General features: G+C 45.0%; 2 long non-coding RNA genes across 3 annotated transcripts; one reads left to right on the forward strand and one right to left on the reverse strand.

The window, feature by feature from the left end:
* Positions 1 to 15,103: 15,103 nt before the first annotated feature.
* Positions 15,104 to 17,504, reverse strand: LOC112679062 (uncharacterized). The gene is made up of 3 exons (XR_003148088.3): positions 17,330 to 17,504; positions 16,700 to 16,858; positions 15,104 to 16,014 (listed from the first exon to the last, which is right to left on the reverse strand). It is a non-coding gene; the product is annotated as an uncharacterized LOC112679062 (long non-coding RNA).
* A 65-nt stretch (positions 17,505 to 17,569) lies between these two features.
* LOC112640004 (uncharacterized) lies at positions 17,570 to 32,433 on the forward strand. 2 transcript variants are annotated; one of them, XR_003123802.3, is made up of 5 exons: positions 17,570 to 18,377; positions 23,535 to 23,686; positions 28,907 to 29,509; positions 30,151 to 32,087; positions 32,187 to 32,433. It is a non-coding gene; the product is annotated as an uncharacterized LOC112640004 (long non-coding RNA). The 2 variants fall into 2 exon arrangements; XR_003123801.3 differs by lacking the exon at positions 17,570 to 18,377 and adding an exon at positions 21,035 to 23,334.
* Positions 32,434 to 72,089: the final 39,656 nt, after the last annotated feature.

Here is a 72,089-nt window from a genome sequence, read left to right on the forward strand (position 1 = left end):
CCGACCCTAAGCCACTTTATCTTTAAATGCTTAGAGTTTATGTATGTATTGCTTTTGGCAATTAAGGGTGTTAGTCTGATAACACCATCACCCTACCCAATAAAATTAATAATTATTATCTATTATCCAATATTTAATTCCTGGTTAAAATTTTCCCAATCATTCCCAATTGTTTTTTGATGAATTTTAAAATGTTAGCATAGTTTAAAATTTACAGAAAAACTGAGAAGATAGAATAGAGTTCTTGTCTACCCCACACCTAGTTCCCCCTACTATTAATATTGCATTAGTATGATCTTTTGGTCACAATTAATGAACAAGTCATGTTACATTACTATTGACTTTATTCAGATAGTTTCTTAGATTCTACCTTATATCCTTTCTCTGTCCCCTAAGTTATCCAAGAGACTACAAAACATCTAATCCTCATGTCTCGTTAGGGTCCTTGTGTCTACAACAGGTCCCATTTGTTTTGTTTTGTTTTCTCATTTGGAAGAGAATCTCGCATATGACCTTGCAGAATGCCCCACGTTCTGGCTTGACTTCCTGTATCCTTTCTAGTTCCAGACACTAGAAATATAGAATTAGAGGCTCAATTTAATTCAGATTAAATACTTGTGCCTAGATTGTTTCATAGGTGAAGCTGCATCCTTTGTAGACTGCTTCACGACAATGAAGGATAAGGATGGAAAAGAGGAGAGCAGAAAGGCTGCTGCAGAAGTAGGGGTTCACCTCTCTGAGTTCAGGAGAGGCTCTTCCAAATGCCACCCCCATGTTGTTCTCCTTTCCTTGAACCTTACTCAACAAAATTAACCCATTTCTAAATAATTTGTATGTTTGGGAAGTTATGCTATTTTATTTTCTTGTCTTAGACTGTAGCTAGATGAGTTTACTGGAGCATTAATCTGGACAGAATTTGCCCATCAAAAAAGGCTGCATGTAGAGGCATCTGAGTGGCTCAGCAGGTTGAGCATCTGCCTTCAGCTCAGGTCATGACATCACAATCCTGGGATTGAACCCTGTGTCAGGCTCTCTGCTCAGCGGGGAGTCTGCTTCTCCCTCTCCCCCTGTCCCTGCCCCTACCCAACCCTCACCCCTGCATGTGCTCTCTCTCTCTCTCTCTTTTATCAAACAGATAAATAAAATCTTTTTTTTTTTAAAGCTGCATATATTTGACTCAAGACTATTTCTCAGGCTGATTGAACACCTCCATAAAATGTTTTGATATATCTTTGGGAAAAGTTTCCGATTTAATTTATATTTTCTTTTATTTACTTAAAAAAGTAAATGAATGATAGTGTTTTTATAAATAGTGAAATCTGAATAATTCTGTGCATTGTGCCAAAGAAGCCAGTTCCTCGAGTTTGCTGTTGTCTTACAGGTAGGAAAGGTGACAGACAGATTATAGTGTGCATGGCACATTTCCTTGTAATTTCCTATGAATCTATAATTTTTCCAAATAAAACATTTAGAAAATTAATTGGAACAATTCATGTTTTAATTTTGTGGCCAGCGCTAAAGGACAAGATGAAAAAATGAGTTAGAGTTTCAGGAGGGAAGAGATGCAATTATTATTATCTGCAGGTAATATGCTGTCTACTTAGAAAATTGGGTAAAACATGTTTTGAACTAATACAAGGGTTCAGTAGGGTACAATATAAAAGATAAATAGATCCCATTCACAATAATACCTGCAAAAACCAATGAAAATATCTGAGAATTTTTTAAAAAGGAAAATATCTAGGAATATACTTAACTAGCATTGCACATGCCCTACAAGAAGAAAACCACTACATTTACCAAAGGATGTACAGGGTGACATGAATAAAGCAAATGAAACAGGAAATGGGGATCTGTATTTATTGTTTGAAGTTTAAAAGGCAGTCAATTTTCCTTGGTTGTGCTATAAAGGACTGGGCAATTGGTGAAATTTTTTTAAATTAATTAATTTATTTATTTATGATAGAGAGAGAGAGAGAGAGAGAGAGAGGCAGAGACATAGGCAGAGGGAGAAGCAGGCTCCATGCACCGGGAGCCCGACGTGGGATTCGATCCCGGGTCCCCAGGATCACGCCCTGGGCCAAAGGCAGGCGCCAAACCGCTGCACCACCCAGGGATCCCCCAATTGGTGAAATTTGAATAAGATCTGTCCATGAGAGAATAGTGATGAATCAGTATAATGTCTTGATTTTGATCATTGCACTGTGGTTACATAAGAGAATGTCCTGATTTTCAGGACATATACACCGAAGTATTTAGAAGTTATCTTTGTTCAGGAGGCTATAACAAAATATCATAGATTGGGTGGGTTATGAAAATAGCAGAAATTTCTTGCTCACAGTTCTGGAGGCTGGAAGTTGGGTTCTGGTGACCTGCCCTCTACTGACCTGCACACTCTCTGTATCCTCACCTGGTGGAATGGTGAGGGAGATCTCTAGGGCCTCTTTCATAAGGCCACTAATCCCATTCATGACCCATCACCTCCCAAATGCCCCACCTCCTAATATAATCACCTGGGGGGGGGGCAGTTAAGGATTTCAACATATGAATTTGGAGAGAACACAAAATTCAATCCAAAGTAGAAGTGATAACACATTTGCAACTTTCAACAGTTCAGAAGCTACTATGAAATAATAGTAATACATATGCTTATCAATATATGTTTATGCTGATGTCTATATATTTAGAGCCAATGAGAATGTTATTTGCTGAATCTGGGTTTAGGGTATATGGAAATTCTGTTTTTTAAACTTTATTTATTTATTAAAAAGAGAGAGTGTGAACGAGAGAGAGAGCACAAACCAGGGGGAGGGGAGGAGGAAGAGGGAGAAGCAGACTCCCCGCTGAGCAGGGAGCCTGACTTGGGGCTTGATCCCAGGCCCCTAGAATCACGATGTGAGCTGAAGGCAGATGCTTAACCAACTGAGCCACCTATCCGCCCCTAGAAATTCTTTCAAAAAAATTTTTACAACTTTTCCATTATTTGAAGTTATTTCACAGCAAAAGTAACCAACAGAAGAACAATAAGGAGTAATGAAGTAATAATAAGGAATCATAAGTAACAGTGAATCAGAGGGACCTGAGGAAGAGAAGGAGATGGTGCAGGGGAAGTGAGCTTAAATTTTGCCATTTAATCTCAAGGAAATAAGTATTTTCTAAATATGGGATATTAATAAATAAATGTGAGTGTCTGTATCACATGATGATATGGAGGAAATCATCAAGAGTAATAAAAGCCCGACAACTTAAGAGGGAATTCATGGGTCGCTTAACTCGAGATGCAGAGGCGTGTAGGAGCTTTTGCTATGTTGTCATTAATTCTTCTGATCTGTTTTCTCATTCATGCATCATGTTGATAAAAATTACTGTATTGGTGAGCAAGCAGAAGATGAATTATTCAATCACTGGTTCTGGTAGAAGTAATTAAAATATAAAAAGGTAACACATTTTGGAAAAGTTGGGGGAAAGAGAAATTGATGCAGTCTTGGTGAATGGAGGGTCCGGCGTTTGCAGAGAATGCTGTGGAACACATGAAGACCATCCAGAATGTTTGCCCTCCCCGTTCCCCCGGTTATAAGCCTCTCAGAGTTTATCCTCAGGTGAGAAATACAGTTGGTGAAGAAAAGATAAGGGCAGAGATTTCCTTGGCAGCTGTGTGGAAGCGCAATGACAAACCTAAACACTTAATACCAGAACATTACTTAGATACACTTAGAGCACCTCTGTGAAGTAGCATTAAAATTTGAGGTCAGGAGAGTATTCAGTGATGAGAGAAATCATTAAGTTAATCTCGATTAACTTTGTTACAAAATAGCATTTTTTGTACAATGTACATAATTTTAAAAAGATGCACGCACTGTACACGATACAAAAGTGGCATGCAACACAACAGAGTATCTACAGGGTCTATCCGTTACGTGGTGAATTATGAGCGATGTGCGTGTGGATGCGCGTGTGCGCGCGCGTGTCTATCAGTGCCCACATGACCCATTCAACCATCAGGAAAAATAATTCTTCAGGTAAGAAAGGTCCCAGTGCTAAAATGAGAGGTCTCAGAATTACACTGAAAAATGCCTTGGGGATCAAGACATTACTCCAAACACCTCAGACATGTGATGTGTGTGTGTAACCAGGTAAGAGAAGGGGAATGAGAGAATTGGCTGTGTCCACTGCAGCTCTGCTTCTGAGGTGGGTGGGAAGGGACTTTGCTTGCCATCTAGCTAAACTTTATAACTCAAAACCAGGAGGTGTCTTGATTTCTACCTCCCCTTTGGGTTTTAAGGTGCCCCTGCCTCCAGAAGATCACCAGTATTCCTACTGGGAAACCTGAAGCGAAGAGTCTCTCGTCTGGTGCCAACTAGATGCTCTCTGCTCTCATTTCTTCATTAAATAATTCATACCTTTCATCGCATGTCTGAGTGTCCACCTACCACTTGCCCACTGGGGATATCCTGTTGAATACAACAGACATGATCTTCCCTTTGTGGAACTCACAGTCTGGTGAAAGAGACAGGTAGTACACACAATTACATAAATATACAATTTCAGATGATCAAAAGTGCAACAAGGAAAAGGAACCTCGTGGGTGATGGCGAGTGGGGGCCAGTGAATGGCTATGCATCTTGTTTTGTATGAGATATGCTGACCTCGCTGTTACAGAATGCCACAAATGGAGACCAACCTCAGGGCCTTTGCACTTGCTACTCCCTCTGTCCAGAATGCTCTCATCCAAATATGTGCATGATTCACTCCTCTATTACATTTGTGTCTTTGTTCAAAAGTCACCTTCTCAGAGATGCTTTCATTGAATACATCATCCAATATGTCCCCCTTACAGACACAGATCACTCTTTATGCTCATGCTCTTTGTTTTTCTTCATAGCACTTAGTGTTTTACATTATATGTATACATGCATATATGCAAATACATATATATATGTGCACATATGTATATGTACTTACACATATTCTTCTAAATCAAGGACATGTTTCTTGCGACTGTTATACACCAGGCACTATAACAGGTGTTGAGGTTATGGAGATGGAACAAGCCATTCCTGCCCTCAGAAAACTTTCATTCTAGCTCTGGAAAACAGACATGAAATTAATTAGACATTATTTCAGGTTGTGATAAGCCGCACAAGGGAAGCTTAAAATAGAGTACAGGTATTGTGAGTGATAGAAAGGGGGGAATCAGAGGATGCTCTGAGGAGGTGACACATGAGCAGACAGCTGGGTAGCAGGCAGCAGCCATTACATCATCTAGGGAAGGAGCTGTCCAAGTGGAAGGCACCGAACATGCAAGAGCATGGAGGCAGGTGTTTGAGAATCATCAGGGAGGCCAGTGAGTCTGGGCCCTGAGGAGGCCTTGCAGCACAGGACAGGAATTCATGCTGAGCCTGGGAGCTGTGGTAAGGACTTTGGAACTCATTCTGAATGAGATGGAAAGCCTCATGAGGGGAATTGATCTTATTTTTTTTTTAAGATTTTATTTATTTATTCATGAGACACACACACACACACACACACGGGGGAGGGGTGCAGAGACACAGGCAGAGGGAGAAACAGGCTCCATGCAGGGATCCCGACGTGGGCCTCGACCCCAGGACTCTAGGATCACACTGTGAGCCAAAGGCAGAGACTCAACCACTGAGCCACCCAGGTGTCCCTCATCTTATTATTTTAAAGTCAACTTTGTCCAGGTGTAATTTACATACAGTCAAGTGATCTCAACTTAAGTACATAGTCCAGTGGATTTTGTCAGCACCTACACCTCTGTAACTATCTCTCAAGTCAAGATAGAGAATGTTTCCAAATCCACCACCCCCAACCCAGGAAAATTTCCCTCGTGATGAGAGTCACGATCAATCCTCCCTCCACCCCAGGCAACCACAGATCTTCTGTCTCCATAGATTGGCTTGCACTTTCTAGATCTTTAGATAAATGGAATTATGCAGTATGTAATCTTTTGGACCTGGCTTCTTTCACTCCGCATGTTTTTGAGATACACATACATTGTGCATGTCACTGCTTTGTGTGTGTGTGTGTGTGTGTGTGTGTAATTGTTAAGGAGCATTTCATTATATGGATATACCATAATTAGTTTTTCTCTTCATCTCTTGGTAGATATTTTGGTGGCTTCTAGCTTTGCACTATTATGAATAATGCTGTGATAAACTTTCACATACAGGTCTTTTAATGAACATATGTTTTCATTTCTTTTGGGTGAACACACCTAGGATTGGGACGGCTGAGCCAGATGGCAAGTGTAGGTTTAATTTATAAGAAATTGCCAACTGTTTTCCAAAGGGCTTGTACCATCGTACACCAGCAGAGTATAAACACAAAAGAGGAAGGTGCTAGCTCAGGAGACATACATGGTCAGATCTAGAGTTAAAAATATCACTGTAGCTGCCTTGTGGAGGATGGACTATAGAGGACCAAGAATGAGAATAGTGACACCCATTTGCAGAATTCAATCATAGGAGGCAACGAAGCTATTGTACAGGTGATTAGCACACAGAGAAAGCAAGAAATTTGCCCAATGTAACATAGGTAATAAGCAGAGAAACCAAGAGGTGAACCCATCCTTGTGGATCTTAAGAGTCCAGTTGCATGCAATATGCAAAATCGTCCCCTTAGGACTCCTAGACATCCTAAAATTTGTATCAGAAGATATATATTCTGAATTATATATATATATATATATATATATATATATATACACACACAATGTATTACATATAAACTTTATATAAATATACACCACTATCAATATCTATCTACCTAATCTATAGCATTGCCTTATTTTGAGTATATAAACACGGCCCTACTTTTTAGGAACAGTCTAATTTCTTATGTACCCTACATTCAAGCATTAGAAAGTTGTGTCCCCTTAAGAAATGTCCATCACTGAGGCATTCTGGACTCAAAGAAAGAGCAGTGAAACAAGAGTTATCCTGGAGGAAGAAATTCCTCAGGATACACCTGTCTCAATCTTCTTTCCTTCATGGGGTCCAGGTCCTGACTCCTGTTCGGCTGGGTTGCTGGTTTTTTTTTTTTTTTAAGATTTTATTTATTTATTCATGATAGACAGAGAGAGAGAGAGAGAGAGAGAGAGAGAGAGAGAGAGGCAGAAACACAGGCAGAGGGAAAAGCAGGCTCCATGCCAGGAGCCCGATGTGGGACTCGATCCCAGGACTCCAGGATCAGGCCCTGGGCCAAAGGCAGGGGCTGAACCGCTGAGCCACCCAGGGATCCCCCATCAGCTGGAAGTTTATGTATCCCCACAGCTGCAGCCTTACCAATAGATCACATCCTGACTTTCCATCTTCTATTTGCACTCACAGGATTTGGCCCTGAGCAGGATTCATAAAGTAGTAGGATGGTTCTATGTTCCTCCTGCTTCCTTTTCCTCCTGGGCACAGCACATACGTAGGTCCCAGTTCCCAGCCTTCTTTATAGTTAGCGCCATGAAGCTAAAATCCATCTCAGGGAATGTGGGCAGAAGCGATATATGCCATCCTCCCACATGCCCATCAAACCGTTCCATGTGATCATCCACTCCCCCAATGAAAATTGCCTGCAACAGAAGAGAGAGGGTTCCGAGGGTCCAGAGGAAGAAAAAGCTACAAGATGGAAGGAGCTCGAGTCCCTGAATGACTGTGTGGAACAGATCCTCCTGCCTCCCCCCTACATTACACAAGAAATAAACTGTGTCCAGCTGCAAAGTTTCTGGAGTTGTTTGTTCCAGCAGGTGTCCAGCCCGACCAATGGCCCCCAGTTTCTTTTCCTTGTAGCTTGGATTGGAGGCTTTCCCATGTCTTGTTGGCCTGACCATGTGGTTCAGCTGCTGTCTTTCAATTTGGCCTTTCTCTGCTCAGCAGCCACAGAGCATGATGAAGAGAGGACACTCAGTGTGGCTTTTCAATCTTGTTTACATGTTCCATCTGTTCTGACAGTGTTTCCTGTTTGCAAAAGGGTGAAGAGAGTAGTTGTTTTCTGCTATATAATGAGAAAGTGAATAGCTAGGGACTCTAGAACAAGGATGAAAGGGACACTTACTTTACATTGGATAGCCTTCCATATATATTTTTTTAATTTGGGACCATGCAACTCATTCTAAAAAATTCCTTTTTTTTTTTTTTTTTGAAGCATGAATATTGATGTCAGCCCAGTATGGTTAGAGCCTCTTCTGGGACAAGGCCTCCTACTAGTCACGACTGCATCTCAGACTCCCAGGCTAAGGTCTGGCATGAAGCAGGTAACATTGAGCAATGGTTAAACATGCAGCTCCAGAATCAGACAGGCTCAGATTAAAATCTTACTGCTGGGATGCCTGAGTGACTCAGTGGCTGAGCATCTGCCTTTGACTCAAGTCCCACATCAGGCCCCCTGCAGGGAACCTGCTTCTCCCTCTGCCTATGTCTCTGCCTCTCTCTCTCTCTTTCTCTCTGTGTGTGTGTGTGTGTGTGTGTCTCATGAATAAATAAATTAAATCTTAAAAAAGTAAAAATAAAAAAAATAAAATCCTACTGCTATCAATAACTATCTGTGTGGTTGTGAACTGGTTTCTCCATTTCTCAATATCTTCATTATAATGTGGCATCATGTTAGGATCTGGTCCTTAGGATGGTTGGAAGGAACTACCTGAGACACTGGGTAACATAGCTTAGTACCAGTCCCTGGCATGGGGTAGCTGCTTAAAAGATGTTAGCTATTGGTGCACCTGGGTGGTTCAGTCAGTTAAGCATCCAGGTCTTGGTTTCAGCTCAGGTCTGATCTCAGGGTCATGGGATCCAGTCCCTCCTTGGGCTTGCTGCTCAGAGGGGAGTCTGCTTCTCCTTCTACCTCTCCCCCTCCCCACTACTTGTGCTCTCTCTCTCAAATAAATAAATAAATAAAATCTATTTAAAAATTAATGTTAGCTATTGCAATTAGGCATTGAGTAAATGTTTTTGGATTCCTGCTGAACTGAACAGACAGATCCTGTTAAAAATAAAGGGGAAAAATATAACCCACAGACATCCACACATCCTGAATTAGTGCTGTCTAGGTTAGTTTGTCTGAATTTATTTTGACTGTAATACAATCAAACAGCCACAAAATAGGGTACAGCAGAGGTCTCTCCCTTACCCCATCCCTCTCATCCTATTTGGCATTTATTGATAGCCATTTAGAAAGAATGTTTATTTCCTATGCAATTGCATTTTCAGAAGGAATGAAGGAGGGTGAGTGGTATCATGAGGAGGAAATTTTATTAAGAGATTATTTAATATTATTGATACACTGCAACTGCACCAGGAGTCAAGGAAATGCACCAATCGATGGATGCTCTCACATCAATGTTTAATCTACTTTTAGCCCTTTGCTGGAGTATTTAATTAGCTTGTGATTTGGAAAATTGCATGGAGTACACAAGGCAATGAATGTTCTGGAACTAAAAGACAGAAGTGATTATTTTGCTTCCAGCATCTTATGAAACGGATGGCAGGGAAATGTGGTGATGGTGTGCAAAGAGCTTCACACAGGAAAGACGCTGGTGAGGAGACTCAAGAGGAAAAGCTCACCTGTGCATTCACACTTAGGTATACACAGATTTGTCTCAGGTAAATCTCACACTCATTCTTTGGGGTTGGTGGCCGTCCCCACTTTGTACAGGAGGAAATAAATACTGGTTCACGAATTCTGAGACATTTGCGCTGAGTCCAATCTTGGGTCACTGTTTATCAATCTCTTTACTCAGGCACATCAAAGTCATTAACCTTGGTGTGGGAAAAGGTTTCCCCTTTTTGTCCTTCATCACCCTGGGGAGAGGCACCTGGGTGGCTCAGTGGTTGAGCGTCTGCCTTTGGTTTAGGTTGTGATCCCAGGGTCCTGGGATTGAGTCCCACATCAGGGTCCCCACAGGGAGCCTGCTTCTCCCTCTGCCTGTGACTCTGCCTCTCTCTGTGTCTCTCATGGATAAATAAATAAAATCTTAAAAAAAAAAAATCACCCCAGGAGAAGGGGTGGGGTCAGAAGTACCAAAATGGCCATTTTGTGGGTGGGGCAAAGTAATAGAATAATGGCCTGTGACTATGTCAGGTAACATGGCGAAGGGGTATTAAGTTGAAAGTAAAATCAAGATGGTTTATCAGCTGGGCACCTGGATGGTTGAGTTGGTTAAGCAATTGCCTTCAGCTCTGTTCCTGATCTCAGGATCCTGGGATCGAGCTCCTGCTCAGTGAGGAGTCTGTTTCTTCCTCTGCTGCTCCCCCTGCTTGCTCTCTCTCTCTCTCAAACAAATAAAAAAAATCAAAAAAAAAAAAAAAAAAAAAGATTGCTGACTAGCTGACGTTGAGATGCAGAGATCATCTTCATTCTGGAGGTGAGCCCAGCGTAATCACACAGGTTCTACAAGAGGAAGGGGAAGGTAGAAGACAGAGAACCAAAAAGATGACTGTATGAGAAGGGCTTGGCCTGAGGGGCTGATTCTGAGGATGGAGGATGAAGCCACGAGCCAAGGGGTGTGGAAGCCTCTAGAAGCAGGAAAAGACAAGGAAATAGTTTCCTTCCCAGAGCCTCCAGAGGGAACACAGCCCTGCTGACACCCTGACTTTACACCAGTGAGACCATGTTGGACTTCTGACTTTCAGAACTATAATGAATACATTTGTGGGGTTTGTTTGTTTGTTTGTTTGTTTGTTTTAGCCACAAGTTTTGGGTAATTTGTTACAGCAATAGAAAACAAATTCAGGCAACCTCTTTCACACAATGTGCTATAGTCTCTGCATTTGAGTTTGCTCCTCACGTGGTCCTGTCTCTCGAAAGGCAATGCTGCCTCTACTCTGATCAGATCATCTAGGACCATGGCTGGGCCACGTTTATGAGCAGCTGGGCCATGATGCAATAGAAGGTAAGCAATACAAATCTCTGATGCTCGTTTCTGCTTTCTCCCTCCCACAGAATGCAAAGTCTAAAATGTAGTCCTACGTGGGAGAAGGTCTGTCCAGCTTTTCTCTGTATACATATGTATACTCTCATCCCTTAGGTTTCTTGTCTCATACGGATGGCCAGCTGGTGGCATCATTTGTGCTTAGGCTGAGAGGGAGACAGAGGACCCTAAAGATGACAGGCTTAAGCTGGTTTATCCACACGGTCCATGCTCCAGCTGGTTTATCCACATGGTCCATGCTCCAGCTGGTTTATCCACATGGTCCACTCTGGCTTTTGGGGCTCATGTCCAAATTATACTGAAGTAGTGCTTGCCTTTCATGATTTCTTTTAACCTTTGTGTTTACAATTCCCCTGGGAATCTCATGGGTGAGGTGATTATAGTTTAGGACAGTCTTTAGGCATCTGTCTCAATATTATCTTAATTCCACTGAGATCCCACCTCACCCCTAAGACAAACTCTTTCCTGGTCCACCAGCTAATGGAGGAGGTGCCTTAGTGTCAAAGAGCCAACAATGTCGATTTCCCTGTCCATCCAAGTCATACATGCCTTCCCATGAACAAAGAAATCAGACACAAAAGGGGCCCGTGGATTTGAGTTTGGACAGAAACTGAGACTGTGGAATATGGAGAGAAAGCTTGGAATGAAGAGACAGCAAGGCTACTGTACTGAGTTTTAAGGATGACAAGAAAGGATAAATATCCTTTGCAACCAGTGTATAGCAGTTACCTACTGCTGTATAACAAATTACTCCAAAACTTGGTGGCTTTTGTGCTCACTTTGGCAGCACATATACAAAACTCGGTGGCTTTAAAACAACAATGTAAATAATCTCTCAGTTTCTATGGGGCTGGCTTAGCCAGGTCTTCTGGCTCTGGGAGCCTTATAGGATTATCATCCAGGTTTGGCCAGGGCTGCAGTCATCCGAAGGCTCAGTGGAGGAAGGGTTCTGTTCCAATCTCACTAGCACGGTTGTTGATTGTTGTTGGCAGGATTCGGTTCCTTGGTAACTTCTGTAGTGAAGGCCTCAGCTCCTCACAGCTTATTACCTATAGGCTGCCCTCATTTCCTCGCTATGTGGGAGTCTCTGCAGAACGAGTCACAACATGGTTATCTGGCTCATCAAAGGAAGCCAAGAAGGACCCAAACAAGGAATACAACCAAGATGGAAGTGATAGATTTTGTCACTTTCTGATTGGGAAGTGGCGTGTCATCATTTCCGCCATATTCTATTCATTAGAAGTAGGTTGCTAGGTGCCCCTGCACTCAGTGAGGGGGGGGGGAATTACACACAAGGGGCCTTGGGGGCCGTGTTGGAAGCCTCCTGCCACCCTACCATACCCTGTGTATCAGTGAGGGTTCTCCAGAGAAACAAAACCAATAGGATATATACAGGAAGAGATTTTTTTTTAAAGATTTTATTTATTTACTCATGAGAGACACATAGAGAGAGAGAGGCAGAGAGAGAAACAAGCTCCACACAGGGACCCCGATGTGGGACTCGAACCCAGGACTCCAGGATCACGCCCTGGGCCAAATGCAGTGCTCAACTGCTGAGCCACCCAAGCCCCCCTATAAGAAGAGATTTATGCAAAATTGGCTCACATGATTCTACAGGCTAAGATCTGCCATCTGTAAGCTAGAGACCCAAGAAAGCTGGTGGCATAAATCCAGTCCAAGTCTGAAGGCCTGAAAACCAAGAAAGCCAATAGTATAAATCCTTGTCCAAGGGCAGGAGAAGACTGATGTCTCAACTCAAGCTGACAGACAGGAAGCAAAAGGAGTGAATTATTTCTTTCTCTGCCTTTTGTTGAATTCGGAACCTCAATGATTGGTGCCTGCCTGCATAGTAGAAACTAATCTACTTTACTGAACCCAGAGTTTAAATGTTAATCTCATCCAGAAACACCTCACAGACACACACTCTGAAATAACATTTAATCTGAGCACCCCTTGTCTTAGTCAAATTGACATAGGAAATAGACCATCATACCTGGGTTCTTGGATGATGGTCTGAGTGACATGACATTTCCTGTGATATTCACGTACTTGACAGGATGGTGTTCTCCACTATCAACTGTTGGAAACCAACCTGTCCTGCTAGAACAAAGCGAGCTGCCACCTCCAAAAGGAAGCTTTCCTGATTGCGCTGAGAGTGTGATCTGTCTTCCCCCCTCAAACCCGTCTGCACCCCCACACTTTATGCAACCGTTGTAATATGCAGTCCCACAATGCCCGGGACTGACTTCCAGCCCTGTCACCTACTAACTGTGTGCTCTTGGAAAAGTCAACCTACATCTTTAAGTGTTGCTTTCCACCTCTGTAAAAGGAGCATAAGGATAGTATGAGAATAAAATGATATAATGCATACAGCTGAGCACCCAGCCTAAAGGGATGCCTGATTATTGTCAGTCATTACTACAAGCATTATTAATGAAGCAACTTGGAAACAGTCTCAATCTCACTGTTTTCCTCCTGAACCAAAGTACCTAGCACATATTTGGCACCAAACCAAATATATTTTTAAAAGATTTTATTTATTCATTCATGAAAGACAGAGAGAGAGAAAGAGAGGCAGAGACACAGGCAAAGGGAGAAGACGGCTCCATGCAGGAAGCCCAATGCGGGACTTGATCCTGGAGCTCCGGGATCACACTCTGAGCCAAAGGCAGAGGCTCAACTGCTGAGCCACCCAGGCGTCCCAAACCAACTATTTTTAAATGAATGAATGGATGGATGTGCCCACTATGATTTCCCTGGGCCAGGTCTCCCTGGGGTGCTTCCGCTCACCTGTGGGGCTTGCGCTCTGGGCCCTCTGGTCTCCCCAGGCTTCTGGCCTGAGCCCTTCATCACTGAGCAGCTTTTCTGATATTCTCCAAGTGCCCCTCCTGCAGTCTGTGGGGCTGTAGGATCTCTGATGCAGTCACAGCTCCATCACCACAGAGAATTACCTTGTTCCCGTGTTGTGTGTCAGGGAGAAGGATTTATGAGGGGGACAGAACCCTTTTCAGGGACTTTCATCTTCCCTTTGCGTGCATGTTTCATACCACCCCTCCTCCCAGCTCTCATCCTTCAGCTGCCCTGAGAATATAGAGAATATATATATATATATATATATATATATATATATATATATATATATACTTTTTTTTGTCTGCTCTGTTACCTTTGCTTCCTGCTTGCTTCCTTTGAGTCAAACACAGGTAGGGGGTGGCAGAGAAGATGCATGGCCTGGTTTGCTTTGGTGGCGGAAATTTCTGAGACTCTTTAGGAACGAGCCTTCTCATTCATGGTTCTCCGCGGCTGAAATATGGTTGCGGGGAGCTCAGAAAATAGGCCCCGTCCTCTTTTCCCGAAAGAATTGAGCCATCTTTTTCCTAGTTGCTGCCTGCCACCCGTGCTGAAAGGTTAATCTGTTCCTCTTCTCAACTAGTGCATTTATCATAGGGAAGTGGTCTGTTGTGGAAAATATTGATCAAAGGCCTGCCAGGTCCTCTGCTGGGTTGAAATTGAGTGTTGCAGTCAATGGCTTGGCATTTGGTGGTGTGGAGAGAAGGCAGTGTCCTCCACGTGTGGCCAAGCTGATGGATGGCAGCCGTGGGGGAGGGGTTGGGGGGGCATCTTTCTTCCAACAGCCTCTCCTGGTTTGCTCAAAGGGCAGGGTGGGATCTGGGACATCCAGGAGGCTGGACCAGGACTGGGGATCTCTAGCAAGTGATCTTGGTGGGGGAGGGGCACCTCTCTGCCCCACAGACAGGGCCAGGGTCTGTGTGCTGATGTGAGAGGACACCTGTCAACGACCACACTAGTCAGAGTCCATGGGACTGACTTCTTGTTGTAGAATTGGTACTCAACAAGAAGAAAATTCAACTAGGGCAGTAGCAATGGGTTACACTTCCCCCAAGAATGTTTTTGTGTCCAGAAACCCTGAAATCCTCTTTGGATAAATGATACCATAACTGATTATTAACTCTGGGTTCCTATTGGTTACTTCAATTTCTCCCTCCCTCCCTTCCTTCTTTCCTACCTTCTTCCTGATTGCCTGCCCATCTCAAATGCTTGCCACCAAGTGGCTGCTTGCTACCTGCCAGGCACTTTTCTAAAGCTTTAAGGACCAAGGAATCCGCTCCCTCAAGATACTTGCAAGATACTTGCATTCTAGTGTAGAGATCCCAGAAAGAGGTTGCTTTACAATTCACTCAGCTCTCTGGTTGGAGGATGACCAAGGCGATTCAACCAAGAAGGAAGACATACTCTTCTTGAGGGAATGACGTAGCAAGGAGGACTTCAAGGAGGAGGTAGCTCTTGAGCAGTGTCTTAAGACAGGACTAGGAATGCATCAAGAAAGGCCATGTGTGGTAGCAATGGGAGTGTGCACGTAGAAGGAATCACCTACATGAAGAGGCCAAAAGTAATTCAGCATTGGCAGGTGTAAGAGCCATTGGCCAGAGGGGTAAACTGAACCATTTTTGGAAAACCTGCATGACGAGCCAAGGCAGTTATTGTGAGAAGCGAATGAGGTAAAATAAGTGAAGGACTTCACACCATGCTTGGCATAAAGGAACACTCGAAGTATCTTATTTCCTGGAATAATTGAGGTTATTGGTTGTAAGTGACAGAAAACTATCTGTATCAGTCAGGGTCTCAGCTGGAAGCAATGGGACATTCCATCTGGTTTAATGAAGGAACTATGTACAAAAGTGCAAACTGGCTATAAAGGAAATCACCGGGGACAGTACAGCTCCCCCTAGGCAAGAGTAGCAGTGGGGCACCATTACTACAGCTGGGCCTGAAGTGGCAAGAGAAAGGAGCTGTCGCCAGATCTGAGGGGGGGAGGGGAATGGAGAGGAGGGGTCACCTGTTAACTTTGGCTGAGGTTATCCATCCCTCCCTGTGAAGCCACAGTCAAGGAGCCAGGGAGTGAATGAATCTCCAGCCTCACCCTCTCCCTCCCTCAGATTCCCAGGTGGTGTGCTCTGTTGGCCAAATTCTACTGGAAGCTGGAAGCCTTGGGAGCTGGCGATGGAGTCCATGCAGGTCAGCCTCTCGGGGCAGGGACCAAGTTGGAGAGAGGACACCTATGGCAGACAGAACAGAGGCAGCCGCCAGCTCAAATTGAATTCAGCCAATGAGTGATTTCATAAGTGTATGGGAGTAGAACTGGCTTCTGGCATTGCTGCCTCCACAGCACCTCAGAGCCTGCTTTCCTAAGGGATGGTTCAACGTTCATGGACTTTGGGCCCACACTGCTTGGACTTAAATCCCAGATCATCTACCTGCAGACTGGTGACCTTCGCTGTGTCTTAATCCCCCTGGGTCTCACTTTCCAGATCCACAGGGTAAAAGATGATAATAGCACCCACCTTGTAAGGTAGCTAAGCAGCAGACTAGATAAAACAACGCACAAGAATTCTTAGCAGAACATCTGCAAACCTAGTGAGTGTTCGATAAATGTTAATAGATGCTTTTATTTAATCTCAAATACTTGAGCTTTTTATATAATAATAATTATTAATTATTATTATTATATTATTATTCATGCTTAGATTCTATTCAGGTGGGAAAAAAGCTTTTCTTTTTGAGTGTTCAGAGGGCAGATCCTTCCAGCTCCCCTGTAAGAAGCTCCTCTCTGCTACGCTGAGAGTGGTACCCAGTGTACCTTTCTAACCTCTGGTCATGGGTGGGAACGGTGATGATGATGTGCTTTGCTTCTTCCAGCCCATTACTGCCTTTCTCCCCAAACTTATTTTCTGTTGATCTTACCTCTCCCATGTGGTTGAGAAATATCCTTCCAGCTCTACTGGTTGGTTTTTCTTGCCCTCTGGAAGCCGAGTGGCAGTGACCTGCTGGTCTCCCCCCTCGGAGTGCAGATTTTCAGTGTTGGCCATCTGGGATGTGTCCCTGAGAGCACTGGTGAGAGCCCTAGCATATGTGACCGGCATGTTAATACCTCCAGTGATGGGGAGACGGGCCCCGCAGGTCGGCCTCCTACGTTCTAATGGACTTCCTTTCCCAAAGAAATGTGCATGCTGGGAAGAAGGGGAAAACACTCTTTCCTTAATTTTCTTTTGCTTTGTGAAAGAACCAATTGTCCATGAAATCAAATAAAGGTGAAATACATATTAAAACACTGTGGGCTTGCTAAAATCAGTTAGATGAAAAAACAAAGCTTCAAAGAAACGCCAGTCCATGCCTCTGAGATTTATAATCATATTACATTGCTTGTAGTTCAGTAACAACAACAACAACAACAACAAAAATAAGTGTGTGTGTTTAAAATATGACTCTGGGCAGCGTAGCAAAGTGTAAAACACTCTCCTCCAGACACGAGGTGGCCAGATTCCAGCCTGCACCCACCCAGCTCCACAACAAGGGTCATATCCCCTCAAAGACCTGGTCTTCCCGTCCATAGGATGAAGATGTGGAACTAGACACACTCTGGAGATCAGCTCAGGCTGACATGTTTTTTTTTGTTTTGTTCCCATTATCGTTTGAGAATGTTCCACTGGGTTTTCTCTCTTGAATACCGAGATGATGCATGAAGCCACCTGAAAGTATTACAAGCCCCCCTGACTCCTTCCTCCTTTGGGTCACAATGCCTCTCAGTTGCATCAGGGAATACATTGACTCACGCCTGCTGACATGCATGCAGCTAGGGAAGAGGGACACCCATCAGGTGTCCAGGGCTAGCTCTCATCTCGTCCTCAGAGATGAAGACTATGAGCCCCCTCGGCTGGGGGAAGATGGCTGTCCAGATAGAGCCAAATTGCATGTGGATTGAATAATGGATGGATGCTAACTTTGCTGATGTCAGGAGGTCCATTCAGTACTGCCCTGGGTGAGGCACACCCTAACGGATACTGGCTCTGTGGGCACAGGCTCAGAACTACCTCCCCTTGGCCTTGGCAGCCTTCCCTTGAGAGGGAGATTGGGCAGCACAGGATGCCAATTCTGTCCTCTCCACGGGACCCTACAAGTCTTGTTTGGTTTTCTCCTGAGCTCTACTTACATCAACCCCTGGGTTAGCATGCCATCGCTGCTCCCACAAATTAGCACAAACTTACCAGCTTGCAAGAACACAAATTATAATTTATTACCTTATGATTCTGGAAGTCAGAGGCCCAAAAATGGTCCTCACTAGGCTAAAATCAAACTGTCACAGGTTGTATGCCTCCTGAAGACTTCAGGTAAGATTCAGTTTCCTAGCATTTCCTAGCTTCTAGAAGCCACCTTCTTCCTTGGCTCCTGGCCTTTCCCCACACATTCAGGCCAGCAGTCACATCACTCTGACCTCTGCTTTGTTACATCGTCACATCTCCTTCTTGGATTCTGACCCTCCTGTCTCCCTCATGTAAGGACCCCTGTGATGGCACTGGGCCCACCTGGATTATCCAGGATACTTCTCCATTTCGCATCTGCAGAGTCCCTTGTGCCATGCAAGGTAATATTTGCACACGTTCCAAGGATTAGAACATGATATCTCTGTGGGGGCTACAATTCTGCTAACTACACCCCCGATCCCATCTTCCCTCTTTATCCTTGCTCCTCAGTCCTGAATCTTTTACTGTTCTTAGTCGTTTATGGTTAAAAAAAAAAATTATTGGGGTCTTGTAGTCTTCCAAAAGCTCCAGCGCTCTGGTTTTTGAAACTCCAAAAGCACGTTTCTCTCCTTTTCCGCTCTAAAGCCCTTCCCTGAGGCTACAGATGTCTCGTGGCCTAAGTTTAACAGAACGACAGGCCATGGGATAAAAAATCAGTAGCAAAGGCGGAAAAGATGTTGATAGATGTGTCACCACATGACCCCGGTGAGGGGACATCCGTCAATCTGACTCCACAGTCAGTCTCCAAAAGTTCATGCTGACAGTTCCTGCAGGAGTCCAGGGTGGCTAAGTCAGAGCCAGGCAAGCATCCTTTTGTTTGCAGACTTTTTGAATATCTACAAAGCATGCGGCATGGTCTCAGGTGAAACAGAATTGGTACCGTCAGAAACACCCTAGGCTGTCCCACCCACCCGCATGGCTGAAACAAAGAAAATAGAAGCTACAGTTGTGGGTGAGGACCCAGGACAGCCAGGGCCCTCCCACTACTGTGGGAAATGTGTGTGCATTTGCACAACCACCACCAAAGGAAAAGATCAGGGTCAGGATCTTCTAGGGTGAACATGCACACACACTAGCACCTGGCATCTTCATGGAAATGTGTACCTGTGAGCACCAAACGATGCATACTACAATGTTCATGGTGGCACTGTTCCTGATGGCCCCACCAGAAGGCCCAAATGTCTACTGCACTGCAAAGGCAAGAATACAGGGGTGTGTGGTCACACAGTGGGATACTATACAGCAAAACTGTCTCAGGCCGTTCAGGCTGACAAAACACCATAGACTGGGGGGCTTCAGCAACAAACATTTACTTCTCACAGCTCTGGAGGCTGGGAAACCAAGGGTTAGGCACAGCAGCTTCATTGTCCGATAAGAGCTCATTTTCTGGTTCACAGACAGCTATCTTCCTCTGTGTCCTCACAGGGCAGAGGGATGGCAGGAGCGATCTATGGGGATTTATTTATTTATTTATTTATTTATTTATTTATTTATTTAATTTTATTTTTTTAGAAAACATTTTATTTATTTATTCATGAGAGACACAGAGAGCAGAGAGAGACAGAGAGAGAGGTAGAGACATAGGCAGAGGGAGAAGCAGGCTCCCTGCAAGGAGCCCATTGTGGGACTCGATTCCAGGACCCCGGGATCACGCCCTGAGCCAAAGGCAGATGCTCTACCGCTGAGCCACCCAGGTGTCCCTCTGGGGTCCCTTTTATGAGGGTGCTAATCCCATTCACCAGGGCTCCACCCTCATGACCTAATCGCCTCCTAAAGACTCTACTTCCACATGCCATCCTATTGGGGGTTAGAATTTCAACATATGAATTTGATGGGGGCACGTTCGGTCCATAGCAAAGAAGACATAAAATAAAATACCGTAAGATTATCATCAGTAAATCTCATAAATAAACTCGTGCAAAAGACAGTAGTCACAAAAGAGGACACAGTCCCTATTCTGTTTATATACATGTCAATATCAAGCAGGAAACATCTTCTGGTGCCTTAGAGCTGACATCGCCACTGAGGTCCTGCTTTCTTCCTTGGACGTGGGCGGGCTTGGGTAAGAGGAGCTTCGAGACCTCTGAGCCTGGCACTTGTTCACAGGACACCCGTCTTTGGAGTCCTGAACAGCTATGTAAGGAATTGGCTAGTCTGAATCTGCCGGGCTGGGGAAACCACACAAACAGAGATGTCAGGGGAGCCCAGCTGTTCGAGTCTTCCCAGGCTGGACGCCAGGCGCGTAAGTGAGTCTCTAATTGACTCCGGCCCCCTGGCCTCTGAGGGGCCCCCGCTGAGACTCAGTAGAGCAGAGACAAGCTGTCCCATTTCTGCCCAGATTGCAGAATTGTGAACAAAATAAAATAAAGCAAACGAACAATAGGCAAAACTACCACTGCGATGTTAGAAGCAGGGAAAGGGGTTACATTTGGAAGGGTGGTGACTGGAAGCAGGGGTAGGAAGGATCTGGGGGCTGGTTACACAAGTGTGTCATTTGTGGAGGTTGGCTGAGCTGTACACCGTTATTTTGTGCATTCTCTTTCCCTATATCCATGTAGATATATAGATATGTATGTACCGTAAATGTTACACTTCAATAAAGTGAGAAAAATACACTAGACAGAGGAAGAGGAGTTCTAGTCCAGGTATAGCCCAGTCTTTGATTTAGACCAAGGACTTTTGATCTGTGTTCCTTGTGTTACCAAGAAATAGAAATTCACTTGCAACTGCCTTAAGCAGAAAAAAAAAAAAAAAAAAAAGGTTCCTTGGGCTCTCTTGTAAATGAAAAGGTCAAGCCTCAGGCATGGCTGGATCCAGAGGTTCAAACAACATGCCCAAGGCTAGATTTCTTATATTCTCTTTCTCTGTTGCTTGGTACTGCTTACACTGAGTTGTTGTGACTCTAAACTGACTTTCCCTGTGGGTTTTCCATCCTCATAGCTCACAGTCAGCATGTCCAGGAGTCATATCTGTTTTCACTGACCCCAAGTGAATCATGTGTACATTCTTGAACCAATTGTTCAAAATTGGGAGATGGAATATTCCGATTGGCCAGGCCAGTGTCATATGTCTACTCCTGGAATCAGGGATGGGGTCACTTATACCCTAATCACATCACTGTGACAGGGGGAGCATGTTTCCCCAAGGGGAGTTAAGGTACTATTCCTGAAAGGGGAACTATAAGCTGGAAAAGCAAACAAATAGAGATCCGTGACATACATTCTGAGCCTTGGTGTCTCTACTGTAAACTGGGTTGAATGCTGATCTCTAAGACCCCCTCTGACACTAAGATTGCATGATTTTGAAACTGAGGCTGAAGGCTTTCTCTTTTTTTAAAAAAGATTTTATTTATTTTTTCATAAGAGACACACAGAGAGAGGCAGAGACATAGGCAGAGGGAGAAGCAGGCTCCATCCCGGGAGCCTGACATGGGACTCGATCCTGGGTCTCCAGGATCATGCCCTGGGCTGAAGGCAACACTAAACCGCTGAGCCACCCGGGCTTTCTTGATGCAAGGCATTGGTGTGGTTTATGGAACTGACCCATGCAGTTCAGACTTACCCTGGTCTTTGACTTCCAGTAATGTATCTCATTGGTTCAAGAGAGAAAGACAAAAGAAATATGTTATCTATCTATCCATCTATCCATCCATCCATCATCTATCTACCTACCTACCTACCCACTTACCTACCTACCTACCTAGAGAGAGAATAACTTTCACATGCTATCTTCCATACTCTTCACTCCTTCTATTTTAAAGATGATGTTAAATGAGGCTCAGAGAAGTTAAGTGACTTGCCCCAAACCACACAGTTGCTGTCAGACCAGCAGCAGATTTAAATCCTGCTCTTTCAAACAATATCAGGCTTTCTGGATCTTGACTTGGCACAATTGACCTTGGGGGCCAAATAATTCCATGTGTGGACAGCTGTCCTCTGCCCTGCAGGGTGCTCAGCAGAAGCTCTGGCCCCTCCTCACGAGATGCCAAGAACATTCCCCACCCCAGGCTGTGACAATGAAAAACAATGAAAAACAGACATTGTCAAACTTTCCCTGAGGGACAAAGTCACCCTGGCTGAGAACCACTGCTACAAATGAATGATGGAAACCAAGGCTTTGTCTCTAACCAGCCAAATGGCTGTTGGGTCAATAGTTCATCTCCCTGAACTCCAGTTTCCTTATCTGTAAAATGGGATCAAAACCCTAATGCCCCCCTTTGTGACACAGGCAGGACATTTAGCCTCCGCCTGGTAGCCCATAAATGGTGACCAAGGCAGTCTCTCTCACCAACTTGGATATAATCTTACAGAGAGAAGTTTTTTTTTTTTTTTTTTTGGCACATTATAGACACTGAATTGCAAATGAGGACAGGCATTTGAGGCTGCTCTGCTTGCCTAATTAGTACAACTCCATTGACAGCCCTGGCTCCTTCAAAGGACGCTCCTTGGGACGTGGGCCCTCTGCAGAGCTGGCTGGGAACTTGGAACAGAGTCAGATGTCCAACATCAAACGTTCTGAAGCTCAGAAATGAGGCCATGTTCTCCAATAGGGAGCTGTCTCTGTAAACGTTCCCATGCTTATTAAATTCCTGCGGTGGCCACTGTAATTGGGCCCGCCTCCCTCACTTGGCTAACCCTGGCTGCACAGCCCAGCACTGGGTTTGTCTCCAAAGCAGAAATCCCAACCAGGAGTGCCCGCATCCGTCTTTCTCAGGTCCCGGAGGAGGACGTCTCCTGTGTGCTCGCCTGCCTTTCCCATCCCTAAGCCAGCTTCATCGACAGCCACAGCTCCTGCCCGAAGGTGCTGGAATGAAGCCGCCCTCCCTGACTGCACATCTTCTGTCCCTCCCTGTCCACCTCCGTGTCCCCTGTGCCCAGCACCTGACCTGACACAGAGTAGCAGATCAGCAAGTGCTGAATGAACCAGTGACTGAATGGTGCTGAGTCTCACCCCCTGACCTCACAATACCCATCAGATGCTGGATCTAGGACCCCAGATACAAAGCCTGGGGACCCAGGTGGCCTCTGCTTCTCCTGAGCTCCCCACCTCATCAGAGGTCACAATTTGATGGTCTGCATGCGACTGCAATTTATCTAGCCAGACTGATGTTTTGAGGAACAGGTCATTGGACTATTTGGGGGTAGGGCTCACATTCCCCAGTTTGTTCTAGTCTCGGTCACTGCAGAGCCACACCTCCAATCATTTTTGCTTCCTGCCAGCAAGGAAGGAAGCAAAAATGATGCCTTAGGCTCCAGGCATCTGAGTTGGGATCTGTGACAGGACAAGATCTCCTCACAGGTAAGGAGGTCCTATTGGACTGTTCTACCTACAATCCAGGTCCCTGAGCCTGGTCCTAGTGTCCACATGGATCTCAGTCCAGCCAGAGTCCAAGGCCACTGTACTGTGGCTATATACAGTGGGCAAGTGTACAACATATACATCGTTTCCTGTCCAGGGTTTCCCACTGCCCTCCTATCCCACCTCCACCTTTCTTCCAGCTGATGATCAACAAGAACTGAAGAGAGACAAGTGAACCTGATCATAAGGGTCCCATAGCAGCTTTCCCTTCACTCTTGACCTTGACTCTGATTCTTCCAAATAGCATGGTCTGAGAGCAGATCTCCCAGAACTATGGAAACTGGCTTCTAGGGTGAGTACCTGACTTCCTCCAGAGGCACAAATACGGCAGTCCTTGAATGATCGGAGGACCCGGTAAGGAGAAGGTGCAAAATGAACTCAGGAATGATTTTTTTCCTTGGGACTCAGTACCTTCCCCCTCTCCCTAGCGGTCCCACTGAAATTCACTTCCAAGCTGGTCACAGAAGGTCATACTCCAGGGAGACCTGAATAATGCCAGGATCACGGTGGGTCAGGAGCAGGGTTGGGACGCCAATGCCACCAGCCATGTGGGGAGGGCATGTGTACGTGCCAAAGACGTTCGGGGCAAACGCTTGGAACCCTTTTCATTTTAAACACTAGAAAGCTCTTTGCACCACATTTTGGGGGGGGGGCTCATTACATCCAACCAACAATAAGATGTGGAAATTCCTTGAGAACAAATTTCCCAGAGTGAAAATGGTTATTGCTCAGGCACAAGGTAAATGCTGCAAAAATCCCATTTTAATGAACTTGAAGGAATGCCAGAATTTCTGTGTCAATGGGAGGGTTATGTCTGTGGAAACAGTGCCCAATATGCATGCAAGGCTTGCTTGATACTCAGGAGGCTGGTTTCTTAGGATAATAAAGAAATGGTATTTGGAAGGCACTCCACTCCAATATTCTTATTTTAGAGGTTGGGAGACAAGACACAAGGGACAGAATCTCGGCACAGATGCTGGAAGGAGTTAGGAAACCTGACTCTGATATGTTGCTCTGTAACCTTGGGAAAATAATATCCTCTGACCATAACTCAGTTTCTCCATCTGCAAAATGAAAAGATTGGAATTTCCCCAAATTGGAATTGGAAGGCTGGAGTAATTTCTAAAGCCAAGTGATCATGTCTATTTAGAAATCCTTGGCTGCTAATGATCTGACCCAGTGTGGTGTCACATTTAAAGGTACAAAGCCTTGAAAAAGAACTGCAGCCTTTGCTCACGCATCATTTGATATTTAATGAATCTTTGTATCCACCCTGCTTTGTCATTAACATCTCCCTTCCCCAATATACACTCCAGGGCACTGAGATTCCAGTTTATCTTTAAATAACTTACCCTGCTTTTGTGACTAACAGAAAGCCATTTACAGCGCTAGAAACAGTTTAGAAGTGTATTCTTTTACATAGAAAAAAAATCCAGATATCAGTAGTTCGTGGTTGATTTGCTGGTTTCTGGAATCATTCGGGATTGTCAGTTTTCTATTCGCGGTCACCGTCACAGTGTTCTAGTCACATTCTACTCAAAGTCCCATCATGGCTGCTGGAGCTCCAGCCCTCGTGGCACATTCCAAGCAAGATGAAAAAGAGCAAGAGGCAAACATCTCTTCCTCCCGAGTAAGTCCCTGTTAAAGAGGTTTCTGGGAAGCTGCACTCAGTAATTTCCACTAGCAGCTCATTGGCCAAGGATCATTACAAAGGGAGGCTTAGAAAAGCAGTATTTTCACTGGGCACATGGTCACACCCTACTTAAAGTAGGGGCTCACAATGAGAGCAAGAGGAGAGAACTGATGCTGTAGGCAACCTCTGCTACATTGCACGCCCCCTCATCTAACTAAGGAGCTTGGCCATCTTGGTCCTTCCATGTTTCCCCCCTTCCATGCTGGGCACAGCCCACAAGACCTGGATCTCCCCGCCATCCCCACCTCAGAAGTGTCAATCTCCTGTTCTGACAATCTTTCCCTTGTGAACTCCAGCACCACAGTTCAGGGGCGCTGCCCTACTTGGACAGAATCTCGCTCCTGGTTGTCTAGCACCCCCTACCCCAATTTTCTCTCGTACCAGAGACTGATCTGTAAGCCACCTTTCATTGTAAGTTCAGTTTACGTCCCCTAAAATGCTGTTTGGACCCTGGCTACAGTCCATTATGAATAATCCGAGTCCTGCTCTGTGAATGGCTACTGGTTTAGAATTCTGGATTCTTATATATATTTTTAAAATATTTATTTATTCATGAGAAACACAGAGAGAGAGGTAGAGACACAGGCAGAGGACGAAGCCCATGGGGAAGCACGATGTGGGACTTGATCCCAGGACCTCGGGATCACGACCTGAGCCGAAGGCAGATGCTCAACCACTGAGCCACCCAGGCATCCCTAGAATTCTGGATTCTTTGTTGCCTCTGTAACCTGGCTCACGCCTGGCTCTCCTTCCCTGGACCTTGCTTCCTGAGCCCCAGCTCAGAGGCTCCCAATGCAGATTGGGCTCTTCTTGACAAATGAACTATGCTTTTACTAACCCTAGGCAGGGCTGGGTCTCATAGATAAATGGCATTTTCTCCTCCACAGATCAAAATCAATAGTGATGCACTAGATAATATAGTTCCACATGAACAATGTCTTTGAGATTGGCTAGGAAACATGTAAAAAGATGTCCCTCCTCTCAGTAATCATGAAAATGCAAAATACAACATCACAGAAACAACCACTTTACAAACTTGCAATTGCAAAACATCAAAAGGTCCAACAATATTAAGTATCGGTAAGGATGTTGAGAAACTCAGCATCTTGCCCACAGCAGGTGCAACTGTAAATTTGAACAACAACTTTGGTAGGCAATTTGGAAATGCATAGTAAAGATGGGAATACGCCATGGCCATGCAATTTCACTCCCAGGTTTATACGTTAAAGAAACTCCTGGGACGCCTGGGTGATTTAGTGGTTGAGTGTGTCTGCCTTCAGCCCACAGGGAGTGATCCTGTAGTCCCGGGATCGAGTCCCACATTAGGCTCCCTGCATGGAGCCTGCTTCTCCCTCTGCCTATGTCTCTGCCTCTCTCTGTGTGTCTCTCATGAATGAATAGATAAAATCTTAGAAAAGAAAACTCTCATATGGATGACATACGGATGTTTGTTGCAATGTTTGCATGGGGATTGCTCTGGGTGCGGAATTGGCTCCCTTAGTGTCTGAAGCACAGAGCATAGACCCCAGTGAATTCTCCAGGTACACTCTATATCTTTCGCTAAGGGGATTAATGATTACGGTGATTTCCTGGTGAAGGAAGCATGTGGCTGGAACAGAGACTGCAGAGCATCCCAAAGAAGAGCACCTGCCAGCTTCTGCATGATTCCTGAGATAGGAAGCTTAAGGGACCCTGGAATGGGTCTCTGTTTTTTATCTAGGCTTTATTAGTCACTTCCAAGAGAACTCATGCACCTGGCTAGTGACTGGATAGTCCCAGAGACGGTCCAGGGCAATTAGACAAGGAGGCAGTGCATAGCAGCAAGTGAAGGGACTGGGGGTTGGGGGGCATGTAGTGGTTCTTGGAGACACTCAGACCATAGCATGCTGATTCTGAGCAGTGACTGGGACAAAGAAAACAAAACCCCATCTTCGGATGACAGGAGCTCAGGAAAATAGCAAGGCCAAGATATAAATGGGACTGTGGCTTCAGGGTCAGTCTTCGGTCCCAGGAAGAGCAAGGATTGCATAAAAATCATAAATTGTTTTCACCTTTATAATAGCTAAGCCCTACTAGGCATTTACTTTGTGTCAGGAACAGTCTAAAGTGCTTTGTCTACTGATATTACTGATTGCACACATATTCAATCCCAACTTGGGCCTTATTAACAGGTCTGTGATTTTGTTCGGAATGGGCAATGTACACAGAAAAAAATATTCCCAGGATTTCCTGTGGCTAAAGAGGCCACGTGATACAGTCCAACCAATGAGATGAGGAGGGAGGTCCACTTGATGGTGCCTCCAGGAAAGCTGGTCTTTTGCCCTTCCCTCTATCTGCCTGGAATGTGGATATAATGGTCAGGATGCAGCAGTCATCTTGTGATCAGGAGGGAAAGAAACTCATGCCAAGAACGGCAGTGCAGGAAAAATAAAAGAACTTGAGCCTTACAGGTTGATGGTGTCATGTACTGCCTACCTCTGTGTTTCTTATTTAATCAGAAAAATCTACCTTTTTTGGTAAGGCCCCTGTATCACCAGATAAACACATTATCTAAAGACATACATGATCTCATGTCATCCTCACAGCAAACTTGTGAGATAGGTACTCTCACAGTTACCATTTTACAGATGAGGACAATAAAGCTCAGAGCGGTTAAACTGGCTGGTAGAAGGATCATGGCTGGACATTTCTGTCTCATTGTTAGTTCTTCTATATTACTTGGCTCCTCTGCCTCTTCACCCTACACTGAGATGGGGTTTAATCTAATTCTCATGGGCTGGGTCAACAGGTAGCCTATGGGCAAAGTAATGAGGGGAAGAAGGCTAGAGGTTACATAGACATTCTCGATTCCATCCTGAGAGGCATGAAAACTGACATTGGAAGTCCCACTTATTACTTCTTTCCATGGTTAGCACCTGCTAGGTAGCAGATGCCCTCAGGGAGTCCAAGAGTGGGGACGCTTGGTGGGGGGCTCCAGGTAAGAAGCATCCACTCATCCCTTCAGCTGCACAGAATGAGCAAATGAGCAGCCATCGAGCAGCAGCTATTGAACTCAGGACACCAAGGAATCAAGAATGAGAATAAAGAGAGGGTCCAGAGTGGAGGACAAATCAGACTCTCTCGGGCAAGCAGCTGGAGCACATGTTTCTCAATAATCCATGAACAATTATCCGGAGAGGCTGATTATTAAGAAAACCTCCATGGGAGTGGTGGATAGAACATGTGTTTCTGCCTCTCACTCCATTCACCCCAGAGAAATGAGGACACCATACCCAGAGGCCATGGGGCAACAGACTCAGCCATGATTGGGTACCTCACACAAGGGTAGAGGGGGAGATACCTCTGAGTTTTGAATCCTGGGGTCCTCACTTAATAGCATTCTGACTTATAAAGGAGTCATTTAACATGTCCAATTACTGGTTATTGACTTACATGTCTTCCTGAGGATGGGAAAATAATATGTGGCCATCCCTGGCATGTGTTGGGTGCCCAGATTGTAAAAGTGCTTCTGCTTTCTTCCTGTGTGTGAGCCTGAAACATGAAAGGAGATGCTTCCTTGTTCCTTCTTTCCCAAAAGATCCACGTGGCTCCCCCAGAACACACACCAGAGCCTGCCATTTGTGCCAGACATTCAGTGCTTTACAGTCGTCATGGTTTTAAATGTTCCCATAAGCCCTTTGAAGGAGGGATGAAAAGGAAGCCACGGTTCAGGGAAGTTGGAAGTAATTTGTCCTTTGGCACAAGGCTCGTAGGTGGTAGAGCTGGATTTGGATTCCAGTGCTTGACCTTTAACCACCACGATCTTCTTCTTCCCATCAGGAACCCAGAAACTGAGCATCAAATCCAATTTGGACACCTAGACTCTAGCACTTCATTGATCAAACGTAGAGTGAACACACGCTGGATGGGGTGTCAGGGTCTATGAAGAGATGGCCAGGCAGCGGGAACGCTGCTGGGATGGGCTCTGTGTCTCCTGGAGTCATGTTTTTCCCCCCTACCCCTTCCCCTACCACCTCTTTCCTGTCTTCCTGCCTTTCCTCTTTCTCTCCTCAATTCTGCCTCCCTTTCTCTCTCTCTCTCTCTCTCTCTCTCTCTCTCTCTCTCTCTATCTCTATCTCTATCTCTATCTCTCTCTCTCTCTCCCTCTCTTCCAAAAATACTTAGGAGCATTTTCTGCTTGGTACTAAAGTCCTGTTTGTGGTGCTGGAAGACTCACAGCAATGAAGAAGGTGTTTCATACAATTTAAAGATTCTTTTGATGGCCGGGCACAGCACACTGGCACTTGGCGAGATGAAAGGCAGAGGTCTTTCTTACTCACAGCTCCATGGGAGACAAGTCTGCCAGGCAGGACGACGTGGAGATGCATGGGGACAGGGGAACAGCAAGCCAGAGCGACAGGGGAAGCAGCTTGAGTCTGGCAGGTGGGGTGGGACGAGCTCTGTTTCTTGGGCTCCCTGGGGGTTTTGGTGGGCTCTGGGAAACAGGGGCTGTCCCTAGCTGCCCAGAGCCTGGCCCCAGGGCAATTAGGATGGGTGCCTAGAGCATCTGTCTTTTAAGGGAAGTGTTGAAGTGTGAACTTAATTAGCTGCTTAAGAATGACTGGCCACTGGGTAAGGGCCAAAACCGGGTGAAGAAAGCACAGTGAAAAGCTATATTGCAGGTACCGTCCCTGCCTATTACAAACTTACTACCTAGTGGCAAATGCTAACAGCAAAAGCCATCACCTCCTAGAGACAGGCTTGCCTAGTGCTTCATAAATCAGGTCCTAAAACCAGTTCTACCCCCGGCCAACCCCTGTTCCTCTGAACGTGTGCTGTGTGAGCTTATCCAAGACACTCAGCCTGTCTGCATCTCAGCTTTGCCTTCTGAGCATTGAATGGGTGGACGGGGATGATAGAATGGTCCCTGTCTCATAGGGTAGGTGTAAGGAGGAAACGAATTAATGTAATAAAGCACTTAGAAGAATTCCCAGCAAAAGGCAAAGACTCGGTAAGTGCGAGTTGCTCGCTCGCATAAGTATGATTGCCACATGGTAACCAACCTGTAATGCGTGTTCTAACAGAAACACTCACTGAAGGCTAAACCAGCAAAGAGTGAAGGCAAAGAGTGACATTCAGAGTGAGCAGGCTGCAACGACGGGTCCGTCTGTCCCAAGTCCTGGCCGAGCTGGCCAGAGTGGGTCCTGCCAGCTGAAGACCCAGCGGTGGAGCAGACTGGTCCTCAGGGCCACGTGGAACCAGTCCTTGGAAATCCATGACCGCTGGCAGGGGAGGATGGACTAGAGCCCCCATCTAACTCCACCTGGGGAAGGTGGGGACCCCCTGAAGACCTGGGAGAGGGGTTTGGGAGGACGAGATGCTCACACACGGACAACACGGATGCTTTATGCAGAGGCAGCTTGAACGGTTTCTTTTATGGAGTCATCCGTGGGCTACTGAAAGCCCCCTCAAGCCACATTGCTTGAAAATCCACATGAGCATCTCTACTTAATTACTTTTGTTGGCAGGTGCATTTTCTCAGAATTAAGGCATTATGTCCCCCAAGAGGGATTACATAATAACTCCTGGAGGATGAACTACACGGATTAAAGGGGATTGTTAAGATCCAAGTGTAGTCCCAAGTTGCCATTGTTCTGTGGAGGAAAATATGATCACCCAGGACATAGACCATTAGAGAAAAGTTAGCTGACATCTAAGCAGAACCCAAGTGCATATCCCTCCCACTGACTCTTGGCAACACCCAGCGGATCTTCGTGGATATTCATACATGTTGTCTAAGGTGTGGATGATACGTTGACCCGGCATGCTTTTTGTCCAAATTTCCCGGGACAGTCTTAAGAAGTTCTTTCATTAATTCACTGATGGGTTATTTTAGTCAATAAACACCTACGAAGAATTGTATTGTGCGTGATAGACCCTCAAGACACCACAATAATCAGAGCCCCGACAACAGAGACTTCCTAGCGTGGAAGGGCAGACAGACATGACACAAAGAGGCACGTGGTTGAGTGCACACAGCATAAGGGTTAGCTTCAGGTAAGAGTGGATCAATGTGGGCTTGGTCCTTCTGTATCTCCATGTCTTACTGTGCTTTCCTGTGACCAGCTCTACTCTTAGCCACTTTATGATCATGCAGTGTCCCCCGGTAGCTTCTGGCTGACACGGATCTACCTGGTTTAGCCATTCCCATGGAGTGTCTCTCCTCGTTCCTGTAAAAGGCTGACTGTCCTTGGATGGACTCCATTGAGGGGTGGAGTGGAGGGTGATACTGGCTGCTTGGGCTCGTTCTGCATTACACGGCCTCCCCAAGAGCTCAGAAAGAAGGGGTATGGTCAGTCCCACTTATACTGCTGGATACAATGTGTTTAGAACTGGGTGGCTGGCTGATTCTGTCCATTAAGTGTCTGCCTTTGGCTCAGGTGATGACCTCAGGGTCCTGGGATGGAGCCCCAAGTCGGGTTCCTTGCTCAGACCTCTGCCTCTCCCTCTTGCTCTGCCTCTCTCCTTCTGCAAAGGCTCAGTCTCACTATCAAATAAATAAATAAAATCTTTAAAAAATAAATAAAAAATAAAATAAAAGCTGGTTCCCTAAAAAAGTGGGGCACAACTCCCAGCTTGCCATGCAAAGATATCTACATTAACAGGTACAGGGAAGACCTTCTGGGGAATGGCCATGGGGTCCTTTGTGAGCGCCTGGCTCCTGCCTGCCATTTTTTTAATCTTGTCATCCTCATTGGCCAACTCTACAAGTGGCTGTTCCTCATCTCTGTCTGACACCTGTCACCCCTCCTCCCAGCCTGACCCACTTGTTGGGATTCAAGCTTGTGACACCGATCGAGTCTTGCTCCTATTAACACCTGTGCAACCATTCTAATGCAATGCTGAGTGGATCCAGGGTGACACCAGGACAGTTCCCAGTGGTGTGAGCAATGGTTTGACATTACTGGGAGTCATCCCATCACACAACGTTGCTTGGGGTAAAAACAGCAGGAATGTAAAGGTGATTAGTTTCTTAATCTTTTTTTTTTTTTTTTTTTTTTTTTTTTTAGTTTCTTAATCTTTTCAACAAAAATTCATGGATCTCTATTCCCTTTTCCAGAAAAAAAAAACATGGTGCCATGTTATGTGCCAACTTTTATATCCCCAAACAGCATCCTTTGGAGCAACTCTAAATACTGTAACTGGGCAGCCCAGGTGGCTCAGCGGTTTAGTGCCACTTTCAGCCCAGGGCGTGATCCTGAAGTCCCAGGATCGAGTACCGCGTCAGGCTCCTGCATGGAGTCTGCTTCTCCCTCTGCCTGTGTCTCTGCCTCTCTCTCTCTCTCTCTCTTTCTCTCTCTATGTATGTCTCTCATAAATGAATAAATAAAATCTTTTAAAAAAGAATACTGTAAATAATACAGCACATATAGAATGGATCAAGTGCATTAAATAAAAAAATATTTAATTATTCATGACACATGTTAAGGAATGGTAGGGAGGGGGAGGCTTTACTCAAGACCACCGCCAAAGGCAGAGGGACCACTGCATGGGGCTTTGCAGTGTGGGGAGAGATTGGACTCAACTCCAAATACGACCAGGAAAAGGAGGGATGTAGAGACAAGGAGCAGGGTGGGGTCAGTGGTAACCAAATTACATCAAGGGAAAGGGGACTGGGGTCTGGTTACATGACTTCACAGGGTTCTTGCTGACAGCAGCCCAGGCTGGTCAGATGTCACCGGGGGATGAGGTGGAGGGCAAGGAGCCTCCTCACACATCTAGGGCAGGGGATGCTGGCTAACCTGACTTAGCAGGAGTCTTGCCAAAATTAGTGCAGAGATGACCCCGAAGCCCAAAGGTCAGGGCCTCGTCCTGGAGAGTGCTCAGAGGAGCCTGGGCGGAGCTTGCCCAAGGAGAGAACCTTTATCATGCGTATCTCAAGTGCTAGTACCTCTGTTTCAAGTAAGGTTGTCCTTTGGGGCCCTTTGGAGTAAATCAAATTGGACCGGTTCTCAGAAATGTAGGAAATGGTATCCTTCAACCCTAAGGCTGTTCCACATAGAGAGAAAAAGAATATTTTGCAATGCAAGAGTGATTCACAAAGATTTTATAAATCCCAGAATTAGAACCTCCCCTCCCCTCTCCCATTTCTGAACAAAAGGCTTGGAGAAGTTTCTGATAATTATTTTGGGGTCAAGCCAGGAGAAGTGCTCGACATTCCTTAATTTGCATCACAAATGAATGAGCCAGGACCCCCGCGGGGGTGCTTCAAGACCCAAGCCAGTCATCAGAAATCCTAACTGGTCTGGGTTGCATTCAGTGGATGAAGGACTTAAGTCTGCTCCCCCTTTTCAGGTGTGTGCCCTGGTCTGCTGGGAGCTGTGGCTGGGAGCTCAAAGTTACAGAGCCTCCAGCTAGCAGTGGGGCATTCTAAGGCAACTAGCTGGAAACAAAGAAAGCAAAAGGCGAGACTTGAAGCCAGCAGAGACTGAGCAAGTCAGATCCCAGGCTGAGAGCGGAGGCAGGAGCCCAGGTAGGTATACGGTCACCGGGTCCCTGCCAAGGTTGCTTATTAGGCTCCTGTTGGCTCATATAACACCCCCGACTCCTGATTCAAAGACACATGTTTTCCCACACGTGGAGGCTTCTGCATTGGGACCTCGCTAACAACTGATGTATGTATTTGATGTGATTAGATTTGTGTACGTGTTTTGATCTGTTGTTTGCTTTCCCCTGAAAAGCTATTAATAAATCCATGGCGCATCTTAAAATAAATGGTGTTTCAGAACTCGAGTGCGCGGTATTTCTGGAGCGGGCAGGAATGTGCAATCTCGACCAGATTAAACTCCTTAGCGCCTCCAGCTCTATCACTTTTTATGTCCTATCTCTTCCTCTATCCATCCATCTATTTAGTAGAAACTGAGGAAAGTTACTTAACATTTCTGTCAGTTTCTCTGCCTCAAAAGGGCAGTCGTTGGGAGTCAATGAAATACTATGATGCTCACATACAGCACGTCAACAGTGCCTGGTACAAAACAAGGCTGTAGGGGTATTGAACTCTTCCACTCATTCACTCATTCACTCATTCATTCATTCACTATTTATTCAAAAGGGACACAGAGAGAGGCAGAAACATAGGCAAAGGGAGAAACAGGCTCCCTGCAGGGAGCCCAATGCCAGACTCCATCCTGGGACCCCAGGATCATGTCCTGAGCCAAAGGCAGATGCTCAACCACTGAGCCACCCAGGCGTCCCTGCCATAGTCATCTTTACTAGGCTACACCCTGTGGCCAGATGGACAAACCTCCCACAGATTGGGTTATGTCCACCAATGACCCTGGGGCTGTTGGTGAGGGTCCCAAGCTTCCCATGGTTTCTGATGCCATTATCTGACACTGCCTCAGCCCGGCGAGCTACTCTCACTCTTGGAAGAGTAAAATTCCCATTGGCAATACCCATGAAGCTGTGTTCTAGAAGCTCAGGCGAGTCTCTGTGGCCCCACATACTTCTGCCTGGGAACCATGGAATGTAATGTACACGATGGAAGAAATGGTTCATATGTTTTATTCAGTATTGAATGCCCAACACCCAGAGCTATGGCTAGCACATTGTCAGCATTCAATATATTTGTTGAATGAATGAATGAATGAATGAATGAATGAGTGAATCTATAAAAATCATCTCTGAAGGTATAGATGTAAATTTCTGCTTTTTTTTTTTCTGTGAGGGAAGGAATATTTCAGAGTTTGTCTCTCTGTGAGGATTTTCTGGGAGTTCAGTAATCCAAAAAGTGAGCAAGGACAGGAATTTGCATAGCTGCATGTGTGGTCTGTATTTATGTACAAATGCTGGTATTTGCACACACATGGGAGCACACAGCAAGTAAATGCATGATTTGCATAAATGCAGAGTGGGGATCCATGCATATGCATATATATCCACTTGCCTCCTACAAATAAATGGTTGTATGTGCACGCATGGTGAGTTTACTTTTGAGGTGTGTGTGTGTATATGCATACGCATGCCTTCCCATGTGGCTCTGTGTGTGCCTGGATCTGCAAACCATGTCAGGCATATAGCTGTCCCGATCCATGCATCAATGTGGAGATGTGCATATCTATCCACATGTGTTTGCCCACACATGCACGGATACACCTTTGTGGGTGTGTGTTGTGATAGAGAAGTAAATTCTCTATATGTATGTTTGCTGATACGGTTCATAGTAAATGGGGGAAAGCCATTAGGCAAGGTCGAGAGATTTCTACCTTGAGGTCTACTCTTGCACACCATTTTTCTGTTTCCCTGCACTCAGCCAGAACAGATAAAATTATAGGGACTTTCTAGAGTGATAGGGGAGGTCCCTGGGTTTTAATTTCCTAGAATTTGCATCCAAAGGCTTGGAGGAAACTGAAGCACAGAGCCTTACACTGGAGTCAGACTGCCTGACCTTGATTCCCAGCTCTGGCTGCTACTATGCCTCAGTTTGAGCATCTGTAAGATAGGGATAATATAGTACCCCCTCATAGTTTCTGGGAGAAGAAAAAGAGTTAATATGTGCAAGCACATAATAAGGACTAGATAAGCATTGTCAATTTTTGCTTGGACCAGACAGACTGAGAGTTATTTTCTTATTCCTGGAAACAAAAGGTCACCTCGATTTTTTAAAAAGATTTTATTTATTTATTCATGAGAGACAGAGAGAGAGGCAGAGGGAGAAGCAGGCTCCCTGCAGGGTCCCTGATGCAGGACTTGATCCCAGGACCCCGGGATCATGACCTGAGCCAAAGGCAGATGCTCAACTGCTGAGCCACCCAGGCATCCCACCTCAATTATTTTTACCCATGTAAAACTTGTATATATTTACTCTAGACAATTTGGAAAATACAGATAGGCCAATATGAGAAGAAAGAGATCTTACAGTCTCTCTGCACTCAGATAAACACTGTTCATGTTTGAAAGGATTCCCATTTGGGTACCTCTAAAAATGTGTTTTAGCATAGGTGGATTCTTATCCCCTAACTGTCCTGTAGGACACTGGTGGCCCCCAGTGCAGCATGCTTCGGGAATTTCTACCCTGTGTGGTCTGGTCCTGTGTCTCAGAATGTGGCCAAGTGGAGCTATGTCAATTCCAGGCCTAAGCCTTTAGAAATCTGGGCAGCTCCCACATTAGCTTTCTTGGGACCTCCGAGCAGCCACACAAGAAGCATGCCGATGCTGCTGGAGAAATCACAGGGAGAGAGGAGCTCAGTCTTTCCAGCCTCCAGACTGAGACCAGTCCCTACCTGCACTGGCCCTGTGAATATACCCATACAGAAGACCACCAGCAAGACCCACAGAAGAACCATCTGACTGAGCCCAGCCTGGTTTGCAGAATTGTGAAAATGCCATCGATTGCATGAAACATAATTGTTATTTGAAGCCGTTATGTTTTGAGGTCGTAGTTTTTTACATGCTAATAATTAACGGATAATCATTCCATTTTATACTTGCATTTTAAAGTTTAAAATCAGAACATATTTCTATGTAATTATATTGTGGTCAGAGTGAGTTCCAGAGCAGATGGCCTTGGTCTTAATTCTGATTTCACATATTTGCTGTGACTTTGAGCAAATTATTTCACCTTATCTATGAAATGGACTTGATAAAAACCTTGTAGATTTGGGGGGAATTAAAGAGCTGATATATGTAAAATACAGTGCCTGAAACCTAGTTAAACATGAAACAGGTCCATATTTCACCCAACCATTTTTTAATGGCCATGAAACGAGACGAGTACGTCAAAATGTCGCCTATTTCCTCCTATTGGGCATTTATGCTGTTTCTAGTTTTTAGTACCATAGAAAATGCAAAGCAAAAATCTCCATTTCCATTTTTTCAAAGGAATGAGGCCGAGGAAGAAGACCAAGTGACTTGCTCAGGTCACACAGTGGAGCTGAGGTTAAAAATCTCACCTTGTTCCTAGGGCTACGCTTCTTCTTGTACCCAGCAGGAGCATTTACCAACCCACCTGCATGCTGGTTTTGTCTACTGCCACTGGCATTGTATTATAACCCTGTTTCCCTGGAGACCAGAGTTATCATAGGCAAGGAAAGATTTTTTGACATGCTAATTTTGGGAAGACAGTGAACATGCTAAACTTCCCGACTCTGTTTGCTGCAGTCTTCTCTGTCAGGGATTGGCATGTTGAGACTGGCAAGAGCATCTCCTGCTTATGGACGGACCAGAGCCAGAGATGAGAAATGGTGTTATATGGTGCAATGTAATAGACTTGACTGCTGGCTTCCAACAGTGCTGCATTTGAATTTTAGTTCCCCACTAGATGATCAAAGGCAAGTTTTTTACCTAAGACTTAGTTTCCTCTTCTGTGAAATACTGGTTCTTCTTTCTCTTCCCCCACCCCCACGCCCCCAACTCTCCTGCATTCTTGCCAGGAATTACAGGAGATAATTGATGTAAAGTGCCTGACCCCAGTGCTCAAGACAGAGTCATTATCCTTGGATTCTTGGTATTAGTTAGGGAACCTCTAAGGAAGGCCAAAGAAATTTTCATCTTCCTGGCCTGGAGAAAGTATAGTTCTAGGAACAGAAAACCATTTGGATTCAAAATTTCAACTTCCCCTGGTGCTCTCTGAGGCGCCAGAAAAAATGAAAATAAAAAGTAAATAAAAATTATTTCTACAAATGGGAAGGCTTAGGGAAGATGGTTCATGCCAAATCATCAGTAAATGAAAATTGTGACTCCCAACACAGCAACCTACCCAATATCAATTTCCTTTCAACAACCACTGAACTTTTGCATATGGCGCTCAAAGTCAGAATCCTCCCAAATGAGCAGAGGCGCTAATGTAAGGGGGATGCAGGAGGTCATGTCTATGGTGGTTGCTACCGTGAGCCCCTCATCTCTTGGCTGGTCTTCTCCAGCACCCCTTTCATCTCCTTCAGAAGAAGATGTCATCGTATCAATCAATGTCCAGCCATTGCCAGGAGTAACTTTATCTCTGTAGGAGTTGGGCAACCTTAAGCTGGCAAAGTAGCCTACTTCCATTCTTTCTGAGATGGATTCATATTGATAGATGGTCATGTTGGTAACTTTTCATTTCTTTTTTTTTTTTTTTAATTTATTTATTTATGATAGTCACAGAGAGAGAGAGAGGCAGAGACACAGGCAGAGGGAGAAGCAGGCTCCATGCACCGTGAGCCTGACGTGGGATTCGATCCCGGGTCTCCAGGATCGCGCCCTGGGCCAAAGGCAGGCGCCAAACCGCTGCGCCACCCAGGGATCCCGGTAACTTTTCATTTCATTTCTTCCTCTCTGAATCTTTCCTGACAGCTTTGTCAGCATGGAGCTCCATCATTAAATTCAGGTGCCAATAAAAAGCAGTTTTAACAAAGGTTTTTGAGCTTTGCTGAGAATACCATCATTCTTTTCTTTTTTCCTTCTTTCCTTCTTCCTCTTGGCTTCTCTCTGCCCCACCCCCACCACGTTCCTTTCCTCTTGCCTTCATTTCCTTCAAACATATATGGGCATTTTTTAATGTGCGAAATCATATATTGAATGCAGGGTATGTAGATTGATTTACATATAAGGGACAGTCTCTGCCCTTCAGCTGTTCACAGACTCAAAGGGTGAAAACAAGTAAAAAATAAATATTTATCATCAATTGCCACAGAATGCTGTTTAATAAAAGGTTGGCTTATGACCACAAGTGTTTGTTCTCATGTTTGCAGGCTGGTTAGGGCTGGGCCCAGTTGGTCATTCATGCTGTGGGTTGCCGATCAGCTGTGTTTGGCTACAGGCTGCTCCCCATGTATTCACTTCGGAGGCAGACTGAAGGACCAGGAGCTACCTAGAGCCTTCTCTTCCCCCAGTGGATTATAGGAGCACAAGACTGCAAGCCCAACCATACAAGCACAGTCAACCCTTTTCCTGTGTCATACCCACTCCCATCCCATTGCCTGAAATATGTCAGTGTCATGGGGGCAGGTATCTATACTCTCTACACACAGTGGGATGGGAAGACAGTGAATATTTGCTGAAAGAAAAATGTCCCAAACCATCACAGGAGGGATAACCAAGCTGACAGAGATAGCACAGAGCATTCATGGAGTGCAAAGGCAGAGGACCTAAACCAGTATAATCAGGGAAGACATCCTGGAGGATGTGAGCCATCAGCTGAGCACTTAGAATTTTAAGAAATGAATTGGATGGACTTATAGGATTGAACTATCTATTCAAGGCAGAAGGGGCTGCCCATTTGAAAGTTTAAGAATCAGAGATCCCAGAGCCCATTTGCTAGCTAGTGTGTTGAGCCCCTGGGTAGGTAAAGGAAGACAGAGATTTTTGGATACAAGGGAAAGGTCAGATTTCCAGGCATGTCTTAGAGGACGGACCTTGAAGGGATCTGATAGTCAGAGGTGATAGCAAGGCAGAGAAGGGTGTTACACCGGGGACAGACTAGTCATAACTGCATCTTCGAAGTTCACATAGAAGTGGCTATGGATGATGGATGGAAAAATGACAACCTAAAGGTGGGGGGGGGGACCAGTTAGGGCCACTGTTGTTGACCTACAGGTGAGGGATGCTAAGGGCTTGGGAGGGGAAGGGACAATAGGATGAGATGTTTAAGAGATAGGATGTTCAGGACATAGAAGACGAGGAGAATGGGGAGGGAAGGAAGATTATGAGGTATCTGTGGCTACCACAGGTCTTCTAATATGTCAGCAGTGCTACTACTTGTCCCACAAGGGCTCAGCGAGATACCAGGAAACTGAAGATGGACATAAAGGGGACAAACTGAATGGTGCAAACTAGAGTCTGGAAAACTGACATTGTTCAGGGGCATGTTCCTTGATGGGATTGCAAAAGGAAATGAACATCTCAGAAGGAGAGCCACGATTCCCATCAAGATTCATAGAAAACTCATCCCATCCCTTTCTCAGCAGAGCTCTTGGTTGTTGGGGAAGGACTGGGTTTTCAGATGCAGACACACAGGGCTCTGAACCTAACAGTTCTGTGGCTTTGAATAATTTTTTTAAAGATTTTATTTGTTTATCAGAGAGAGAGCGGCGAGAGAGCACAAGCTGGGGGGGGGGGGCGCAGAACAAGAGGGAGAAGCAGGCTCCCCGCTGAGCAGGATGCACAATGCAGGGCTTAACGCAGGGCTGGATCCCAGGACCCTGAGATCATGACCCCAGCTAAAGGGAGATGCTTAAATAGGATAGTGGATATAAAGAATCATCAGGGCCTGATGAAGAGTCAACTCTCAACAGCTAAGTGGTTTACATGAATTACCTCATTTCCCCAAAACAACTCTATAAGATGGAAACTGTTATTCTCAGCACCCACATTTTATAGAGTAAGAAATGAAGTGCAGGGTCATTGCCCAGGGTCTGCAATCCCATTGGTGGTAGAACCAGGATCTGGACCCAGGAAGTCTGACCCAGAGATGGCACATTTATCCACCACGTTCCATGGCTTTCCCACTTGCTCTTTGTGGGTGAGAGATCCGCATCTCTCTTTGCCTCAAGATCCATGCACTGGGCTCTGCTCCATGCTCTCCCTGCTTCCCTGTATCCGGCCCCCACAAGCAGCCCCAGGAGCCTACAGGTGACAGCAAAGTTAACAGAGTAGGCTGACACCAGTTAGTGTTTGGTGAATGAACGAATGAAATGAGAAAGCCCAGGACTTGGAGTTTCAGAAACTGGCTGTGAGTCAGAAATGTGGGAGCTGGTTGTTGAGCTCAGGTCTATCTATCTGGTACATAACCCTGGATAGGTCCCAAGGTGGTCACCCTGTAGGTCTACAAGGCTGAAAGTTTCCGATACTGCTGTTGTTTCAACAAAATCAGACTTTGTGGGAAATTTTTGAAAGTCTTTCTTTCTCTAAAAGTTTAATCATCATACAGAGAGAACAAAGGATGAAGGCAGGGAAGTAACAAGTGCTGCTCTGGAAACACTCACTGTCTCACTCTTGACTCCATAAATAAATGTTCTCATATTAAGCAGACTTCCATTTTCTTGGAAAATGCTCCATTTGTATGCAGACACAATATACTTGCACAAAGCACTGTTTCTCAATGTTTATAAGGGAGCCTCTAAACTTTGTGGGGAAAAGCATGGTTCTGGAGTCAGAGACACTGGTGTTTCTATCCCGGATTCAACATTAGTAGCTGTGGGACCATGGAAAAGTTACTAAACCTTTTGAGCCTCAGTTTACCTATTGGTAAGATGACCGTAAACACACAGTGTCCACGTGATATAGTTTAGCATGATCCCAGCAGCTTTGCAGGGAAGGTCCATGCTGATGCTCAGACCTGCAGGATGAATGAGAAACTAGAGCTCTCTGGAGGTGAGGAACCAAGGTGATGGTCACAATCCTCAAGAAAAAGAAACCAGAGGAATAAGGCCCTCTCACTGCTCCCATGATAGCGAGTCTTTCTCTGCTTCTGCTTTGAATATTAGGGTGCTGGTGTGTGAAGATGCTACACGTACCTTGGTAACACTAAGACACGGTCATTTATCAGGGGGTGGGGTATGAGCAGACAAAAAACACCCCAAACTTCCCACCCTTCTTTGAAGTTGACTTGCTCTTGAGTCAGTGCTCACTTGGTTGCTGTCCACTTTGGACGGTTCACCAGAGTCCCAACAAGGTTGGCTCTGAAGCCTTCTGCTAGAGTGTTGAGGCCTACACTGGAGGACCAGAGCTTGGGGCTGCCCACACCGCTGTCTTGCAGATGTCACCATTCACTCTGACCATTTTTATCCATTGCCGCCATCTCTCGCAGCCCTCACTGAGCAAGCTTGCTCTAAAAGGTGGAAGAGACCAGTGGCTTATAGTGACAGGAGCCTAAGGCCTGAGTTCCAGTTCCAGTGCCATCAGCTCCAAGCTGTGTTATATCAGGCCAGCCGTACTGCTCACATCACCCTTATCGACGCCAGCTCACTACCATTTGTTCTGTATGCAATTTTGCTTGAAAGCAGGTGTTGAACTTTGCTGAACCGTTTCCATTCTTTAGTGCATGCCTACAGACCGAGAATGCCTGCTGTGCGCTAGGGATCATTCTGGATGCTGGAAGTTTCATAGGGAACACAACAGACAAGGCTTCTGCTCTCCTGGGGCTTATACCTAGTGCAGAGGATAGACAATGAATCACCCCGCCACAATGCTTTTGTCCAGAAAAATCATTTCCATTTTGCTGATTGAAAGAAAACAGCTCAAAGTATTTGGAGAGACTGTGGTTCAGCTACCCAGCCCCTGTCCCAACCAACTACTCCTGACATCCTCCTTCGGCAAGACCACGTGGCTCATATCCCACCCAGCCCCACCCCCCAAACATCCCTGCTGCTGGCTTGGCCAAACTACCTTCCTGGATCTGCCTCTAGGGGTCTCCTCTGTTCAACCTTTACTCTGTCTCTCAGGGCTCCTTCTGGGCCCCAGAAATTGCTCTGGGCTGCTCCAAAACCAAGAAGTAGCTGCGCCTCTGATGAGCATCCTGCTTTCCTCTGAGCATGAAAATATACAATGCTGGATTATCCATCTCAGTGGGAACAGCGTGTCTCCTCGGTGAAGGACAATTTTCAGCTAAGTGCATCTTATTTAAGGCTCTAAGAATGGCAGTTAAGCAAATGCAGGAGGAGAAATGTATATGAAAACTATCCATTGAGAGCCCGTGGCTAAATATATCAACCGCTGAGGGATAGTTTCCAGGTAATAGAGCCCAATTGCCACACTCTGGTCGCAGGCTGCGCAGGGGTAGGGCGCGAGGCTTTGGGGTTTGATTTGCTCTCATTGATTTTCTTTATAGATCAGTTTGATACTAGACATTATAAGGTTAATTTTGGATGATTAACTCCTCTGTATTGGGATATTTGATTTAGTTCCCCTTTCAGATGCTTTCTCCCCATTGATTTTCAATATTGCACTTTCCAAGACAGAGGTAAAAGGCTCCGGGCAAGGGCCCATCAAGCAGAGGTTTCCCACGGCCGCCCAGTCTCCCACCCCAATATCTTCCTGAGGCTGGAGGGATAATGTATCAAAGTCTGGGGAACACCCATGCCTTGTACCAGTCCAGGAGGCTGGCTATGCCTACTTACCCTGGGTAAACCTGAACAGGGCCAGGCAGTGGTGATCAAAAGCAAAGATTTCAGGATACCTGAGTCTGAAGTCCAGCCTGGCCATTTAATTGATGATTGACCTTGACATTCATGTAACCTCTGACCTCAGTTACCTTGTCAGGAACGAAGTATCTTGGGTACCTACTCTTCAACTGGTTGAAGCCCAGCAACCAGTTTCTCTTCTTCTGGCACTAGTTCTCTCCTCGCTTTAGTGTGCCATTCTCCCTCACACCACGGGCCCTTTGCACATGATGTTTCCTTCATCTGTGTTGTACTCTGCTTTCCAGACACTCCAAACCTCCTCACCCACATCCCCTCTCACTGGCTTCTCCATCTGCTGACTCCTACTCAGTGCCAAGATTCTCCCTCGCCTCTGATGGGACAGTAAGTTCCATGAAGGAGGGATGATGTCTCTCCTGGCCAATGGTACCTAGGACATAGGGCCTGACACACTGCAGACCCACATGGGTTATTTCTGCAAGATTAAGATCAATGCACAACTCTGGAGATGGTGTGTTGAAGGACATTTGAATTCTACAGTGTTATTCCCCCAAGATTCAGACCATGGCACAGATGGGGATCCTCTCTTCTCAGCTCTGCCTGGCTTCTCACCTACCTCCTGACCGACCACCTTTCCTACCTACCAACCCATTCCAGGCACCTTACCCCCACCCCATTCCAGGCACCTCACCCCCACCCTGGCTCTTAGCTAGGACTTCTGCTCCCCATCCCTTCTGCTTTCCTACCCTGGTGAACAGAGATGAACTCCCTTCCATACTCTCCTAAAAATCCTAGAGCCAGAGTTAATTGAATGATAGTAAGAGCTGACACTGACCACGTACCATGTGCCAGACTCTTAAATGCTTATCCACTCCTTGAATCTTTGTGCCATGCTAACCTTACTGCCTCCTTTCCCATTTTATAGATGCTGACACCAAAGCCCAGAAAGGTTAAGTAACTTGCCTGAGGTCATTCAGCAAGCAAGTTACACAGCTGGGATTCCACAGAGTTCATCACTACCCCCAGAGTGGACACCCCTTCCCTGTCTTCCCCCATCCACAGACTCTCACCTTGCTCCCTGCAGCTCCGATTTGACACTCAAGCCTCCCCTTCTGGACATTTCTTCTCCAAGCTCAGTTCACTGCTAGATTCTTGATGTTATCTCTCAAGTGTTTGGCCTTGACCAGTAGCCTGGAGTAGGGGTATCTCAACCTGTTTTCTGGCTTCCATCTGGAGCTGGGACTGCCATCTGCAGTGTAATGCCAGTGATTGCCCTGATCAAGGTCATGGTCATTCTGTCATAGTCCCTCCCACCTGAGCCACTCTCCTCTCCTTAGAGGTGGGAGTCTCTATGATGGCCCTTTTGCACCCTGCCTCTTCCTATGCCTTGTAGGGGTGCCCTCTTCCTGACCAGAAGTCAGAAGTCACAGGAGGCACAGCCTCTGGTCCTCATGACTGAAACAGCAATTACAGCAGAAGTTAAGAGCTTACCATCTGCCATGTACTGAGCAAAGGGCCCTATGATATTAACTCATTTAACCTTCTTCTGGCATTCTGCAAGCAGAAGTATTGTGACTCCATGTGAAGGATGAGGATGCTCAAGTTCAGAGCAGCAGAAGAATTATGTTCAGTGTGGCAGGGCAAAGTTTACGCTATGACCTGTCGGACTCTTACATCTGTACTGTTTACCACTGCTGCCTCAACTGGCACAGAACCCTGCGTTTCTAATCTCCTGCCTTCCTGCCCCTTCCAGCAGGCCCCAGGACTCAGACTGCTGCCAGCTGCCTCCCTGCTCCATTCTTTGATTGCCCCTTCTCATCCTGAAGGTTGTGCCTTGAGGCTTCTTTTTTTCTCCCTGATTTTATATGGCCTCTTATTCACATGCATAAGAAGCCAGGAGCAACAGAGTGACAAGGGTAGGGAAGTGACTAAGCTTCCAGAAGCTCACTGAAGCCCAGGCCATTGAAACTACCCTTTGTCGTCTGGCCATTGGCCTGTTCCCTGGTATGGTCAGTGGAAGCTCATCAGGGCTCAAGCCCTTTTCTCTGAACTTGGGGATCATCTCATGCCCCCCTATTCTTAGCACTTTGTATCCTGAAACAATGGACACTCGACACCCTTTTCTTGGTCATTTGGTATATTCCATCAGCAGCAAAAATTGGTTAGGACTTATAGGATCTTCCTCTGTGCTTTGTCCCCCACTAAGCAGGTCATAGCAGAGACAAAGAGGACAGTATGAGAACAGACACCACAAAACCAAGTGGTGAGTGCATCAGAAAGCTCCAAGTTAGCTTCTGGGCTTCCCTACCTGTTCACTAGGCGTCCATGGGCAAGTTAATTCATATTTCCACATCTCAGTTTCCTCATTCAGGGGCGGGGGTGGGTGGGTGGGGAGAGCATGAAGACAACACTCCCCTTGTAGGCTGGTTGTGAGCAATGCATACAAAGCCATGTGTCCCAGTGACGGGCACCCAAAGGGCCTCACTCATAATTGTACTATTTAATATTGATAATTGTCATGATTATATTAGGCAATAACATTAAGTGTAATAATATTTGTAATGAGCTTAGTAATAATAATAAATTTTTCTGAAGAAGATGATGATGATGTTAAGGGTGATGGTGAAGATAGAGGAATCACAGGAGACTTGAAATAGCACAGACGAGGTGCTCATATAGGCGGAGTAGCAAGCAGGAGACAGATGTCTGATGGAAATTCCCCAGGTGAAACGATTCCTCAACTGGGTTGGGAAAATAATGTATGAACAAGGAAAGGGGTTGACACAGGGGGTTGAGTCAGGAGTTGAAATGGTTTCCTGAGGGGGAAGATCTTCTGCAAAGGCCCACAGGTCAGGAAGAGCACGTGACCAGCAACCCATCACCCAACAGGACCCTCCCGGTCCCCTGTATAATTAAAACCTTCTTCCGACTTTCTAATCAAAATCTGACTCTTACTTCTCATACCACCATGTTCCTGTTTCCAGCCTCTGGTGCCATTCAGAACCTATATCACACTTCCTTTCTGGAATTATCTTTCCACTATGTGGACTCAGAACTGGCTCCCTCCAAGTCTCTCCCCTCTGGGGCAAAGATGTTTAGCTCCTCAAGTACTTCTTCTGTCTTTGAGCGCTCTCACCCACCCTGGACCTCTGCTTTTGACCTTAAGTTCTTGCATATTCCTTAGGGGAAGCGTGTAGTGAGTCGTTTGCCCCATCAAAATACTGGGGCAGTCATGGGGTCTCTAAAGGTGGTACCTCCACGTTGTACAACTTCAGGGGCCGGGTTCATTTCATGGTGTTGAGCCATGAGTGGCCACCTTGTTTAAAGGCTTCAGAAGACCAATTGTGACTTGTGACCCTGTTAAGACTGAGTTTCCAAACCCCTAAAAGCTGTTCTTTTATGCTCCCCCCGCTCCAAACCAGTCTACCAGCCCCCAGATAGCCCTCCCGTATCAAGGGCTTTCTGTGCTGAATAAGGAACATTTGCTTGGTCTCATCCAAGGTTTGTGAAATTGAGGTCACTTGGCTCCTAATCAGAGTTCAGACACCAGCTGGAGGCTGTGAAGGATTTCTTCCCAAAGCATCATCTTGGGAGAATGCCTGAGTGTAGGGAAGACAGGAGTAAATTGTGTGCCCACGCAGGTGACGGTGGTGAATAGATACGGTGCACAAGGTCCAGATGAGGCAGCCAGGAGAGGAGTTTACAACCAGCAAATATCTTCCACCCAAGGTCGCAGATCCTCCAGACAGCCTCAGCTTCAGACACTACCTGCAAAATGACATTCCCGTGTGTGATATAACCCCATGGGTGTACCCAGATTTTGATTTGCCCCAACACCCAAAAAAGGCCAAGTTAAGTAAAGCACTAAAATAATTCATAATTTCTAAAGCTGTTCATGATGGTTGGTGAGTAATGACTACTTTTCACTGACTGCATTGTAGAGAAGAGAATTGATTGCAATAATATCTGAAACTTGCTGTGTCTTCTCTAAATGTCTCCCTTCTGGGAAACTAACCTTCCTCCATTCTCTGTGCTTATGATCTCAGTAGTGATGAACGTTTCCTCTGGCTCTGGGCCCAGGCAGGTGACTGAGCTCTGAGCCTGTAAGGTGTGTAACTCTAGACATTGCTTGAGCTAGGAGTAATGAAGGCATCTCTTTTCCCTGCAATCCCAAGTCAAGGAGAATCTGAGTCTAAAGTTACAAGTGGCCACCTTTGCCTGAGCCGAGACAGAGCCCACCTGAGAATGAAGCCAAGAGAGAAGAACACAGATCCACTAATCAGAAAGACTCACAACTCAGAAAGTTTGGAAACAGCTTTTCCACCCTTGAAGGTACTGAATTCCAGAGCCACCAGTAAATTTCTTCTTCAATCAAAGACTGACTGAGCTGTGCTGCTGACATCCCAAGATTTGTAACCCAGGCACCTCTGTTAAAATAAGAGGAACCTGGGGCACCTGGGTGGCTCAGTCAGTTAAGCATCCGACTCTTGGTTTGGGCTCAGGTCATGATCTTAGGGTCATAAAATTGGAGCCCTACGTCAGGCTCCGTGCCCAACACAGAGTCTGATTGAGATTCTCTCTCCCTCTGCCACTTCCCTCCCTGCTCAAATAAATAAATAAATCTTTAAGAAAAAAAAAAAAAAGAAGGGATCCAGAATATGGGAGAGCAAGGATTTAAGAGAGTGTGCAGGTGGGGTTTGTAGCTAGATGCTGAACAAACGTAGCAGAATTCTTAATTTGATATTTTAAAATGGGAGTGATATAAATCCCTGAAAATTATAAGGTAATGACAGGACACTTTAGACTAAGGTTTGATGATGCTAAGATTTCAGTTGTTTGTATTTCTGCAAAGTATCTGCTTCTCAAACCTTCAGGGAAGTCTTTTATACACACTCGACTAGGTTGATGGTTTGGAGACAAATCAAAGGGGGAAAACAACTGCTGTGTCAAAGAGCCAATGATAGCAAAACACTCAGAGAATGGGATATAACATTTGTATGAGCATGAGACTGTATTAAGAATGGTCTGTAGTCCCCTAAGATGTTAAAAGCTGCAAGAGAATGTCACTCCTATGCTAACAACAACAACAAAAGCCATCTAATTTCCATAATCCAAGACCAAAGTTTCGTGCCTCTGGGGAGAACATAGCAAAACCTACTGGTCACCAGGCTCTGCCTTGACACTAGGAAACTCTCATATGCCACTGGAAGAGGAATAAAAAATCTACCTTCCTCCACACTGCATAAACACTAGATCTAAACCATTGTACTAGCAGCAGAAAACTTGCTTTATATAAGGCACAGCTCAGCTGCCATGCAGTAGAATGTTGGAGGACAGGAAACCTGTCTGTGCTCTAGACCCAACCTGGCAAAGACTGTCATAAGGGGATGGGTAGGAATGCCAACAAAGCCCCACTCCTGAAAATCAGGTGTTCAGATCTACCTAAATAAAGCAAAGGCTAGAGTAGATCTGAGAAAATCCCTGCCCTATCATTAGCCTTGTGTAAGCAACAAAGGTCAACTGCTGGGTGTAGGGCAGGACTTCTTTGGAGCAAGTTTGGAGGACCAGCTCAGAGTGCAAGAGGGATACTGAGGAAGACCCTTTGGAATTCTAGGCCTCAAATTAAGCAAGGTAGTGGCTTCTAGAGGAATTTGAAGTTGCGTCACCATGAAGCAAATCATAGCAGTAACAGCAATGATAAAATTAAACCTAGTTCCACTATAGATGAGATTGACTCCACATCCAATACAAAGGACCTGATGGAAGAAGAGGAATGCTCATTTCCAGATATCAGTACAGTTCACTTCACTCTTTCCTGTTCTCTTACACATAGTATTCAGCATTCAATAAAAAAGAGACATGTTTTTTAAGAAAGCCAAGAAAAAAAGGCCCCCTAATCAAAGGATAAAACAGTCAACAAAACGAGACTCAGAGATGGTACAGGTATTGTCATGATCAGACAGGGACTTTAAAATTAAAATTAGTATGTTATAGAATCTATAAGAAAGAGAATATGAATAAACAGATGAGAGATTTTGGCAGAGATGGAAGTTATACAAGAATGAAATGAAAATGAAAAACATGATGTCAGAGATGAATAATTCTTGGAACAGGCCTACCAGTGGAATGGACATAGCAGATGAAGTAATTAGTTCACCTGAATGTAGCTGAAGAGAAATTAATCAACCTGGAAAAATAGAGAAAATAGTGAAGAAGAAGAGGAGAAAGAAGATGGAGGAGGAGGAAAGGGAGGAGGAGAGAGAGAGGAGAGACTTTGATTTTTTTTTTCAGAAAAATAAATATTAACAACCATGTTTCCTATTTCAAAGCTATGCTTCATTTTTTTAAAAGATTTTATTTATTTATTTGAGAGAGTGAATGAGTGAGTTAGTGAAGAGCAGGGGGGCAGGGGTGAAAAGGAGAAGCAGGCTCCCCACTGAGCAAGTTGCCCAACACAGGGCTTGATCCCAGCACCCAGGGATCATCACCTTAGCCAAAGACAGATGCTTAACCAATCGAGCCACCCAGAGGCCCCCCAAAGATGTGCTTTAAAACTTTCCTAGAGGCCCTCACTCCCTCTGCAAGTTTCTGGCTCCTCTGATATCCTGGGGCTTCAGACTCAACACTTTCTGACAGGTGCAGCTTGCCATGCTCCAAGAATGAGTGCAGGTGGCATGAACTCATGCATTCAAATATTATGGGTTGAAATCTGGGAAATGTGATCTCCTAGGCATAACAATCATCTTTCGCTGCTTAGAAAACAATTTTGAAATCTCAGTGGCTTCCAGGTCTGCATGTCAGCTGCAGAGCCGGCCTAGACTGGGTCCAGCTAGGTAGCTCTGTTTCAAGCTGCAAATGAGCGAGGTAGAGGGGGAGCTCAGTCTGTTCCATGAATCCTGTCCTCCTTATACCAGCAGCCACCAGAGGCACATGTCAAAGCAAAAGAACATTCACACCCTTATTGAAGATAGTAAGGCAAACTTTCTTCAAGGGGGGTGCCATTGTGGTGTGGGTCTAGCAGTGGTGGAGACAGATTGGGATCCACCCAAACACAGCAAGGGAAAAGGGATTTATAGCTGAGGAGGAACAGGGTGAGGTGTCAGTGGATGGAAAAGTACTAAGAGGAAACATCAAGGGTAAGGGTTAGGGCGGGGGTGTGATTCTGGCTAAGCCAGCCTCTCGGGATTCCTGCTGAGGACAGCCATGGTGATGAGACATCCTTGGGGGCTGATGGGAGAAGGACTGACTAGATACCCAAGGCTGTCAGACAAGGAGGAGGGACTCTGGCTAAGGTTGGTCAATCCAGGGATGAACCCAGCTGTCCGAAAGTTGAAGCCTAAGTTGAAAAGCCCAGTAGAGTTTGGTCAAAGAGAATCCTTGCCACATGTTTGCATGGCATGTTGACCAGAACATGAGAGCCAGGCCGAAACATGTGCATACTCGGGACCTTCTTTGCATCATATCTAAGTATCTCCTGGGCACCATAAGTCCCATAGCCAAATCCAAAATCAATGGTGGTGGGCAGGGTGGGGGGAATATACCTCTCCTACTATACTTTGCAAAAATCCAAAATCTCACACTGCTGATGTGAACTTAGATGATTTACTTAACCTTTGAACCCCGGTATTGTCCTCTAAAAATGTAGTATTTGCCCCAATCCAACAGTGCATCTGTAAGACTCAGCGAGATAAAAATGCAAAGCACTTAGCCTCTTGCTCCACAGTAGATGTTTGAGATATGTATTTTCTCCACGCTATTCATTCATTTAACAAATATCGGTAGTGGGATCCACTAACACAGAATTCTTAAAGAACTCTTGTTATGCAAAGCTTCAGCCTGTTGAAAAAGTGAGAAATCTGTAGAATAATCTGTCTTCTAGTGAGGAATGGTTTTGCAAAAACCCAAACACTCCTCCTGAAATTCAAATTTAATTAAATCTGTCAAGATATTCCTCACCAAGGCCAGGTAGCAGAAAAATGCAATGGGGCTCCTGAGATAAAATCGCCTTGGAGATAAAAATTGTAAAACTGATGTCCAGTCCGTGGGGACATGGTGGTTTGGGGTCCTTAGGGTGCTAGCTATAGCAGGATCTCAGCCCAGCCTTCCAGTGCAGGCTTGGTATCTGGGAAGCATCTCCAGGGCAGCTTGGCCACGGAACATCTTTAGCTGAGATTAGCACTAAGACAGAGGTTGTCCCGCATAAACCTTGAACCAACATGGCCCTAGAAATCCATCCTGGAAGTCTGAGCAGCTATATCTTGAAGGAGGAGCTAACGTTTTATCTGCTGGATTGCAAAGATTTCAGTAGGTGGCAATACCACGCCTCTGGTTTTGTTGTCAATAGCAGTGTGAGGGGGAAAAACTAGGTTTTCATAGTTGTCACTAAGACTTTCAGCTGGAAGTCTTAAGACATATGAGTTCCATCTCCAGCCATGAGATTATCAGCTGCTTGGAAGGTGAATAAGCATTTCAGGAAGGGTTGTCAGATAAAATACAGAATGCCCCATTAAATTTGAATTTCAGGTAAGCGATAAATTGCTTCTTTAGTAATTGGTATCTTTTATACTAAAAAAGATTCATTGTTTATGAAGTCCAAGCTTAACTGGTCTTCTGAATCATTTTATTTGGTAAATCTAGCAATCCTAATTCCAGGAAGAGGACCCAAGGGAGGGAGAAGACTGAACAGCTTGACAGGCACTCAGCTGGTATAAGAGACTTGAATGAGTCATAGCAGCGGTATCCAAAATGGTCTAGGAGAGTCAGGGGAGACTGAAGGGAGTGCCATGTAAGGATTTTCCCCAAAAGATACAGAATGGCTCATGTGGAGGGAGAGGGTGGGTGTGGAGTCCTGTGCTAGAATGGCTAATGGCCAAGGCAACAAGAGTAGCTCATGGCAATAAAAGCCAGCACGGCATAGTCAAGACAAGAGAATACTCTCCATGGGGATGGATGGCAGGGTGCAGGAGGGAAGTGCTAGAGGTGAACTGGTGGACAGGAGCTAGATCCAGTCCAAGGGTGTTTTTAGGAAAATTAAGGCATGGTTTTTATGAGCCCAAATAAATATACTCACAGATGCTACCTCACTGAGCCTCACAATAACCTTGAGAAATACAGTGTCTGACCTAATGCCATGCCTTTCTGGCAGAGCCCAGCAGCCTCAGACAATCTGGAATCTACCAGTGTAGACTCAGCCCAGTGTGAAAGTTCCATACCAAATGGCACCAGCTCAACCCAGTCACTTCCTCCCTTGTGAAGTCCAAAGTCAAGGAGCACAAGGAAAGAGGTGCGGTCTCTTAACTCACTCACTTACTATCCTTAGCAGGGTTTGGCAATCGTCCTGGCTTCTCAGGAAGCGTGCTGAGCATCTGAGAACCAGGGAGGCTGGGGAGCTGTGTGACTTCTAGGCTGATGGATGAATTCCTCTTGCACTTTATGATACCGTATATTCTTAAAACCCATTTACAACAAGCTAAGTGATCTCTGAGTGTCTCATCTTTAAATCCTAGGAGACAGACCTGCTGGATCATTACAGTCTCTGGGGCTTCTTGGCAGGCCAGCTATCTGAGACAAGAATGGGCTTTCTCATAGAACAACTTTGTAAATTGGAGTGAGACTCACATGCGCTCCCTTGGACCTCTAATGGAATTAACTAATCAACTCCACCTTGGGCACCAAATAAAATATTTACTGTCGCTTACCCTGAACTTCTGACTCATAATGACAGTGTGAATACCATATCTCTTGCAGCCTGAACTCCTCACCTTATCGAGAGGAAGAAGAAGAGCTGGAGCGAGTTTGGGTCAGGATAATTCGATTTGATTTTCCTGATATTTTTGAGAAGGAAACCAGTGCCAAGGACTAGAGGTGACAGAGACACAAACATGGTGCCTCTACTTCCCGACACAATTACATCTTTCCCTCTTGTGGGCCACCAGAAATCCAGCTATCCCAAAGCTTTCCCTACCAGGGAGTCTGGTGCCATTTATACACTTAGACAGGAGGGTGCACCAGGCCAGGGGCTCATGCATTGTAGATGCTCTCAAGAATTTTGTTTAGTAAAGATTGTATTTATTTATTTTGGGAGACAGAGAGCATGTAAGTGGGGGAGGGGAGGAGCAGAGGGAGAGAGAATCTCAAGTGGATTCTATGCTGAGCTCTGGAGCCCGACACGGGGCTCCATCTCACGACCCTGAGATCATAACCTGAGCTGAAATCAAGAGTTGGACACTAAACCAACTGAGCCACCCAGGCACCCCTGCTCTCAACTATTTTAAAAGAGTACATGATCACAAATGAACTGATAGCCTGGTCTGGGATGGAATGAGAAAACAGAGAGAGGGAAATTTGGTTGGAGATAGCTGACCTCCCCAAAACTACTGCCTAGGTCACAATCCAATAGGTTTTGGTGAACTTAACCTTGACCCAAGATAAAGTTGATATTGAAAAGGAATGGAAAGAAGTATTTTGGCAGCACCATGGTTTGGGGCTCCATCAGTGAAGCAGGTGTGATGAATAGCAGCATGTATCCCTCAATTTGGTATCACGTAACCCAGGGGAAATTAATCAGTTATATCTCCCATCTAGGCCACAGTTTCCTTATAAGAAAAATGGGGATTATGACATCACCTATATCATGGGGTTGTTGATGCATTCCATGAACAGGTTTTGAGCACTGCGTTTGTTCAAAGTGTTCTTCTGGGCAGTGATCAAATGACATAGAACAAGACAGAAGGGATTCCTGCTTCCCACCCCCAGCTGCTTACATTCCAACATGGGGGACATATAAACAACTACACCAATAAATGAACTTGACCATGTGGTAGAGTGGTAAGCACTGTTAAAGGGGATAAAATAATATCTGCAGAGACAGTATTTAGCTGGAGGCTAGGAGGATGATACTTTTTGAAGAGCTGGGTAGGAGCCTTCTAGGAAGCTGGTGCAAAAGGCCTGAAGATGGGAGGATTTGCATGTTTAAATGATGTGATGCATGTGGAGGGAGTGTTTCCAACACAGGGCTCAGTGCATGATAAATATGAAATTAATAGCTGTGATGGTGATATTGATGATGAGGAGAAAGAAGAGAAAGAGGTTATGAATGATCACTACAGTCTGGCCAGGAAGGGCAAGAGCCAACCTCTCTGGGAAAGGACCAGCAAGAAGCAGGCTATGTGTTCTGTTGCTCAGAACAGATGCACATACGGTCTTGGTGAGGCAGATGGTTAAGGTTTTCATGTGGTAGGAGAACGTCCTCTGAGCTCATCAGACCCTTATCTATGCACCACGGGATTCAGGGGCAAAGGGGCTCCTAACAGCACTTCCCACGATGGTCATGTGTGGTCCTGGAGCTGGGTAGAGTTACAGCCGCAGGCTGGAAGCGATGCTTTCTGCAGCTGAGCAGAGCTGGGACAGCAGGAGCCAACACTCCCTGCACTCAATTTACCAGTCTAATCCACAGCCCCAGGAACCTTCATTCCATGTACTTCAGAAGCTCTGGCAGCCCAGCACCAGCTCAGAGGGAGTCCAGAGCTGAGTTTATAAACACGCAGGTGCCCACAGAGAGGCTGGCAGGGGAGCACCATTGCTGAGCATGTCCTCATTGAGCATCCTTGCCGGAAACACTCTGGTGCCAGATCTCATTACCACTCTGAGAAGGTCCTCGCAAAGCTTGTCTCTTTCCAATATCTCCTAAGTGGGCTCAGACTTTCGTGGTGCCGACTCCATTCCCCTGACACTGGGACATTTATATTTGATGGTGTTGGGATGAATTATGCACACACCCCACTGAACATAGATTTAATGAGGGGATTTCTTTTCTGTTCCTTGCTTTGGCTTTTAATGGATTCTAGCTTTTGAATTAAGCATTGGCTCAGCAACTTGACACCACAGGGGATGCAGAGAGAGAAACTGTCCCTCCAACTAGGGACTGAGAGGTGGCTGTTTTGGCAGTCAGCTCCATCTATAGGTTTGCTCCATCTGGATCTTATTTCTGGGTCTCGGATCAACCCAGTGATGCGGTCCTCCATTAGAGTCCAAGAACAAAGACCATGCTGTGCCGGGTGAGGAGAAGAAGTACAGCCCCAGGAACAGGCATGGCCCAAAGGCCACATGCATGCCCCAGTTGAGGAAGTGCCATTCTGGAGGGAGAATGGAGAGCTGCAAATAGAAACAGTGTCATGGGCTCAGGAACGGTGGCAGTCACTGCCCAACATCTGTTCCCTTTTATTCTGTTATTCCTAGCTTGCTTTTTCTTAGAGGGAAAGTACTTCTTTATTGGTATAAGGAAGGGTTGACTGCCCCTAGTGAACTAGCCAACCAGAGCCTTACATTCTTTTGGCTACATAATTAATGTAGGGGTGGCCATATGACCCCCGAACTAGAATCAGTCTTGGGGTGTTTGCAAGAACTTATGGAAAGATTTTTTTTAAATCTCTGCAGTCATTTAGGGGTAGCGTATATACCTATGGAACTGATATGGATCACCAGGGGGACAGGACTCTGGCCATTAAGTCACTGTCAAGACAATCCAGTCATACCTGAAACTCGTTATAAATGAAGACACTGCCACTTTTATTAAGCCATTTTGAATTGGATTTATTTTGAAGAAAGAAGAAAGAAAGAAAGAAAGAAAGAAAGAAAGAAAGAAAGAAAGAAAGAAAGAAAGGAAAGAAAGAAAGAAAGAAAGAAAGAAAGAAAGAAAGAAAGAAAGAAAGAAAGAAAGAAAGAAAATAAATCTTGGCTTATGTGAAACCTGAGAAGAAACCAAAACCGATCAAGGAAAAAGCAGAAAGAAGTTCAAGGAGAAATGGGTCAGGGCATAGTAGGGAATGAAGAACTATTTTTATGGGGTGCTGGTTTTGGGCATGAAGATAAATCTCCTACTTGTGGATAAAGGGACGGTCTGGCCATGTGTCAGTTTCTGTGTCATTCTCATCACAGCCAGAGTTTGGAACGATAATAAGAGCAAAATCTTTTCTGTGAAACGGATCCATATGAAAATAATTTCAGTAAAATGAAAATAGAACAAAAATTGGAAGCAGGTTAACTATATTGTACGGAAAATTGATCCCAGAGTTAAATAGGTTTAAAGAGTTAGTTCCATGGAAATATAACAAATTTATTAGAATTTTGATTAAAATAGTTAAGTCATCCCCCTTGTCTTAACACTTACAATGGCTTCAATCACACTTAGAATGAATTCCAAGCTCTTTATCTAAATAATACATGATCTGACTCTTGCCAACCTATTTGACAGTAGGGCTTATATCTCCTTTCTGCTAAAATAACTTCAAATCATGGTGACTTATTTCTGTTCCTTGAAAGAGTCAAGGGTGTTCCTATCTTTTGTACACGCTATTCCCTCTTCCTATAATGCTGGTCCCCATCCTCATCATTCTGTCAGCACAAACATCACCTCCTCAGAAAAGCTTTCTCTGAATACCCCATCTGAAATGACTGCCACCATCACTCCCTGTTCTGTTGGAATATCTTCATAGGATTTTCCATTATTTGAAATCATCTTGATTATTTATTTGTTTCCTTGCTTATTTCTAACCTTCCCAGTACACTGTAGGTCCAAAAGGTCAGGGGCCCTGTAAGCTTGTTTGCCGCTAAAACCCAACCAAAGATTGCTCATTGTCCACCAGCATCCTTTCTTCCTGAGGTTGCTTTAAGGCATATACCACATGGGTAGACACTATGACAAACTGCCTGAATCCCTTCGCTTAGTGCCCCACTGGGCGGGGGGGAGGCAGTCAGCAGGCAGGTTCACTGATCTGCTCCTTCAGGGTTTCCAACCCTTCTTGGGGGTAGCCTGCATCTAGTGACTAAATGAGGTAGAGGTTTGAAAGTCTAGCCAGTTCAGCCCATCATGGGCCAACTCTGATGGGTGATTCCTACTCCAGAATTTTCCACTGAGTTAGTAGAGGCATCATGGCATGACTTCTCACTGCCTAGTCCTGCTTCATGGTCCTTTCCATAGGTGTTGATCCTACTGATTATCTTGCACCCCAAACACATTCTCCGAATGGGCTACTGGCAGACTCAGTCTATGACAGCACTCAGCTAAAATTTATATGATCTTTCCTCCCTCGCAGTGGGTCGTGGCCACGTGACTGAGTCCTTGCCTTTGGATGCAAATGAAGTAATGTCCAAAATATCTTCTTTTTTTTTTCTTTCTTTCTTTCTTTCTTTCTTTCTTTCTTTCTTTCTTTCTTTCTTTCTTTCTTTCTTTCTTTCTTTCTTTCTTTCTTCTTTCTTTCTTTCTTTCTTTCTTTCTTTCTTTCTTTCAGATTTTTTTTATTCATGGGAGGCAGAGACATAGGTAGAGGGAGGAGCCTAATGTAGGACTCGATCCCAGGACCCCAGGACCACAACCTGAACCGAAGGCAGATGCTCAACCACTGAGCCACCCAGGTGCCCCTGTCTTGTTTCTGAGAAGCAAATGGCCTGCCCTCCCCTCCATCTTTCTAGGCTGTACAATACATACATGAAGCCGCTGAGCAAGCTCAGACCATGCAGATCGGGAACATGCAGATCAGGGTGGAATGACAAGGTAGGAGGACCTGGTCCCTTTGACAACATCATTGACCCAAAGTCTCTTCTGTTTGGACCACCGACCTACTTCTGGATTGCATCATGCTAACTAACTAAGCTTCTATTTTGTTTGACCAGCTCTACTTAGAGTCCCCCTGATTACAGCAGCTCAGCTTATGAACTCACTGATACGGCTTGGAAGAAAATCAGCCCCCTGACAAAGTCTTAGGATCCATTTTCTCCAAAATTTCCCTTTGTATCCAATCAGACCCAAGACCTGGCACTCGAGGATTGAGCCCCAGGTACCCAGATACAGCTTCCCTGTTATGACGCTCCTAACCTTTGCCTGATGGGCCATGTCTCAGAGTTTGGTCTTTGAGCAATCTCATTCCACAGGCCTGGCAGCATCATGGTGCTCACTCACCTGACACTCGGTCACTGCCACCTGTTCTTTATCACTGTGCTTCACTCACACTGCTGGACAGTCATACACAACTACACTGTCAATATATTTTACCAACACATACACTATGCATTTTTCTGGTCCCCACACAGCAGACCTCTTTAAGACCACTACACCTGTGTCCTGAATTGGTCCTCCTGTCTTGGTCTGAGCTGCCCATATTTCCCCAGGGACAGAATGAGTTCTAGCAGCAGCACCATCATCTCTCAGCCTGACCCATTGACATGAAATGAATGTACACAGATATAAAATGCAAATGCATCTGTATCTTAAATCACATTGCTAGGATCATAGCATTTAATTGAGGGAGGTGATCCTTCTGCCCCTAAATAATCAGACGAATTTGCGGTATTTTGTCTTCAGCTCAGAGTATGCTATTATAACAGTTTAGCAGAAAACTTGGAGCATGTTCTCAGGAGGATATGCATTTATTCACTAACTCACTTGATAAAACACTTACTGAGAACCTACCATGTCCCAACCATTGTGCTGATTGATGAGGACACAGATAAATCTGACATGATTAGGGGATGGCTTAAAGTGAGAAATCTAGATGTTCTCAACAAAGGAAAGTAGAAAAATTCAAACACACACACACACACACACACTATAGAGGACATTTTAAGGAACAAAATATATTCCATTGGGGAAGAGAGGCCAAGGAAACCCCCAATAAATATCTTCAAATATCTGAATTTGTACCAGGAAAGGGAAGGATTTTGCTTATTCTATGCAGCTCCGAAGGGCATTCATTATGAAGAAGGATTTTTTTCGCTTTATAAAAAATCATGTAATGGGGCACCTGGGTGGCTCTGTCAGTTAAGTGACCACCTCTTGATTTCAGCTCAGGTAATGATCTCAGGGTTGTGGGGCTGAGTCTTGCATTGGGATCCCCGCTCAGCACAAAGTCTGCTTGATAATTCAATCTCTCTCCCTCTCTCCCCCTGCCTTTCCTCCTGCATTCTCTCCCAAATAAATAAAATAAATCTTTTAAAAGATCATTTGACATTAACCAAGGAGATGGTGTTATATTTGCACTTTGCCGTACACAGGCAGAAGCTGTCAGCCATCAGGGATGCTGTGAAGAGGATTTCCTTTACTCATTCAATCAAAATTGACTGAGTACCTATTATGTAGAGGCACTGTTCTGGATACTATGGCAAGTCAGGGACAGTTTCCTGTCCTCGTGGTGTTCACCTTCCTGCCTCCTCTGCTGATATGGGAAGGGATAGGGCCCCATGGGGTTGGAAGGCCAGCTTCAAGATCAATGTCAACGTTAGAGCTGGTGCACAAATAGGAGAGCCAAACTTGAGAAAGGAGACTGAGTATCCATCTAAACTCTGCTACCTATGGATTTTAGGACTTGCAATAGGGCAATGAACCTCCTTGACTTATCTTCTTCATTAGCAAAAAAAATCTTACAAATTTTCAGTGGAACATCACCTCTTCTTTGAAATCCAGTTTATCTGGGGAAGATGATGAGAAGCTAGCTCCATGCCTCTTCCATGTCTATAGCTTCCTTATAAAGAAAGGGACTCTCTACAGTTATAAAGGATTTGTTTCAAGTGTGAGAATTCAACCGGCTTTCTGATGGTGGTTATAGCTGATTGTTTCAGGTCTTGGCCACTAAGACAGACAATCAGCGATGAGATGCAAGAATGGAGCCCATTTACCCTTGAATGACCTTGAGGGCAACCCTACCCAATAGAATCCATTTATTGGATGGTGACAAACCCCTTCCCAGACTGTATCTAAGGCAGATGCTCCCAGGGAAGGTGGGGTATTAAAACTGTCATTGCATCTTCTTGTTTTTCCATTGGACTACTGTACTGTCAATATGCTCAGGAGTGTTTACGTGACCAAAGATAATGCTCCCCATGTTACTCCCCTGCTTTAAATTCTGCTGACCTTCCATTGTTTTTAGAATAAAACCAAGAATGCTGGAAGAACCACAAGACCCTGTGTATCTGGCTTTTGCCCATCTTCAGCCTTGGCTCCCTAATTCTTTTCTCTAGTTTTATTGCCCTTCTTTGGGTTCCTCTGACATGCCACAGAGCCTTTGCATATCTTATTCTACGAATTCAGGGACCACATCATTTTGTCCGTTTGCTCTCCCTGCTCAGAGTATCTATGGTTTCTAGCACAGTTTCTGACACAAACCAGACACCAGAGAAATAAATGAATATGGCCCGAATTTCATAAAAATATTTTCCATAGCTCTTGTTACCATGGACCACCTGAACATGACTTGCTTGATATGCTAATACCTATAATATATATAGAAGGCAGAAGAGTTCAGTGGTTAAGCATTTAGGTTCTGGAGCAAATTTTCTGAGTTAAAATCCTGTTTCTCCACTTACTACCTGGGTGAATGTAGGCAGCTAATGTAAACTCTGTGTGCCTTGGTTTTTTTTTCAACCTGTACATAAAGGATGTGTTTTTTTTCAACCTGTACATAAAGGATGTATTTTTATTTTATAAAAAAAAAATAGATATGTTTGTTGTGAAGATCCAGTGATCTGATAACAACCACGTCCGGTCCACAGTTACCACTCAACAAACTAAGTACTGATTAAAAAGTAGTCTGCATATAGAGTCAACTGCCTTTCCCTTTATCACCTCCCTCCCAACTACTTCCTACAGTGGGAATTTTAAGAATTAGGGATGGAAGGCATAACAGAGCCACATGACTTTATCATTTATTTTAAAGCTACTCTGTGCTTATGCCCCTGGGAGTGTAATATAATCCTGATGTGGTGTAATCACCATCTAAAGAAGTCTGTGCATTCTCTCCTAGGTAAGCTGAGTTGGTAAAAGGGTTGAGGTTATACTTGTATAGATTCTGCTCACACAACTTACATCTAGAGTGGCCATGTGGATTCCAGAAGATGATGCATGTAGAGGGGCCTTGTATAGGACTTGGTACATAATACATCCTCAGTAAATGTTTACAAATCTGCATGAGAACAAAGGGACCTGCTTGCTCTTAACTGAGCTGAGCTGATAAGGGTAATTTTAGCCAACTAAGTTCCCAAGGGAGTCCCAGACATTTGTTAATAGAAGAAATTTCATAGTTACAGGAGAGGCTTGTATTGTATAGATTCTGCAAGTGGTTCATTAATTTAAAATTCTGCATTTTATTAAATTAATGTGGACTTTAATGAAAAAAAACTAAGGCAAAGTGATTCTTGTCTTGGGGAGAAAATAGTATTTCTATGCAAATTCGGGGAGTGGGAGACCAGAGAGGAGACATACACCTCTTAAATTTCCTCAGAGATTACAGTCCATCAACTTACAGAGCAGGAGCTTTAAAAAGATTATCTTTTTCACTGAAATGGTGAGCTTGTCATAAATAGGAAAATGTCACCTAAAAGACATGGTAGGACAGGAAGAAAAGGGGCTGGCAGGTAGGAGGAGAAAGCTGGGGGTAGGCAGGACAGGGACTGGGATATTTCATCTAACTATAGGAAGAGTACACAGGGAAGGCTTTAATAGCATCTATAAATTTAGGAGTTGAAACTTGTTTCTGAGAGGTGACCTCGTACAAGAGTGGCATTCCACCCTCTAAAGGACAGGTGATATTTCTTCTTAGGTGAGTGAATGATGCTTTAGACGTTTAGTCTCTGGAGCTAATGCCAGATATTACTCAGCAATGCTTTGGTTCCAAAGAGGCAAGTGCCAAATCAAACCACGTTGGGCAATCATTTATTTGGCTGAATTAACTGTAAATTCCAAGTCCTGGATTACAGGAATAGCTGGATCCAGATGTTCAATTGAGACCCTCAGGATCTGGTGTCCTTTCCTCTCTTGATGCAACTTCCTCAACACTTGCCTGAAGCTCACAATGGGTCACAAAGATGGTCACAAGCAACTCCAGAGCTTCAAGTTTATATCTGGTCAGCCTAATAATCCCAGCATGAAGAGCGTATCTCTTGGTTAATATTCTTTTTTTAAAAAAATATTTTATTTATTTTTTTTAGAGAAAGAACATGCAACAGTGGGGGAGGGGCAGAGGGAAAGGGAGACTGCCAAGCAGACTCCATGCTGAATGCAGGGTTCGCAGCGCGGCTCATAACAGGGCTCGATCTCATAACCCTGAGTTCATGACCTGAGCTGAAACCAAGAGTCTGACACTTAACTGACTGAGCCACTCAGGTGCCCCTCTTGGTTAGTATTCTTGTAGAAGTCCTGAGATTTCATCTTATTGTCCCAGCTTAAGGCACATGCTTATACCCTCAGTACTGTTCTCAGAGATTATTGAGAGCTCTCATTGGCCAGCTTGGGTCATGTGTTCACCCCAAGGGCTAGAACCTGTATGTAACTAACCCCATCAGAAAACCAGAATCATAAAATGAGTTTGGGGCAGTTCCAGAACAAGGGCAGTGGATTTTGTTAAACAAAAACAATGTGAATTCTCTTTATATAGGATGCAGCTTTCTGGTTGCTAGTGCTCAGCAGACAGAGCTGGCTCCAGTGAGGAAAGCCGTGGTCAGGGATTCCAGTCTCTGGCGGGAGGGGGGCAGGGGCAAAGTAGAAATCAGAGTGAGGCAGAAGATGGAATGTAAATTTTAGAATAACATGGTAAAACTGAAAGTCCACAGCTACATGTGAAAATCTGTCTCATTTCACTGTGTCCCCACTACCTCTCATTGGGGTTGGCACATAGTTTGTGTTCAATAAATATTTGTTAAATAATGAATAAAAGTATATTATAATGACAACATTATTACTACTACTACTAATATAATGATGGTGATGTTAACTATAGTGTATAAAAAAAAACAAAACAAAATAAGCCAGATATTCAATAAAAGCAATCTAGGGCTGCCTCACTGCGAGCTGATATTTACTGAGTGATTCTTATGTGCCAAGGAGTATGCTAAGCACTTCATTTGAGTATCTCATTTAATCTACACAACAATCCAATAAAGCTAAGGCATTTATTAGTATGCTCACTTGACAAATGAAGCTCAAAGAGATTACATAATTTGCTCAGGGTGTCCTATTAGTTAAGCTACACTCTAACAAACAACCCCCAAACTCCAGGGTGCATGCACGCTGTCCAGCATGGGTGAGTAGGGCAGGTGCTTCTATATAGTTATTCAGGCACCAGGGCTCCTTCTTTTGTGTGGCCCTCCCCGAGCCAGAGCCACGTCCTTCTCTACATCATCCAGTAGATAAGGAAGGACAAAGAACAGAAGAAGATGAGAAAGTGAAATGGAGAAGAGAAGATGTGGAGAAAGTTCACTGGCTCTTCACCAGCTTGGCTGGAAGTGGGTGCCCTGGTGGCTGCTCACCATCTGCTGACAAAACCAGTCATGTGACCCTGCCCGGATCCAAGGAGGGTTGGGCATGTGATCTCTATGTGTGTCAAGGAAAGGGCACATCTTGTGGGCATTGGTGAGTAACACAATCGTATGCTCACCTCCACTTACAACACTCCCCCCATACACAAGTCACATCTACGTGACACTCCCACATGCACTTGTTCTTGTCCTTCCACCTGGGTGGGCATCATATTAATCCTCTCACCCTCTCCCCTCACCTCCACTTTGTTTCTGCCCTGACCTCTCCTGAGTTCCTCTCGGTGGTGGAAGGGGTTTTAAGAGCAAGCTACCACTGGACGGTCATTTGCCTGGAGACGGCGGGCGAGGGCTGGTGCCCTTGACTCTTCCTTTCCATCAAATTCCAGCTGCAGGAGTTCTCTCTGCTGTGGCAACCCCAAAGCCGAAATAATTTGAGGATTTGATTCTAAGGAGATTCAGTGATATTAGTTGACTGAATATGAAATGTGCCTAACCATCCCCCTTCTGATATCTTTCATCATTAGATTTGCTCTTAATATTCACACACAGACATTTTGTGATTTTTTTTTCTTTTTGGCAGGTTAATTAAACTTGTCTTTATTTTTTCCTTTTTTTCCAATTCTCTCTGAGCACCGGGGAAAAGATCTGAGTCTCTAATCTCTGGCAGCATTTGTCACAGAATATTCCAGACATTCAGAACCATAAACCATTCCCTCAGTGAACCTGGACTCCCCAGCCCTGCTCATTTCAGGCTGCCAGAACTCATAGCTCATTGCTTTAGCAACTTTAACTTGAGGGGAGGGAGGGTCACTTAACAAGAAAATTGAACAATAAAAATCTCAGGAAATTGGATATTTAAGCATTCAAAGTAATTGATATTGAAGAAAAAGTATGATAGACTAGAATTATATCCACACAATCTACTGCCCATTAGTTGGGACGTCCACATAACCCTAATCTAAAATTATGAGGGTTCATTACAGATGCAATCAGACACAATCATCTTCATTCCATATATCAAAAGTCCATGAGCTCAAAAAAAAAAAAAAAAAAAAAAAAAAGCCTTTGTCTCTGTGTCCCTACATTCCTAAAGCCAAAGTTTGAGATCTGACTTTTTTGGTATTAGATGACAATTTCTAGGTCACATGAAATACGAGACTCCGAAAAATCTAACAAATGTTGAAATAGCATCAAGACAACTGCAGGTAAAAATTTAAGAAGTGATACCTTCAAAAGACAAAAAAAAAAGAAAAAAAGAAAGGAAAAGAAAAGAAAAAGAAAAAGAAGAAGAAGAAGGTTAAGAAAAGGAAGAAAGAAAACCTATCTGTATTTACAGCAGGAGTTGGTTCTGGAAGATTTCGTCCCCAGCTCAGACCCACACGGCCGCTTCTGAGGATTATTCTGAAAGGTGGTTGGTCAGCACACACCACGGTGCTTGCTTCATCTCCACATGAAAAACAAAACCCGAACCAAAAGCAAGAAGAGAGGCTTTGATTCATGCAAGCCTCCCTGCCTCAACTATCCCCCCACAACCCTGAGCACGCTCTGTCTTCTCCCATCACTGCTTGTTCCAGTTTGGAAACTTTCTGACCTCAAAGGATGAAAGAAAGCCCTTTCTGAATTTCACATCACTCTTCCGGTGCCTACCTTAGTGCATTGTTCCCTCTCACCCTCCATCCTGGAAGGGCCATTGGCTTTTTCTCTGTGCATCCACGGCACCTGGCTCACCTCCATGGAAGGGCTGTCACCCCTCCATTCCCACTGCCTATTCGGCCCTTCCTCTCACCCCTCAGAGAGATGGAACTCAAGGCTGGGGGCTGAGCATATTCATAACTGTGTCCCAGTACCTGGTACACATAATTATACATACCAGCGGAGTACAACATAATTACAGACTGCACTGGATTGATTTCGTTCATTGACCATCCATTACTCAATAGATATTTATAAGGTGCTGTAGATACCCTCCCTTCCATGACTAGTTCAATAATTTTCAAAATGGGGATTGCAACCCCAAAGCGTGGCAGGTAATGAATTTTAATGTTTTGCAAGCTGCATGAAGGGATGTTAAAATAAAAGGGCGCCTGGGTGGCTCAGTTGGTTGAGCATCCATCTCTTGGTTTCAGCTCAGGTCATGATCTCAGGGTGGTGGGATCAAGCCCCATGTTGGGCTCTGGCTGAGGATGCAGAGTCTGCTTGAGATTCTCTCTCTCCCTCTGCCCCTCCCCTACTCTCCCTCTCTCTATCAAATGAATAAATAAATAAAATATTTAAGAGAAAAAGAAATGTAAAATAAAGCGGCAGGAAACAGGATAGCATGGGATAGGATAGGGTAGACCAGGGTAGACCCAGACAGCAGAAGATAGAAAATGTCAGCCTGCAGTTCACCTGGAAGGTTAAATATTATTTCTTAAAATATATAGATCGTGTCTATCTATGCATCTGTAGCAATGTAAATCTGTACACACACCTGTGTGCAAATGAGTGCACGATGTGAGGGAATCAGAGGGCATGAATCTAAAATTGTGAAAGTCCCTGACTTCTATAACCTAAGATATGCTATGACTTTGGTGGCAGGAATAGGTGGGAGATGACAGTGCATTTTGTCAAGCTACCGCGACCACTGGGAAGTTCCAAGTCCAACTTTCAACACCAATAGGGCAAGTTAATTAGCCCTCCTGGGCTGTTTATTTCTGTTCTATTTTTAACCATGGTCTTGACTTCCTATCCCCACTGATATTTTCCTTGGCTCAGACACACACTTATGCATGGATTTGTTAAAAGCCACTTTAATGCAATCTGTTGTTTTCAACTGCCCAGCCACCCATCTTGAACTAGAAGCTTGTTAGTTTTATACAAGGGAGCCATTTGTTTCCCCTCAACTCAGTCCAAGTTTTTCAGACGGCGAGAACCATTCCTGCCTCCTCTCCCCCAGGACCTAGGAGTCCTACACAATCCATGTATGACCAATCGCCATGCATTATTCCCAGTTCACAGTGATTAATTTAGGTCCAGTCACGCCACTCAAGTTGGTCTGATGAGATCTAACAAGAGGCCTTGGGCTGGAATTGGGGGGGAAAAGCTGCCCTCCCTTCACAGAACTGTAAGACTGGACAGGCCTCATCATGGAGAGAACCTATCTGAGGTTCTCTATGCAAAGAAATACCAAGGAAACAGAGAATGAATTCCAACATGTGTGACCTTACAACCAACCATGGGCCAAAGCCAAGCATATTTCTTCTTTCAAAATGAAGCCCATTTGAGTTGGTTTTCTGTTTGTTACAACAGAAACCACCCTGATTAACACCTTACAGCTTCTGGAGAGTGTGGAGTATGGCACATTTGCATTTGCTGTTCCTGACTACTCACTCTTCCTCCCTACAGGAGGGTGACACATCTCCACCACTGGACATTTGATTCACCATTCATGCTCTGGTTGAGGAAAGAGGATACTTCCCCCGGGCCTCAATGTCAGGCTTGGTCATACAACTTGTCTGGGCCAATGAAAAGTAAGAAGTCAAATACCACCAGCACCAAGAAAGAACTTTAAGAGATATATATTTTTTAACGATTTTATTTATTTATTCATGAGAGACACAAAGAGAGAGGCAGAAGACATAGGCAGAGCAAGAAGCAGGCCCCCTGCAGGGGAGTCCGATGCCGGACTCGATCCCAGGACCCTGGGAGCACCCTTAAGCAAAGGCAGATGCTCAACCACTGAGCCACCCAGGCATCCCAAGCTTTAAGAGTCCTTTTGTGAGCTCTCCCTCCGCTGTGAGAAAAGCATGTCCCAAGTGCTCCTCCAGCATGCGTCCTGCTGTGTAGACACATGGAGCAAAGCTACAGGTGACCCTCAGCCAACAACACATGGCATAAGCAAGAAATAAACTCCTGCACTTGTAAATCATTGAGGTTTGGAGCTCCTTTGTTTTTGCGAGCATAAATAATTGATTTATCACTCTATCTCGACATCTATCCCCGTAACTTGTTTTCCAGCATGCAATTCTGAGTGGACACACTCGTGCATGCACACACACATGCATCCCTTAGTTCTTCTCCACTGACATTTTCCCTTCTGCTTAACAAGTAGGCCTGAAATAGAAAAAAAAATTTTTCAAAACCCTCTGTACAGATTCCAAAATGACAGGGTAGGTAGACGAGAACACTGTGAAAGATCTTGTAAAGCAGCTGAAACGCACCCTGGAAGCCTGGTTTGGGGAAACAGGCAGTGCAGATGTCAGCAGCTGGCCTGGTTAGACTGCGGAATGCAGACTCCAGGTTGAAACGGGACATTGGACAACAACAGGGAGACGGGATTGAAAAGGCCTCTTCAATCTGTGATGGCTGCAGGAGCAGAGAGACTGGCTGTGATTAGAATGAACTTTGTTTTGTTTTTTTCTTTTTTAGAATGAACTTTGAAACCATAAACTCCAGCTCACTGTTGTTGACACTGCAGGTAGGTCAGTAAGCAGGTAGGTCAGTAAACAAGACGCACAATATTCCTACTCTCATAATTGAAAGGAATAGGCAGGGCCCTATGATATACTCGATGTCTTCAGAATGTTCTCAGTGCTTTGAAGAACCAAGCTGAAAGTGGTAAAGAAGGTAGGGATGAGGGGGTGGGAAATGCTGCAACTAGTTGTGTCAAAGAAGATCCTCTGAGGAGGTACAGACCTGAATGGAGAGGAGGAAAGAGATAATAAGAGAAGCTTTCTTGAGGGAAGAGAATGGTAAGGGCAAAGGCCCTGTGGCAGAGAATGCTAATCATTCTCCTCTCTTTCCTGGGCACATTGACGGACTACGTTTCTAGTCCCCTACCGTGGGCAGGGCCACATGACTGGGGACCAGCCAATGACATCTGGGTAGAAACGATATTCTCTGTATCTGGGTCTGGTATTCATAACTCCCAGAGGATTCCACCCAGTCCCTTATCACCATGTAAGCCCTTATCGTCATGCAGCCCTTGGGAGCATGACTTGAAGAAGGCAAAGCCTCTGTCAGCAATTCAGCCTCCAAAGGAGTGTCCCTGTTCCCCCACCCTCCACTGACCTGCTTTGGACTACAACCAGAATAAGCAAGAAGTAAGCTTATTATGCTGAGTCATTCAGCTCTGGGGGAATGTTTGCCGGAGTAGCTAGGGATAGTTATCCTGTCTCACAACACTCCGAGGCAGGCAGGAACTTTCCATGGTCTTTGGATAGAAAGAAAGTCTATGTGGCCCCTAAAACACTACCTTTCACTCATGAGTAGAGCAGGGGACATGTCCTGGGGTCCTGGTTCCTCCAGCTTCTGGGACCCGTCACTGGGCAAGACTGTGTCCCATGGACTTCACTCTAGTCCGAGATATAAACATCAATAAACCCATTTGTCAGATAAAGAAACTGAGTCCCAGGGAGAAAAAAAGCCCGGGTTTCCAGTTTCTCTTAAAACCTTGAGAAGTTTGGGAAGCTGGGGAGCTCAGTTGGTTTAAGTGGCAATTCTTGGTTTTAGCTCAGGTCAGGATCTCAGGGTCGTGGCATCGAGCCCCTAGTCAGGCTCTGTGCTCAGCACAGAGTCTGCTTCGGATCCTGTCTCTCCCTCTGCCCCTCCCCGGCTCATGCACACACACAGGCACACTCTCTCTTACTTCTTAAAAGCCCTTGAGAAGTTTGGCAGCACTGTACCCGGTTCCTACATGACAACCTCTGTCTGCAGCTGACATGGGTGCCTCTGCCCTCTCCAAAGACCCATCACGGGCTCAGGTCTTGTCCCTGTCACCCTCTGCATGCCTTATCCTTTGCACTGATTTAACAGTTGCTTATATAGCACTTACCGTGTGCCAGGCACTATTCTAAGGGCTTTGCAAATATTAACCCATAGATACCTTAACGAGCCTATTAAAGGGCTACTATTGTTAGAATCCATTTCACAGATGAGGAAACAGATGGTTAAGAAGGTCATGCAGTCAGCCAAACCTGGTGAGGCAGGGATTTCACCCCAGGTAGTCTGGTCTCCAAATCTCTGCTCTGCACCATGGCACTAAGATGCCCTTTGTTGCTTTCCCGGTCTCTATATTTGCATCTTTAGCACTTAAACACGCTTAATGCTTTCAGGTGAACAGCACACAGCTGCCTCTAAATTTCTACTTACCAGCTGGGTAACTCTAGTCACTTCCTTCTATGTCTGGCCAGACTCTTTCCTGGGTGAGATGGTGGATGCATGATGTCTATTAACCCCCTTCCTGCGTGATGTCCGGAGAAGCTTAGGATTTCAAACAGGAGCCACAAAGCCTCATGAGAGGTTGTGCATGGGCGGGAGCCTGACCTGCAGACCAGGCTGGAATGCGCTGTGTCATCTCCAAGGATCCTCCGCCATCCTGCACTTCCCTGCGTTTGCAGCTCTGAGTTCCCACTGTCTGGAAGAGCTGTCATTTTATTTTCTCCCAGCTCCTCGGCCTCTGACTACAGCATCATTGAGAGTGACTGTTTCTACCTCAAAGCACTCCAGGGACATGCCCGGAGAGAAGTTGACTTCTTACATTTTTTTTTCTCCCAGAGCCAAAATCTTTAGGGTGTTCAGAAAACGGCCTTCCCCAGAGGACGCAGAGTCCTGTGGAATGGTTTGGTCTCAGTCTGGTGCTCCAGGCTGTGCAGAAAGAATGTCAGTGGAACTGGATGGAGTTCTCTGAACCAATTTCCTATCCAGGACAAAAACCACTGCCAGGAATGTCCCTGACAATGAAGCTGCTCTTCCTTGACTGGAACATGCTTCAGTGACAAGGAGATCATTACTTTCCCATTCCTAGATAGCTGGTGGGAACTGGGAGCCAGTTCCTTATGTTGAAACTAAAACCTGCCTCTTTGTAACTTCAATCCATTGGACGTCTTCTATCCTTTGGTCCATATGTAAATATGCAAGCCGGTTCTCTCTCTTTCTCTCTCCCTCGCTCGCTCGCTCTCTCTTATCCCTGTTCCTCTTCCTCCTCTCCCACCCCATCCTACCATTTACCAAGCATCCACTACATGTCAAAGCATTGTCCTAAGACATTACCCACCCATCATCTCATTTTTATTCTCATAACAGCAATCTGAGATTGGGGTGGTAAGATTGCTGCCTTGCAAGTGAGGAAACTAAGGCTTAAGTTGGTTGAGTAAGTAGGTTAGAGGTCAGGTAAGGAAGGAAGAAAGAGGTTGACTTGTCCTGGATCACACAGGTTGTGAGGGGAAAAGCCAAAAGCTTCCTAGAAAGCTTATGTTCTTGCCAACCACCATGTTGGGATCGAGTTTACACTTAATGATAAATGAATGACTTATGACAAAGAATCAAGAATGAAAAATAGAAACATAAATATAATAAGAAGTATAATTTCTCCTTTAAGTATTTAGTTAATACTGGCACACACCAGTGCCCCTACGAGCTCTAGGGAAAGTGTCAGTTAGAACACTCAACTTACACTTAACAGCCTCCTCAGGATCTCGATTCTGCAAACCCAACACCATGTCCCTTTGTATCAGTCAAGATTCTCTTGAGAAACAGAACATATAGGATTATGTAGAGATATATGTAAGAGGAGATTTATTCTAGGAATAAATCTAGAATAAATCTAGGAATAAATCATTGGCTCACATGATTATGGATGCTGAGAAGTCCCACGATTTGCCATCTACAAGCTGGATAACCAGGCTGCTGTGAGTCCAAGGATTAGGGCGCTGATGGTGTAGGTCCCAGTCTTGAGTCAGAAAGTCCAAGAACTGGGAGCTCTTATGTCCAAGGCCAGGAGAGGATGAAAGAGCAAATTCACCTTTCCTCCACTTTTTTGTTACATTCACACTCTTTAGAGATTGAATGCTGCCTGCCAGCACTGGGAAGGATTACCTTCCTTAGTCTACTGATCCAAATGCTAATCTCTTCTGGAAGCACCCTCACAGACACAGCCCAAAATAATGTTTTCCCATTATTAAGGCTATTAAGCAATACAATTAAGTACTTTTTAAAGATTTGTTTGTTTATTTATTTATTTATTTAAGAGAGGCAGAGAAAAAGAGCAAGAGCAGGAATGGGGTGAGGGACAGAGGGAGAGGGAGAAACAGACTACCCAAAGAGCAGGGAGCCTGATGTGGGGCTCCATCCCAGGACCCTTGAGATCATGACCTGAGCTGAAGGCAGATGCTTAACCCATTTAGCCACTCAAGTGCCCTGAAAGTTTCCTTCTCTTGACAAGAAACCTCAAGCCAGAAGGGAGGCATACAGTATGTGGGGAAGCTTTTATACATCCTGTTGCTCATCTTTGACCATATTTCTTTAATGTGCTCAGTTTTATTTAATTCTGAAGGAAGATTCTGACCCTTCGTTCGTAGTACTGACTGAGCTGCCCAGGTGTCCCACCGTTAAGTATTGACACATAAAATTAACCATCATGTACTTCTTCCCCAAAATCTAATATTAGGAAGACAGGTGACTAAAGTGAGCACCAGAAAAATACATTTCCCAAGGTTAGAAGGTGATAGCGCTAGCATTCAGCCCCCGACTGGCTAACTCTAGAGGCGAAGCTTTCGATAGCTCAACTATACTGCCTTTCTTGAAAATAGAATTTGGGATCCAGAGAAATCCCCTCCTGTCTTTGCTCAATC

Source organism: Canis lupus, chromosome 6 (genome assembly GCF_003254725.2).
Source record: "Canis lupus dingo isolate Sandy chromosome 6, ASM325472v2, whole genome shotgun sequence".
NCBI classification, from domain to species: domain Eukaryota; kingdom Metazoa; phylum Chordata; class Mammalia; order Carnivora; family Canidae; genus Canis; species Canis lupus.